Source organism: Triticum urartu, chromosome 4 (genome assembly GCF_003073215.2).
Source record: "Triticum urartu cultivar G1812 chromosome 4, Tu2.1, whole genome shotgun sequence".
Lineage (NCBI taxonomy): Eukaryota > Viridiplantae > Streptophyta > Magnoliopsida > Poales > Poaceae > Triticum > Triticum urartu.
Window position 1 is genome coordinate 357,835,797 of NC_053025.1, and position 72,089 is coordinate 357,907,885.

The window sequence follows — 72,089 nt, forward strand, 5'->3', positions numbered from 1 at the left end:
CATGGACGTGCCCAACTTACATTCTGCCGAGAGAAATCATTGGGCAGCAGGGAGGGGATGAAGATCCTCTGCCTCCAGATGGAGGAAACCCTCACCCTCTGCCCCATGTACATGGTGGTTTTTGGCGTGATGAGGTCCTTGGCAACATTCCAATGGAACAAGTGGTTGTTAACCCCCACAATGAGAACCTGGGTGCCCCATATGAGGATGTTCATGCTGCTGAGGGCTATTTCAATGCGGCAGAAATCCAGGAACAATTTCAGGTTGCTATTAATGAAAATTTACCTGATAATGCTCCAGCTATTGTCAACGAGGCTCCCCATAATGCTGCTGAAGATGCACCTGCTCCTGTGTTTAAGGATCTGAATCTCAATGTGAGTGCAAATGCAGATGTTCAAGTTGATGCTGCCCCTATAGATGTGGTGCAAACCATTCCTTCAATTGAAGATGATTTCATCCCTATTCCTATGGCAGAAAGCCCCGTTTTCTCTCCTCAAAACACCAGCATGAACTATAATGACAATGCAGCAGCCAGTGAGGAATCTCAAACGCAGAACAGTATCACTGTTGAAGGCAATACTGAACACATCTCTGCTCTGCAGCAATTGATTGGTAATCTTGCTGCCTACAATGATAAGATCATCCCAAAAATTGGTGAGGCCAACATTGTCAATGCAGCTTGTCAGATAGTGGACATTGAGGGCTCCAATGGGGCCAGATAGAAGTGCATTGTACAGTTTCAGACCTGAAACCCTACCTAGATAAAACAACAGTCTAGCTCTGCAAGTATTGTTGAGATCACAGCAGACACCTATGCAGCCACCAGTAAGCCAGCCAAAGTTACTAACAAGAGAAAGAAGAATGTCATTATTGATGAAGCATTTGCAGAAGGGGAAACATGATTTCTAAACTCACTATGGGTTTCAAAACCAAGGAAGCAGCAGCTGCAAACCTAGCTGAGAAACCAGAATGCAGCAAGCAAGTCAATAACAAGAAGAAGTCTGAAGTTTCTGTCAACCTGGGGCCCAAATTCGATGCCATCATCATTGACAAATAGGCCCCACCCCTACTGAAATTCCAATCAGCACCCTGCAGGCGATTGGCACTGGACCTTGCAAGATGTCACACAAGGATGTGAACTCCAAGGTTCTCACATACGACAGCTCTGATGAATAAATATCCCCTCAAGAAATGGCCCTGGATAGCTTTTGGTTTATGCATTTTAGAACCTTTTCATCATTTACTTGTTTCAGTTACTTGTATTTGAGATGCCTGCAAGCATCTATGCTAGAGCTGGTCTGTAATAATGAGCTACTATGGCACTCTTGGTATTTTGCTTTCAGTTATTGCAGCATGATTTGTTTTGTTTATCATATAATCATTATGTCATCAAATGCTGCACACATGTTCCAGTACTTTAATGATCAAGATTGCAGCACAATCACAATGCCGCCAATGAGAATTTCCTCATCATACCAAGCTAATCCTGGTATGAACTCTAGTTCCCCAACAATAGTATTGAATGAATAGAAACTGGAATATACTATGTTGGAATGTTAGAGGAATTAATTCTCAGAAAAGATGGGATGACATCAGACTGAAGATTGAGGAAAGTACTTGCAGCATCATAGCTCTTCAGGAGACCAAACATGAGCATTTTGACATGGCTTACTTAAAAAATTTCTGTCCAAAAAGATTCAATCAATATGCATACTATCCATCAGTTGGATCATCTGGTGGCATCATTACTATTTGGAACAACAATCATTTCTCAGGTAGAGTTATCTCTATGAATTACTTTCATATCACCATTGAATTTATATCAACTATGGACAATGCCAGGTGGTACTTGTAGCGACCCGACCTCAGACGGTCAAGTCTCTGTGCTTAAGTGTCATCCCTGGATCGGTAAGCTGACACACACAGTACTCGAGGATTTATAACAGAGGTAAATCACATGTATAAAATAACGTAAATACTATTACCTCAATCCAAATAGTGGAAGTAACAACAAGGTTATGGATTGCTATCAACACCAATGTCAAAGTTGATTGTAGAAATCGTAACCCTAACGTATCACTTACTCGTCGTAAGATAATCCTGCAACATGAGATGTTGCAGCCACAAAGGGTCAGTAGATTCAATGTACTGGCAAATTCACACCATAGGATAATGATGAATGAAGGCTATCACTACATGCATATTTGGCTGGTGGAAAGGCTCTATGGTTATAATGTTTTTGCGAAAAGCCAATTTTTCCCTACTGCAAAGGAATATAATTTATTTAACTACAAAGTTGGTTGAAAATATTGAGAAGGTTCCTCCAACTCAATCCCAAATTAACATCAATAACCCAATAAATTATTTAAGTAAACTGATGAGATCAATATGATAATCCAAGTACCAGAGAATCAAGATGTCCATAACCGGGGACACGGCTAATCATGATTAGTTTGTACACTCTATAGAGGTTTGTGCACTTTTCCCCACAAGACTCGATCGCCTCCGTTGGGTTTCTCGCACTACATGGTGTTTGAGAAACGGATGACCGAGACATAGTCTTTCAGAAACATTAACTCTTTACTCCGGGCAGACCATACCAAACCTACATCCCTCTACCTGCTGATCCACCTCTTCAAGAGCTCATGTAACTTACTCAACTATGCTAGAGCCCATAATAGCTTGTGGCTGCACACGGAAGTTTCTAGCATGAATAATCTTATGATCCTTTTGAGCCTGGGTGGCATTCCATAGGGTGATCACACAGGTCCTCTAGGATCCCCTTGGGCAAACACTGGGTTCTCCAGGTGCCCGGGCAAACCACTGGGTGCTCTAGGGTGCCCCAACCAATCCAGCCAGATGTGTATTAAAGTAGCCACCTTATTTTAACCATTAAATAATAACTCTCACATCTGTCATGAATTCTCTCAAACCAATCCACGTCTACGAGCATAGCATAGCAATATGAGCATAACATGAAAGTAACTCACAGGGTTTGAATGCAGGGCAATAGGTTCCTACCTCATCAACTACTTCCAGATACCCACATGTTATAAATTCCTAACCATGCAATGTTTGAGGGTGAAACTAATGCATAAAAACTGGGTATGAAAGGGATATGATCAAAGTGTGAACTTGCCTGTATTGTTGATGAAGATGATTGGCACTCAAAACTCTTGATAGATCTACTTGTCTCACTCCGGTCAATCTATCGTGAGCAAGAAATAGTAACCACACATAAGCAATCACTCAAAAGATCAGAAAGATCGAAGAAAATAATTCAGAAAACATCAAAAACAGGCAAATAACTCTTACAACAGAAAACAATTTCTAACAGTACCAAAATTGTGTGAGTTTGGCCTTATCAGAAAGTTTAGGTCAAGAGCTTCGATTTGCAAAAAGAATCAACTCAAACGGAGTTATAAAACTCAAGTTATGATCAAACGAAGTTTGAATCTAAATCTGATCTAATTCAAATTTTAAAATTTCAAAAATATGTTTAAGTTGTTTTACTGGATAGAGGGGACCATAACGAAGAAGTGGGCGTTGGTTTCGTTGGATTTGAGCTAACGTATAAAAAGTTGTAGCCATTTGAAGTACAGGGATTAATCTGTAAATGAAATAATTATGAACATGTCCCTGGCTACGAAAAACAGATCTAATATGCGAACGTTCACTGTTTAGGACTAAACAATGAACAGGTTCACTAAAAACTACTAACTGGTGAAGTGCTCTAATTATCTAACAAGAAAACCAGATCTAATCTAGGGTTTTTTTTAAAGAAAACTGGATCTAGGTTTTAAAAAAACCCGAAAGAAAACAGTGGCTTTTACCGGCGGTTTTCCGGTGACTCTCCGGCGAGGCGAGGCAGCGGCGACGGCGAACCCCGGTGTGGCGCGGCTTCACGACGAGGGGCGAGGGCGGTGAGGTGGCGGCGGTGGCGCGCGAGGTGGAGGCACGGGCGGAGTGCAGCGGCGGCGGTGGCGGAGTGCGGCAGTGGCGGCGGCGGAATCTGCGGCGGCGAGGGCACGGCGACAGCGGCTCTGCGTGTGGAGGCGAGCGGCAGCGAGGTGGCGTCGGGGGCCCGGGGCTTGGGGCCCGGCTATTTAAGGGGCCAGGGGGAAGGTAGCGTGGGCACAACAGCGAGGAGAGCTCGGGTCGGGGATGGCTCCCATGGCGGCGCGACGACGTACGATGGACGGAGTCCGTTGCTAGCTTGGGGACGGCGCGAGGCTGGGTCGCGGCCTCGCCTAGTTGGCTGGGCCGGCCCGGTCGGTGAAGAAGATTAAAAAAACATTATTTTCCAGACAACAAAAATAACAAAACCAAAATAAATAAAAATATTATATAGGCATATAACATATCAAAATTTCCATAAAAAGATTTCCTACAAGCTGAACATTTTCCTAGCATTAAATAAAATTCACACAAATTCGGATAATTCAAAGAGTGCTACTGGTCTAATAAAATCCAATAAAAATCATTTTAGAAATACCAAAATGATTTCAAATGAAATTTCCTCCAATTTTCTATTATAGGGAATCATGTTACCCTATTCTCCATATATTTTATTTTTGGAGAAAAAAATAATTTGAATAAAACCCAAATAACTCCAAATTGAAAATAATTTCAAAAGGATTTTAAATTTGATCCTTTTAAACTCCCAACTCATATTTCATATGTTTTGAAGAAGTCATTTTATCTTCTCTCATGAAAATCATTGAGTTGCTTAGAGTTTCTGAATTTGAAAATATTTCCGGATGAAATTCAAATCTTTTCAAAAACCCTTTTTCATTTAATTAAATGGAAGAAGTCATATCATCTTCTCTCTAGGGTTTTGTATTTGAAAAGAATTTGAATTCATGGAGAACATAAATGCAAGAATGAAAGTTTGGGAAAGTCCTTTTATTCGCTCTCATTTAACTTTCAAAAGCTTCAAATTTCACTCAATTTCACTCAATCAATCAAACAATCAATCAGATCTATCTATTTATTATAACATTCCAAAATATAGAATTTTGGGATGTTACAAACCTACCACCCTTAAAATGAATCTCGTCCTCGAGATTCGGAGAGGCTAGCAAGAAATGGGTTAGGTTTGGGGGGGGGGGTCTTCTCAAAATCCATCGTTCGTCCCCGGGGTCTCAGGTGCTACCACCCTTAGAAACATGGTTACGGCTCCATCAAAACTCATATACTTCATCCATATTGTTAACAGTGTCGGTCTTCTCAGATCTTCAGGATAATTCCTTATCTGGGCTCTTTCGGTAGTGGCATAACCTTTTCCTTAATTCTTATGTCTTTCATCTTGGTAAGGTTCTTCTGTGACTGGGTCTTCTTAGCTGATGGGTCTGGCGCCAATACTAAACAACTATCGATATCTAATGGTCGTCAACCATTTATGGCTTCTCCTGCAGGAAATGGGTCTAGGCTTCATTCTCACCGGGTCTCCTACGATTGGCAACGGCTGCCTTGTATAAGGGAAAAATACCTATACCATTCTAAGGTTTAAACAAGGCTTAATATCATCGTCTCTGTACTATAGGCAAGTCACTCAGATTTACCATCCCGTATAGCAAGACGAACAATAAGAGTAAGTCGGTATGGTGATAAATCCATCCCGCACCCAAATCATTACCCTGTATATGGTTTAGTGAATCTCACATTCTAACACTCGGTCATCCTCACAAGCATTGCAGAATTTCTCTTGTTGACAAACCAAGGTTCGGATAAATCCATTGATTCTGCAAGCCAAACAAACATCTATCGTTCCTTCACAACTCTCAGGTTTTGCGTAAACTCCTATAAAATCGTTGGTTGATAAAGTCGTAACTCCTTCCAGGGTTTTTCCTTCAGCAAGAGTGTGCTTGCCTCTTGGCAGGTCCTGGGGCTAGTGGGTTATGGCCCATCTCATCACTTGAAATCCTTGAACTCATCCTCGGGGCAACTAGTCATTATTCCAACATCCAGCTTTCTAGCATGCTTAAATCCATCCAATTATATGGTACTTCTTCCTTCTATTGGTTCCAAACTAAGACGTGATTACTCAGACTCATCATGGAGTTATAATCATTCCATAATACCAACATCATACCTCCTTTATATCCAATAGTAATTCATCTCTTCATCCTCGTGGGTTATCCCATATACCGAGATAAAAACTTATACTTATGAAGTCCATACTCCACTTCGTGGAACATCATTATCCTTTCTAGGGTCAAGCGTCCTTACAGGGGAATATTGGCCATCTCTGCATGGCACTTCTTCAACTGGGAAACGTGAAACACATCATGAACTCCTGACAGTCCTTTGGGTGACTCCAACTTGTTGGCCACTTCTCCAATACGCTCCAAAACTCGGTATGGTCCTACAAATCTCGGGGCTAACTTTCCCTTAACTACAAATCGTTTAACTCCTCGCAGAGGGGACAAACGAAGACATGCTCTGTCTCCAATTTCACAGACTACCTCCTTGTGTTTTTGAGTCTGCATAACTCTTCTACCTGGACTGAGCTACCTTCAGTCTATCTCCAATCAACTTAACATTCTCTTCCGACTCCTTGATCATATTTGGTCCAAACAACTGACGGTCTCCAACTTCATCCCACATCAAAAGTGTCTGGCTCCTTCTCCCATACAAAGCTTCAAATGGGGCCATCTTCAAACTGGCTTAGTAACTGTTGTTGTATGATAACTCCACGTAAGGTAGATTATCATCCCTACTAGATCCATAATCTAGCACACACGCTCTCAACATGTGCTCTAGAATTTGATTGACTCTCTCGGTCTATCCATCTGTCTGCGGATGAAAGGCTGTACTGAACTCTAGCCTAGTACCCAAAGTCTGGTGCAGCTGATTCCAAAACCTTGAGGTAAACTCTGTTCCTCTATTTGATACAATGGTCCTCAGAACTCCATGCAGACATACGATCCTGGTCAAATATATCTTGGCCAACTTCGCACTTGTATAGGTGGTTTTCACTGGGATAAAGTGAGCCACTTTGGTCAAGCCAATCAACTACTACCCAGATAGAATCATATCCCGATCGGGTTCTGGGAAATCCGGTAATGAAATCCATGCCAAGCTTATCCCAATTCCATTCGGGTATCGGCATAGGCTGTAGTAATCCTGCTGGCTTCTGATGCTCTGCTTTTACTCTCTCTGGCATACATCACCTATGACTACATACTCCACAATATCCTTCTTCATACCAGTCCACCAGAAACACTCCTTCAAATCCAAATACATCTTGGTGTTTCCAGGGAGAATCGAGTATGGTGAGTCAGGAGCCTCCTGAAGTATTTACTTCCCGATCTTTGCATTATTGGGCACATATACACGGTCCTCGAACCATAAGGTGTCGTTCTCATCCTTACGAAAACCTTTGGCCTTTACTTTACTCATCCTCTCTTTTACCTCAGCAATCTCTTTGTCATCCTTCTGAGCTTCACGGATCTTTCCCAACAATGTAGACTGAACTTCCATTGCTGCAACAAAACCTTTGGGAACAATCTCCAACCGAAGTTCCCTGAGATCCTCGGCTAACTCCTTTGGTAATCCTCCGCTTATGAGGGTATTCGTCCTTGTTTTCTTTATGGTTGTGTCCTATTTCTCCACAAAGCTTGTAGGCACAAGGTTTCTTCATATCCTTTCTATAAGGCCTCAACTTCTGGGACACAAGATGAGATCTTTGTAGTGTCAACTTAAATTCTTCCCAGGTGGTTACTCTTTTCCATCCATTGATGGTTTGATAGATCCTCCACCAAGTAGCAGCAACTCTTACAAAACACTGAAGAGCATGTTGGGCCATATCCTTTCCAGCTATCATGTTATACTCCATATGACCTTCCATGTTCTGGATCCATCGGTCTAGAAAATACAAGCTCATCTCCATTCATCCTCTATTGGGTCCATGTATTTTGGGGTGAGATGAGAGAGAGGGAGAGGAATGCACACAATACAAACAATGGTTTTGAAAAGACAGATTTTATCTGTGGCTGTCGGAAAAACATCAAACAAATGACAGCTCACAAACATCGCATCTAACGTACGCATATAACAGGGGCTGGGTCTTCTAAAGGTCAATAAATCTTCAAAGTCATCAAGCTCTACGAGTCTTGCTCATGTCTCCGATGGCTTCTTTCAATCATGCTTGTCCTTCTCAAGTTCTTTTGCCAGATCATTCCTGTTGACGCGAAGTCTCTCGTGACGTCCTTTAATATCCTGGAGTTGCGTTCCAAACTTCTTGTTTCAATATCCTTCGCATGAACCATGGTACTACTGTCCTTCAGTTCCTGACAAATCTCCGGTATCTCGAGGTTTTGTTCCTACAATTTGGCTACTTTAGCTTTTGGGTCCTAAGTTCTTCACGAAATGCTTCCTTGTCGAACTATGGCTTCATAAAGGTCCACCCTAAACTTATTGATGTAATACTCCATATCCTGGTGATACACCAGTTAAGGTTAAAACTTCGTCTTGCTGATAGGTGCTCCATCAGCCTTCTACCATCCAATCCTTCCGAAGAAATGCATGCTTAGCTCAGTTCGGTGACCATAGTATCAGTGGTGATGACATCATGGATAACCGTGTTTCTGCCCTTGTCATTGCCATGAGCTATCTTCCATAGTTGATATCTCCTTCCTTAGGGTTTTCTTGACAAAACTTTGAGTTCTCATGCTCCATGTTCCGGTCTTTCTCCGATACACCTTGATCTCGGGTATTGATAACTTCCATAGTCTGCCAAGTTCCATAAGGGTAGCCTTCCTAGGTCATGAAAAATCTGGGAATTCTTCAGAGCCTTCAAATTCTCCTAGTCTTCGGAGTCTTCAACTGTTGTAGTTTCCATTATTATAGTGCACGGTAAAAGTCCTCTTCATTCCGAATGGTCTTAGTTGTCCAATATCTTGTCCTTCTCGGAGTGGTCTCATCAGTCGAATCCTCGAGTGGTCAAAAGGGGAAAAGGGGTATGGTCTCACTAAAAGGGAATATTTGAATAAGCTCAGAAGAGAAGAGAGGTAAAAGATCCTTTTGAAAAGAAAGTTGTAGAGAAAATCTTTCCTATGGGCTTTCCAGTTTCTAGGGTCACGTCCTACAGTCAACATGTGCTCTGATACCATCTTGTAGCGACCCGACCTCAGACGGTCAAGTCTCTGTGCTTAAGTGTCATCCCTGGATCGGTATGCTGACACACACAGTACTCGAGGATTTATAACAAAGGTAAATCACATGTATAAAATAACATAAATACTATTACCTCAATCCAAATAGTGGAAGTAACAACAAGGTCATGGATTCCCATCAACACCAACGGCAAAGTTGAGTGTAGAAATCATAACCGTAACGTATCACTTACTCGTCGTAAGATAATACTGCAACATGAGACGTTGCAGCCACAAAGGGTCAGTACATTGAATGTACTGGCAAATTCACACCATAGGATAATGATGAATAAAGGCTATCAATACATGCATATTTGGCTGGTGGAAAGGCTCTATGGTTATAATGTTTTTGCCAAAAGATAATTTTTCCCTACTGCAAAGGAATATAATTTATTTAACTACAAAGTTGGTTGAAAATATTGAGAAGGTTCCTCCGACTCAATCCCAAATTAACATCAATAACCCAACAAATTATTTAAGTAACATGATGAGATAAATATGATAATCCAAGTACTAGAGACTCAAGATGTCCATAACCAGGGACACGACTAATCATGATTAGTTTGTACACTCTGCAGAGGTTTGCGCACTTTTCCCCACAAGACTCGATCGCCTCCGTTGGGTTTCTCGCACTACATGGTGTTTGAGAAACGGATGACCGAGGCACAGTCTTTCAGAAACATTAACTCTTTACTCCGGACAGACCATACCAAACCTACATCCCTCTACCTGCTGATCCACCTCTTCAAGAGCTCATGTAACTTACTCAACTATGCTAGAGCCCATAATAGCATGTGGATGCACACGGAAGTTTCTAGCATGAATAATCTTATGATCCCTTTGAGCCTGGGTGGCATTCCATAGGGTGATCACACGGGTCCTCCAGGATCCCCTTGGGCAAACACTGGGTTCTCCAGGTGCCCGGGCAAACCACTGGGTGCTCCAGGGTGCCCCAACCAATCCACCCAGATGTGTATTAAAGTAGCCACCTTAAGTTAACCATTAAATAGTAACTCTCACATCTGTCATGAATTCTCTCAAACCAATCCACATCTACGAGCATAGCATAACAATATGAGCATAACGTAAAAGTAACTCACAGGTTTTGAATGCAGGGAAATAGGTTCCTACCTCATCAACTACTTCCAGATACCCACATGTTATAAATTCCTAACCATGCAATGTTTGAGGGTGAAACTAATGCATAAAAACTGGGTATGAAAGGGATATGATCAATGTGTGAACTTGCCTGTACTGTTGATGAAGATGATTCGCACTCAAAACTCTTGATAGATCTACTAGTCTCACTCCGGTCAATCTATCGCGAGCAAGCAATAGTAACCACACATAAGCAATCACTCAAAAGATCGAAGAAACCAATTCGGGAAACATCAAAAACAGGCAAATAACTCTTGCAACAGAAAACAATTTCTAACAGTATCAAAATTGTGTGAGTTTGGTCTTATCACAAAGTTTAGGTCAAGAGCTTCGATTTGCAAAAAGAATCAACTCAAACGGAGTTATAAAACTCAAGTTATGATCAAACGAAGTTTGAATCTAAATCTGATCTAATTCAAATTTTAAAATTTCAAAAATGTGTTTAAGTTGTTTTACTGGATAGAGGGGACCATAACGAAGAAGTGGGCATTGGTTTCGTTGGATTTGGGCTAAGGAGTAAAAAGTTGTAGCCGTTTGAAGTACGGGGACTAATTTGTAAATGAAATAATTACGAACAGGTCCCTGGCTACGAAAAACAGACCGAATATGAGAACGTTCACTGTTTAGGACTAAACAGCGAACAGGTTCACTAAAAACTACTAACTGGTGAACGTGCTCTAATTATCTAACAAGAAAACCAAATCTAATCTAGGGTTTTTTTAAAGAAAACCGGATCTAGGTCTAAAAAAAACCCGAAAGAAAACGGTGGCTTTTACGGGCGATTTTCCGGTGACTCTCCGGCGAGGCGGGGCAGCGGCGACGGCGAACTCCGGCGTGGCGCGGCTTCGCGACGAGGGGCGAGGTGGCGGCGGTGGCGCGCGAGGTGGAGGCGCGGGCGGAGTGCAACGGCGGCGGTGGCGGAGTGCGGTAGTGGGGGCGGCGGCACCTGCGGTGGCGAGGGTGCGGTGGCAGCTCTGCGCGTGGAGGCGAGCGACCGTGAGGCGGCGTCGAGGGCCCGGGGCTCGGGGCCCGGCTATTTAAGGGGCTAGGGGGAAGGTGGCATGGGGGAGGGGGCACGACGGCGAGGAGAGCCTGGGTCGGGGACGACTCTCACATGGCGGCGCGGTGGCGTACGGTGGACGGAGTCCGTCGCTAGCTCAGGGACAGCGCGAGGCTGGGCCGCGGCCTGGCCCGGTTGGCTGGGCCGGCCCGGTCAGCGAAGAAGATTTTTTTAAAAAACATTATTTTCCAGACAACAAAAATAACAAAACCAAAATAAATAAAAATATTATATAGGCATATAATATATCAAAATTTCCAGAAAAAGATTTCCTACAAGCTGAACATTTTCCTAGTATTAAATAAAATTCACACATATTCAGATAATTCAAAGAGTGCTACTGGTCTAATAAAATTCAATAAAAATCATTTTAGAAATACCAAAATGATTTCAAATTAAATTTCGTCCAATTTTCTATTGTAGGGAATCATGTTACCCTATTTTCCGTATATTTTATTTTTGGAGAAGTTTTTTTAATAAAATCCAAATAACTCCAAATTGAAAATAATTTCAGAAGGATTTTAAATTTGATCCTTTTAAACTCCCAACTCATATTTCATATGTTTTGAAGAAGTCATTTTATCTTCAATCATGAAAATCATTGAGTTGCTTAGAGTTTCTGAATTTGAAAATATTTCCGTATTAAATTCAAATCTTTTCAAAAACCCTTTTTCATTTAATTAAATGGAAGAAGTCATATCATCTTCTCTCTAGGGTTTTGTATTTGAAAAGAATTTGAATTCATGGAGAACATAAATGCAAGAATGAAAGTTTGGGAAAGTCCTTTTATTCGCTCTCATTTAACTTCCAAAAGTTTCAAATTTCACTCAATTTGACTCAATCAATCAAACAATCAATCAGATCTATCTATTTATTATAACATTCCAAAATTTAGAATTTTGGGATGTTACAGTACTTCACAAATGTATATGGCCCAAATTCAGAAGAGGGGAAACTGGAATTCACTACATGGATGACAGGTTTGAATATATCAGCATGTAAATATTGGATGCTCCTAGGTGATTTTAATTTCATTAGGGCTCCTGAAAATAGGAACAAAGTGGGAGGTGATCATAACAACATGATGACTTTCAACTCTATTATCATTAATCTAGACCTGATGGAAATCCCACTCAAGGGCAGATCATTTACATGGAGCAATATGCAAGAATGCCCCCTACTAGAGAAATTGGATTGGATATTCACCAGTTCTGATTAGATTAATGATCATTCAAACACTTTGGCCTTCCCTTTGGCAAAAATCTCCTCAGATCATGTTCCCATCAAAATACAAATTGACAGCAATATCCCTAAAAGCAATATCTTCAGGTTTGAAGAATTCTGGACTGAGTTTGAGGGTTTTATTGAAACTGTGGAGAAGTACTGGCACAAGAGCATGCACTATGCTGATTCTGCAAAAATCCTGGTGGCAAAATGTAGCGCCCCAAGATCGATGTGCCAGGTGTCCTCCAGTTATTCGCTGTTGTTTCCTTGTCATTGCTTTCGTGTCATGCATTGCATATCATGTCATCATGTGCATTTCATTTGCATACATGTTCGTCTCATGCATCCGAGCATTTTCCCCGTTGTTCGTTTTGCAATCCGGCGCTCCTATGTCCTCCGGTGTCCCTTTCTACCTCTTTTCGTGTGCGGGTGTTAAAAGTTTTCGGATTGGACCGAGACTTGTCATGCGGCCTTGGTTTACTACCGGTAGACCGCCTGTCAAGTTTTGTGTCATTTGGACTTCTTTTGATACTCCAACGGTTAACCGAGGGACCGTAAATGCCTCGTGTGTGTTGCAGCCCAACACCTCTCCAAAGTGGCCCAAAACCCACCTAAACCCCCTCCATCATCTTGGTCGTTCGATCACGATGCGTGGCCAAAAACTGCACCTCATTTGGAGTCTCCTAGCTCCCTCTACCTCTATAAATATCCCCTCCTCCAAAAATCCCGGGTCTCCTCTCCCCCCTAACCCTAGATTCCGATCGCGCCGCCGCCCGACAGACCCGCTGCCGCGCCCAGCCACTCCGGGGCTGCCATGTCACCCCCGCGGCCATCTCCTCCACACCGGCCCGCGCGGCCCAGGGAGGGCCATCGCGGCCCGCGAGCGCCGCCGCCCGGCTCCCTCACCCCGCGCCGCCCGGCTCCCTCACGCCGCCGCCACCGCCGTCGATCTCCTCCCCGGAGTTCGCGCCGCCCGCCGCAGGAGGCCGTGCCCCGCCGCCATGTTCCCTGCCCCGCCTTCACTGAGCGCCGTGGCCCGCCTCTGCCGCCGCACGTCGCGGATCCGGTCGGGCCGGACCAGATCCGACGACCTCGAGCCCGGCCGCCGCCTCTCCTTGTTCTCCGGCGCCATTTCCGGCGAAGTTCCAGCCAGATCCACCGCCATCCTTGATCCCCGCGCCGCATTCACTTTTTCGCAGGGTAAAAATCTCACTAAGTCCCAGTAATTTTGTGCATACTTTGACATGCCATAACTTTGCACTCGTTGCTCCGATTCGTGCGTGTAGCATATCAAAATGTTCGTCTCGACGAGTACATCATTTCATATCATTGCATCATTTTCATTTGATCTCGTCTTGATGCTCTAAATGCTGTTGGAAGAGGGCTCTATGATGATTATGACAGATCTGTTTCAGCAAATGGCCTTTTGTCATTTTTGCCATGATTAATGTGTGCATGCTATGATCCTGAGCTCTACATGTCTTTTGATGTATGTCATGCCATCTTTACAGGGGTGTATGACATGTATTTTTGTGATCCTTTTGGTGAATAGCAGAAGCATGCAAAGTAGCTTACCCAATGATGTTGATTTCAAGGACTTAGAATTTCAGAAAGTCCTTGTCCAGATATTGTTTTTATGCCATATGTTCATGTTGTTTCCTAGTGATCCGTGCCTCTTTTGAGGATGATCAGTAAGGATGTTTTGTTAATAATGTTGTTCCCTATCCATCCGTGTCTTTGTTTGCATTTATGGAGCACCCTAGCTTGAGTCAATCGAGCTCTACTTTTGCTATAAAATGTTCCTGGCAGATTGTTAACATGTTTAGCGATTTTGCTGAGGTTGTTGCTATTGATCCATGCATGCTATGTTGTTGTTCTTGACATGTATAGCTTCTATGCCATGTCTATTTTCTGGGTGTATGCTTAGCTTGTCATGCCATGCTTTGTAGTGAGTGCATCGAGCTCGTAAACATGCCTACTTGTTATCTATTTTGCATGCTCCAGTTTTTCACTAAGTCTGTATCTGTTTATGTTTTTGCTATGTTCACATGCTTGCAATTGTATTTTCTCATCCCTTTTGGCTCATGGTCACTAATAAACTTTTGTTATATGCTTTGAGTAGCTTCATTCCATGCCTTGCTTTGCCATTATAAGTTCCTGTAGCATGTGGTTTTCGTGCTCTAAACATTGCTTCCTGATGATAAATTCCTGACTTGCTGATAATTTCACTAAGTCTGTAACCTGTTATCGTTTGCACTTTTGACATGCTTGTTTGAACCTGCTATTGAGTGAATTAGCCATAGCTCAGCATTCATATTTTGTCAAGAATCACGATTGGATCCCTGCCATGTATTTTTTTTCCATGTTTGAGTGCTGTATCATATTTATCTGGATGCATTTATTTGGCTACTTGCTATTTATCGCAGACCGGTGCCATATTTGTTTTGCTTGCCATTTCCAAACCGTGCATCCGATTCCGGTGATCTTTATATCGATTTCAACCGAAATCACCTCCCCTTTCCAGTGGCACTCTTGGATTTCCAAGTTGCGGACAGGTTCAATATTCCTTTTCAAATCATGCATATGCATCACATACCGCATCCCACATATCATGCCTTGTTCATGTGTTGGTTGTTTACTATGTTGTGTGCTTCTTTCCGGTGTTGCTTCTTCGGGTTGGTTCCGATAAAGTCGCATTTGTGAGGAACCGTTTGACTTCGTCTGTTTGTCTTCTTCTTGGACTCGTTCTTCTTCCTTGCGGGATTTCAGGCAAGATGACCATACCCTCGAAATCACTTCTATCTTTGCTTGCTAGTTGCTCGCTCTTTTGCTATGCCTATGCTGCGATACCTACCACTCGCTTATCATGCCTCCCATATTGTTAAGCCAAGCCTCTAACCCACCTTGTCCTAGCAAACCGTTGTTTGGCTATGTTACGCTTTGCTCAGCCCCTCTTATAGCGTTGCTAGTTGCAGGTGAAGATTGGAGTTTGTTCCTTGTTGGAACATGGATATTTTGTTGGGATATCACAATATCTCTTATTTAATTAATGCATCTATATACTTGGTAAAGGGTGGAAGGCTCGGCCTTATGCCTGGTGTTTTGTTCCACTCTTGCCGCCCTAGTTTCCGTCATATCGGTGTTATGTTCCCGGATTTTGCGTTCCTTACACGGTTGGGTTATAATGGGAACCCCTTGACTGTTCGCCTTGAATAAAACTCCTCCAGCAAGGCCCAACATTGGTTTTACCATTCGCCACCTAGCCTTTTTCCCTTGGGAGTCACGCATCCCGAGGGTCATCTTTATTTTAAACCCCCGGGCCAGTGCTTGTCTAAGTGTTGGTCCAAACTGAGCGATGTCCGGAGCTACCAGGGGCAACTCTGGGCTGGCCCACCCGACGTCTGGCTCATCCGGTGTGCCCTGAGAACAAGATATGTGCAGCTCCTATCAGGATTTGTCGGCACATCTGGGTGGATTTGCTGGTCTTGTTTTACAATTGTCAAAATGTCTTGTAACCGGGATGCCGAGTCTGATCGGATTGTCCTGGGAGAAGGAATATCCTTCGTTGACCGTGAGAGCTTGTGATGGGCTAAGTTGGGATACCCCTGCAGGGTTCGAACTTTCGAAAGCCGTGCCCGCGGTTATGGTCAGATGGGAATTTGTTAATGTCCGGTTGTAGAAAACCTGAAGTTGATCTTAATTAAAATACATCAACCGCATGTGTTACCATGATGGTCTCTTCTCGGCGGAGTCCGGGAAGTGAACACGGTGTTGGAGTTATGTTTGACGTAGGTTGTTCTAGGATCACTTCTTGATCGTAGTTGTTCGACTGTGCTTTTGCCTTCTCTTCTCACTCTCATTTGCGTATGTTAGCCACCATATATGCTAGTCGCTTGCTGCAGCTCCACCTCATACCTTTACCCTACCTATAAGCTTAAATAGTTTTGATTGGGAGGGTGTGAGATTGCTGAGTCCCCATGACTCATAGATACTTCCAAAACCAGCTTGCAGGTGCCGATGATACCGTGCAGGTGACGCCACCAAGCACAAGGAGGAGCTCGATGAAGTTCGTGTTCGTTAGCTGTTCTGTTTCCAGTGGATCAGTAGTGGAGCCCAGTTGGGACGATCAGGGATCTGTGTAGCATTTGGGGTAGTCTTCTTTTATTTTGGTTCCGTAGTCGGACCTTGATTGTATCTGGATGTAATACTTTATTCATGTATTGTGTGAAGTGGCGATTGTAAGCCAACTATGTATCTCTTTCCCTTATGTATTACATGGGTTGTGTGAAGATTACCTCACTTGCGATATTTCTTTCAATGCGGTTATGCCTCTAAGTCGTGCTTTGACACGTGGGAGATATAGCTGCATCGAGGGTGTTACACAAAATTTAAGGTTGTTAGAAAAGGACTGAAATCATAGAGCAAAAAAATTTCACAGCTAAAGAAAACTATTGAAAAATTGTTGTTTCTATGTTAAGCTGATTGATGGGATTGAAGACCAGAGACAACTTTCAAGAACTGAGAGGAATTTCAGGAAAGCACTTATCACTCACACCAACAAACTGTTGGAGGCAAAAAGGAAATATTGGAGGATTAGAGCAAACATAAGATGGGCAAATATTGGAGATGAAAACACCAAATTCTTCCATGCTATTGCCACTCTGGTTTCTAGACACAATTACATCACTTTCCTCAAAAACACTCACAACATTGAAGTATATGATCATGATCAAAAGGCAGCTATTATTTGGCAATCTTTTAAGGAGAGGATTGGTATAACTGAGAACACAAATAAACTCTTCAATATTGATCATCTTGCTTTGACAAATGTTGATGAATCTATGGACAACATCTTCACTAAGGAGGAAATTGATAACATCATTAAACATATGCCTAATGACAAAGCTCCTGGTCCTGATGGTTTTAATGGTCTCTTCATGAAAAAGTGTTGGCACATTATCAAAGAATATATATAAAAATTTGTTGATGATTTCTACAATGAGAAAATTTCCCTGGAACCTGTGAACTCTGCTTTCATAGCTCTCATTCCCAAAAATGAAAACCCTGAAAACCCCAATGATTTCAGGCCCATTTCACTTGTCAGCATGCCTATAAAGATAACTACCAAGCTACTGGCCAATAGAGCACAACAAGAAGTGGTGAAAAGAATTAGCAAAAACCAATATGGTTTCATAAAATCAAGGAACATCCAGGATTGCTTAGCTTGGAGTTTTGAGTACATTCATATGTGTCACAAGTCCAAAAAACCAATTGTGATCTTCAAAGTTGATTTTGAAAAGGCTTTCGATAAGGTAGACTACAATGCTATATATTACATGATGGATCACTTGGGTTTCTCATCCAAATGGATTAGATGGGTGAAAATGATCCTAACTACTGCATCTGCATCTGTCATAATGAATGGTGTACATGGGAAGAAGATCAAATGCAAAAGAGGAGTGAGACAAGGAGATCCTTTCTCACCACTCCTATATGTTATTGTAGCAGAATTATTACAACTATTAGTAAATGAGGCATGGTCCCAAGGTGAATTATCTCTGCCAATAGAAAGTTACAACAACAGAAGATACCCAATTATTCAATATGCTGATGATACTCTGATCATCATGCCTGCTGAAACTACCCAATTGAGAAAGATCATGAACATTCTTGCTATATTCACTGAATTTACAGGTCTAAAGGTAAATTACAGTAAATCCTCCCTAGTACCAATCAATATTTCTAACAGCAGAGCTCTCAAATTATCCAACATTCTAGGCTGTAAAAAAGAAGGTATGCCTTTCTCATACCTGGGTCTTCCTATGGGATCCACCAGACCTAAAGTTGATGACCTCATGCCTATGGTAGCAAGGCTAGATAAATGATTATCTGGTATTGCAAATCTGATGACATATTCTGGTAGATTAACTCATTGGAAAGCAATGGTTTCTGCTCTACCAATTTATGCAATGTGTTGCATCAGAGTGCCTTTCACTATCTTAGATCACTTTGAAAAATCTGGTAGAAGTTTTCTTTGGTATGGTAACAAGATCAATAAACAGGGTAATTGTCTGGTTAAATGGGATACTGTCTGCCTCCCAAAAAAAGCAGGAGGACTGGGAGTCCTTGATCTGAGAACTCAAAACAGAGCTCTTCTAATCAAATTTCTTTCCAAGTTTTTTAATAAACATGATATTCCTTGGGTGGAACTAATATGGAATAATTATTATTCTGATGGCTCTATACCCTCATATCTTACAAGGTTGGGATCTTTTTGGTGGAGAGATTGCTGTTCTATCTTGCGGGATTTTAAAAGCATGACTACATGTATCCCCTCTACTGGCAGCACCATCTCACTCTGGCATGATAAGTGGAATGAGGACACTCTACAGAGCAGATTTCCCCATTTATACTCATTTGCTAAAGATACAGAGTGTACAATTGCCTCGGCTATCGTTTCCTTAACCAGCAACTTTTATGAGATGTTTCATTTACCCATGTCATCTATGGCTGCTCAACAAAGTAATGAGATGTTGGAAATCATAAACAACATCCACTAGGACAATGACAATAAAGATTGCTAGAAATTTCTCTGGAAAGGAAACAAATACTCCAACAGAAAGATTTATCAGCACCTTATTGGAAACCCACCAAAGGCAGCACCACCATTTCAGTGCATTTGGAAATCATGCAGCCTGCCCAAACAAAAATTCTTCTTCGGATTGCTTCTGCTTGATAGATTAAATACTAGAGATCTACTAATCAGGAAGAATTTTCAAATAGAAAACAAGGGGTGTATCCTATGTGATGATGAACCCAATGAATACCTACAACACCTCTTCTTTGAATGTGACTTCAACAGAAATTTCTGGGCTGCAATAGGAATGGAATGGAATATAGATCTTAATACTATAGAAATGCTAATGGAGGGCAAAAGCAGAGATCAAAGCCAGGGTTTTAAGGAGAAGATGATAACAAGGTGTTGGAGCATATGGAAACACAGGAATGGCATTATCTTTGACAACAATGATAGAAGTTTGACTCACTACTTATCCAATTTCAAAGAGCATTTTAGCACCATTATCAAAAAAGCAAGACCTAGTTTAAAGGATGGGATGCAATCTTGGTTGGATACATTGTAAACTGTTAATTTCTTTTGTATCTTGTACCTCTTTCTGTACAGACCCATGTAACACCACCCATTATTAATAGAAAATAGAGTTACAGTGGGGAGCCTTTCCCCACTATGTTTGCTAACAAAAACAAGTTGATCCACCACAGAATCAAGTACCGTGAAGTTCCATACAAAGCTGGAATAGGTAGCAAAAATTAGGAGACAACACCTAAGAGAGAAGACAATATATCAAGGGCAGGCATTACCCTCTGTTTCAATGTATCGTAATCCTAAAAGGCCAGCAGAGTTTGAAAAGCATGCCTTTATGGACATTAACATCTTGATTTCCTAGCCTAATCAGCACTAAACTAGAATGCCAGAGAATAAAAAGCTTCAGGCTATCCCCGCAAAAAAACTTCAGGCTATGTAAAGAATACATTACATTGGTAACTACTAAGAAGCTACATGGACCACCCAGGTGTTGAGCGGTATTTTCTCCAAACTTAATCCCAAGTTACATATTGTTGGTATATATTAGTGTGTTATTCTAGTAAACCTTGACCATATATATCAACACCCTTTGTTGAAAAAATAAGTGGAAAAGGGACAAATATTATCCTTTGTTGAAATTCTGGTTAAAAGTCACCCAAGATACCAGGGTGAATATTAAACAAAGAAAAGCTTAGAAGTTTAACTACAACTATCAGTAAAACTAAGTTTAACTGCCCTAAAGGAACTACTACTTTACATTTTTTAACTACAACCAATTCACAATTATATATTCGCTTGTGCACAATCCAAATAATGCAGCCTATTTGGCTGTCATTGTAAACTCAGTGGTTATATCTTATTTGTACAGAAAAGTTGCTGGAATGAAAAGTAACAAACAATCAATTCTTGCTCTATTCCCAAAACATCCCCAAATACTACGGCAGAAAAAGATCTGACTCTTCCTAGTGCATTGAGTTGAGTGTTTACAGGCAGCCAAGCAAAATTACAGATACATTCACACTACTCCCATCCTTGGTTAAGGTCTGGCGGCTAGAGATCTGACCAAAAGTTGTATATAAGAACATTTATATGGGAAGAGATTAGAGATGGAGAGGAAGTAGTCTAGCATAGCACCTCCACCTCAATCATCATAACAGAACAAGCCGTGGATTGTGTCGGGGGAGAATAGAAGTAGGTGGTGGCAGTGCCGCCGTGGATGAACAGCACGCAGCCAACAGCGTACTTGCGGAGATCAACGTTGGAAGAGGCGGGGACGGTGCAGAGGAGACGACTATGGGGACGGGGTGGGGGTAAGGTTGCTGCAGGAAATAGAGGAGGCAGCGGAGGCGCCGGGGCAATGACGGCATCGGCGCTCGGCCGCGTACTTGCAAAAATCGATGTTGGGAAGATTGGGAAGGGGGCGGAGCTGCGAAGGAGACGGCGAGGAGGTGGGGCGTGGTGGCTGTGGTCGGCGGTGGGGCATGAGTGTTGGGGTGGATAGCGCCGACACCAACAACAGCTCAACACCTCTCGAGGTCGTTCCACGGACTTCCTTTTTTCTCTCGAATGGATATATGAGGCAGGGGAGAGATGGGCTGAATAGGAGATACAAAGGAGTCGTGTGCAAATGAGGAGGAGTGGTGGGCAGTTTTTTGCAAAATTGCCACAGCTTGCCCAACTAGCGTTGGATTTAGATCCGTTGGTCATAAGTGAAGGATGACAGGCACACCATCATCACCAACTCACATTTTTATAGGAGTAGAGGAACATGCAAAGTATTGTCATCATGTTAAACTATGCATTTTTCTACCCCATTTACATATAAAGTTTATTAAAAATGGAGCTACGGTTATTTAGTTATGAAATAAAGCATTTTAACAAGTCATTATGCAAAATAAATGCAAACAACATTTTAAACATTTTAAATGTTATTATCATGATGCGGATGACATGTGCAAGTCTTATGCAATTTTTGTTAAAAGTTGACATGAACATGATATGAAGCGTTTGGTCGCCATGACGGAATGAAAAGGTGTTCCATGGCGGCGAATCCGAAAATGATGCCATGGCAACATATCGGTTCTAGTGACTCGATTGAGATACCGATGCAAAGGAGAAGTGTGCAGATGTGTGGAACACGCAAGAGATGGTGGGGTGCTCCCGGTTACCGGGTTCCCACGGGTCGACGGCGGTGTCAAACGAGGGAACAACTAACATTCACGGACGGATACAACATCCAAACATTCATCTCATACAACTCATGCATTCGTCCATGGGTCATCGCCTCGGCGAATATACCTTCGAAGCGTGCATCTAGGGGTGGTTTGGGTTCGTCGAGGGAAGTAGTCGTTCGCGGGTCGTAGTGGAAGTAGTTGTACGCGACGATAGTGGAGGTAGTGGTACACGGCGACAGTAGAGGTACTCGCGATATTGGCAACACTAGTGTTACACGTTGTCCTATCAAATCCATGGCGACGGTAGTTGTACACTCGACGGTCTTCGGCGATGGTAGTTGTTCACGGTTCGTAGATGAACTTGACGGATCCGAGGGCTTCGGACATCGTGGTACTTGGTGCAACACCATGTAGTCATACATTTCGAAGTGGAACTTGGCCATCCAAAGGTGTACTTGGCGAACAACGGTCGTCGTGGTACTCGTCAGTCCATGAAGTAGATCTGGTAGGTCTTGGCGTCCCCACCTACTTGTGTACTTGATGTAATCCACGAAAACGATGCTTGTTTGGTAAACGGACTTGCTGGTAGGGTACTTGGCAAACCAGGGGTATGCCTTGGCGTAGACGCGTGGACAGGAAGCTGTGGCCTGTCGGTGGAGTTGCAGCAGAACAGGGACTCGCCGGAGCAAAGGGGTCGTGAGCGCTGGGCTCCGGGACAGTAGAGGAAACGGATCTCGCCGGAAGCGATCGATGGCAGCGAATCTAGGTGAGGACTGGGTGCGGGAGGCCGGCGGCTGCGGCAGAACTCCTGCACCGCGCGACGACGTGCGGGGCTTGTGGTCGTCGGCGAGATGGAGCTCGAGGAGGATCGCGGGCAGGTTGGAGCCGCTCATGTTCGCCTCGGTGCCATGACGGGAGGACACCGACAAGGAACTGGTCGGGGCGGCGCAGTCCGACAAGACGCAGCGGGTCGGCGGCCAAGCGACAAGGAGGAGGCAAAGGGGCCTCGGGTGGAGGTCGAGGTCGCCGGCAGGGTTGCGAGGTGGCGCTCATCGTCCCTGGCAATGCAGCAGCAGAAGACTGACGAGAGGAGGAGAGGGATTGAGGGGGAGTGGCTGCGGGAGCGAGGGGATCAGGCAGGAGGGAGATGGGGATCGAGGGTAAGTCGAGGGGATACGGCGGTGCTGCGGGAACGAGGGAGAGAGTGGGGTTCGGGATCAGGGAGGCTAGGGTTAGGAAGGAGGATGGGCCTCAGAGATGGATGGGCCGGCCTGGGAGTCAGGCCCAAGAGGCCAGCAGGGCTAAGGGGAGGTTGGGCCGGCCCTCTTCTCTCTCTCTCTCTCTCTCTCTCTTTCTCTCTCTCTCTCTCTTTAACTTTAACTGAAAAGCAATTAAAGAGAAGAAAAAGAAAGAGGGGGTTAGGGAAAGAACTTGCACACACGAATAATTTTCCCGGACTCACAAAAATGAGTTTGACCCAAGAAAATTAGAAGTGGCATGATCGAAAGATATAAATTCAAACTCATTTGAATTTAATTCAAATGGGTTTGAACTAGAACAAGGTTTTAGAAGTGCACCAAAATGTTAAGATTTTTTGGTGGAGCTCAGGAAAAAGATGAAATAATTTATGGGTGAAGTTTGAGGAGAAAACTTGAAGCAGAAAAGACATGGTGAATATTTGCAAGTGTGTTTATGGGTGATTCTGAAAAATGGAATATTTTATAATAGCTCCCTAAATATCGGGAGGGTATGTTTTAAAGAAAAACCACCATGTGAGTTCCCTCAATTTAAATGGATCCAAAATCCATGCAATTTATTTAAGTGATTTTTTTAAAAACGGGTGCATGATGACATGATGCAATGCACGTGATGGAAAGATGAATGCAACAAGCAAAACAAATCTCGCGATGAAACTCGAAAACCATGGAAGGCATTTGGAGCGCCGGTCTTGGGGCGTCACAACACTCCTCCTCTTACAAGAGATCTCGTCCCGAGATCTAAGGATGGCACCAGAGAGAAGCAGAAGAGGAAGAGGTAAAACAAAGTTGCTTCTTGACAAAAGAGTGAAACCAAAGCACTTTAGATGTTGAACAACTTGAAAGAAAGAATACACGAAGATGAACAAAGTTGAAAAATACTCTGTTAGAAAAGAGTAACAAGGAACATTACGAGAACCTTGTAGGTTGAAAGACATAAGAAAAGTGTTACAATGGACAAGAGGTAGATGCAAGCACTCCGATTGAAACGAGATGTACAAGAAACGATAAGGATCAATTACGACAACACTCCTGTTGGAAAATGGAAAGCAAGAGTATGAACTTGGCAAAATGAAAGCACTTGGATGAGAGTCCGGCTAGAAGAGGAATGATAGACACAACACTCCGGTTAAAACAAGATAGAGAAGGAATATGAATGATATAATTTGGACAGCACTCCGACTGTAAATGGAAGGAATTGAACATGAACTTTCCAAGATGAGAGGATACTTGATGAAATCAACAACACACTACCTCCGGAACTATTGAAAGAATGGCAAAAGGGGTAAGAAATATTTCAGACAGCACTCCGGTTGAATAGATAAACATGAAAAGAACACGGTCCTCACAATCTGAGATAATGAGTGAAGAGAGCAACATCACAATGCCTCCGGAAGGAAGAATAAAAGATATATCATTGGAATCACAGAATGGAGAAGAAAAAGTCGGCTTCTGCCACCAATGAACTAGGAAAGCACCCTTCCAAGAAGGTTAAGATGGAGTTGTTGGAAAACCAACAATGAAACGAATATGCTTGTAGTGGGCTTATGAAAAACATCTCAAAACTGAGGTGAAATTCTGCCACTAATGTAATGAATTGCTTGCTTGAGAGCAAGGAAGAGATGAAAACTTCTTTCATCGGGAGAATAGGAGGAAACTTGGATTATTGATAAGCACCACAATAGCAACATTCCTTAGGGAAGGATTTAGGTGAAATCTATACCAAGATAACTCCTAGGAAAAATAAAAGATGGGTTTAAATACCTCATTCTTGCCAACATGTGAATCATGAACCACGAAGAGAAGTTGTCAAGAATGATATAACACCACTTCAAAAGATAAGGTAGAAAGAATTGCTCTTTGAAGTGTAAGATGAAGAATGCTTCAACTCCTCAAAACAAGACATGTGTTGAACACCATGTTTATCTTTGAGTATAGCTTATCTTAACTTCAAGAGAAGTCTTGAAGAACGAATGAAGAATGAAAAGAATCCTTGATGAACCACCATGTTGAGCCTCCATGAAGAACTCCGGTAAGAAGAGATTAATCACCTCGAGGAAATAAGAATAAGATTTACTGTATGCTTATCCTTCATCAAATTAAATTGATGACCAGCGATGGTTTTGGCATGCTACTTATTCTCTTTGAAAATGATTAACGAGAGATAGAACAAACTTGGGAAGGTCTTGAACGAACCACTGGTAGGATTAGAAAGAATGAATGAAATGATAGGATAATAACGGAGTAGGAGTGTTGAAAGAACCACCGTAAGTATTGAAAACGAATAAAGAAAAGAGAACAAAACACCGAGAAGAATAAAAAAACAAATGATGATACTTGAGGGAAATTAGATATGAGAGCACGAATAGACCACAAGCTGACTAGAGAATACTTTAACAAAGCTCCGGAAGAATATGGGGACGAATGAAGAGGCATGAATTGAGAAGAATTGTGGAAATGAAGTTGAAAGATGAGAATGAAGAAATCTTCTGAAATGATGGCCTTTGGATGACCAAGAAATGAAACAACTCCTAAAATGCTCCGGATGGGTATGAAAAGAATTCCCGATGATCGGAACAATTTGAGAGGATGACATGAAGCTAGAACCATGAATCTTCAAGAGAATGGACCAAGATTTAAAGAAACTCATCTCCAGTCTTCAAAAGCTGAGAATGTCGAAGAGAAACACCACCATGAATTGCTGAGACACTTCGGGAGAATGAGAAACAAAGAGGTTGAGCCAACAATGAAAAATAATTTGAAATTGATATTGGAAAACATCTGACTGATGAAAATCATTCTTACGTCAAACTTCGAAAAGAATTTGAGAGTAACTCCGAGAAAATAGAAGAGTCAGGTAAGATCCTGGGAAAAGACCTATGGGTTAGGGCACACACAAAAGAAACACCGTTGAAAAGATTGCTTGAAAATAGAGATTGCACCGGTTGAATTAAATGGCTTGAATGAGATAACAAGGTCAAGATAGCTTGAATGGATTAGGAATGAAAACACGAATCTCCTGAGATATCCTTAGTAATCCAGAACAAATGAATGGCGAGAAGTGGATGATTAAGAGGTGCACCGGCATGAGAAAACATTTGAAACGAGGAAAGGATATGATCGACAAAGCTTGAATTGAATTCACCAGAGAAGAAAAGAGAACGAAGAATAATAAACTTGAAGCTCCGTTAGTATCTTCCTGAGAACCACCGGATAAGAACATTGACAGAAAAGAATGGAGAGACTTCACATCCACAAGATGGATACTTGATAAGAAATCTGAGTCCTTAAAGAAACAAGGGGGGGGAGGGCGGGAAAAACAAAGAAAACTTGGGACGGATGAAACGAACACCGTTGCAAAGGACTGAGAATTGATCTAGCAAACATTGAAAGGATATGATTAACTTGAAGAGAAGCACACCGATTGAAACAGAATTGACATGACAATCTCGAAAATCAAGAAGGATTAGCATCCACATACAAATATGGGAACACCGCTTAGGGAAGGTATGGAATCAACATGTGACATTGGAGCAACTCGAATAGCACAAACCAAAACAAAACAAAGGATTGGCTTGCAAAATATGCCAGAATAAACATATGATAGAGATTTACCCAATCCCATATCATGCATCTGTCGGCAAGATATTCTAGGAGCTACTTGAGTTCCCACCTATAAACTCCCGAAACTTTCTGGTTATGCAATGTGGTGTTGGGGATACAGGGGAAGCATAATATCTCACCCAAACTAACAATCCCTACATCCAGATGTATCCATCCGTCAACACATAACCAAGAAACCTTCGGAAATCGTGTACCTCAACCTTCGAAAAGCATCCGTTATACAAGTTATGGCAATACACCCGAACTCCCGCCCCAGTACTGGGTGGCGTCTAGGTTATCTCACCAACAACTACATAAATGAGATTTTCGATGTCGGGGAACTCAGGTATTCCAAAAATGCAACGATAAAATTGTGACGACAACACCTCAGAGCTCAACTCCCCGGGACACTGCCACAACCCCTAAATGTCAGGAGGCGCCAAGAACAATGTTCTCGTCACAAGAATATCAAAATGATTCCAAGATACCCACGTGATCCTAAAAAAATTCATGAAATTTGAGGAGAGGAAAGTCAAAACATCTATGTAAGGAGACCTCACTAGAGCGACGAAGGGACTGAGGAGTAAAGGGAATCCTACTCTCCGATATATATAATCTTAAGACTCAAAACATTTTGTTCTAGACTCAACAACGTCAGCGATTCATTCAAGTAGGGGGTTCCTAAGTCGGGGATGGCTCTGATTACCAACTTGTAACACCCACGATGCGGCTATATCTCCCACGTGTTGAGGCACGACTTAGAGGCATAACCGCATGGTGGTTTTGTCGCTAGAGGGGTAATCTTCACGCAATCCCATGTATTGAATAAGAAAGGGATAAAGAGTTAGCTTACAATCGCCACTTGACACAAATAACAAGTTAAACATACATCATCCAGAGTACAAATAAGGTCCGACTACGGAACCAAAATAAACAAAGACAACCCAAAATTCTAGATCCCCAATCGTCCCAACTGGGCTCCACTACTGATCATCAGGAAACGAAACATAGTAACGACCAAGGTCCTCGTCGAACTCCCACTTGAGTTCAGTAGCATCACCTGCACTGTTATCTTCGGCACCTGCAACTGTTTGGAAGTATCCGTGAGTCACGAGGACTCAGCAATCTCACACCCGCGAGATCAAGACCATTTTAGCTTATGGTTAGAATAAGGTAATGAGGTGGAGCTGCAACAAACGCTAAGCAAATATGGTGGCTAACATACGCAAATAAGAGTAAGATGAGAAGCTACGCAACGGTCGTGAAGCTATAAGTGATCAAGAAGTAATCTTGAAGCTACTTATGTTCAAACATAACCCAAACCGTGTTCACTTCCCGGACTCTGGCGAAAAGAGACCATCACGGCTACACACGCGGTTGATTCATTTTAATTAAGTCAAGTGTCAAGTTCTCTACAACCAGATATTAACAAATAACCATCTGCCACATAACCGCAGGCACAACTCTCGAAATTTTATACCCTGCAGGGGTGTCCCAACTTAGCCCATCACAAGCTCACGATCTGCAGAGACAATCCTCCATCGCGGGACACCCGATCAGACTCGGAATCCCGGTGCACAAGATATTTCGACAATGGTAAAACTAAACCAGCAAGACCGCCTGACTGTGTCGACAAATCCCGATAGGAGCTGCACATATCTCATTCTTAGGGCACACCTGATGGGACAAGCTACGAGTAAAACCATCCCTCAAGTTTCCCCGAGGTGGCCCCGCAGGTTGCACATTTCAGACCGACACTCAGAGGAGCACTGTCTCGGGGGGGTGGGGGGGGGGGGGGGGGGGGGGGGGGGGGGGGGGGGGGGTTAAATAAAAGATGACCCTCGGGGCCGCGACGCCAAGGGAAAGTTATAGGTTGTTAGGCAAATGTAAAACCAAGGTTGGGCCTTGCTGGAGGAGTTTTATTCAAAGCAAACTGTCAAGAGGGTCCCATACCCCTCATCATGTTGGGGATGCAAAATCAAGGAACATAACACTGGTATGATGGAAACTAGGGCGCCAAGAGTGGAACAAAACACTAGGCATAAGGCTGAGCCTTCCACCCTTTACCAAGTATCTGGATGCATTAATTAAATAAGAGATAATATGATATCCCAACATATCCATGTTCCAATAGGGAACAATCTTCAACTTCACCTGCAACTAACAACGCTATAAGAGGGGCTGAGCAAAAGCGGTAACATAGCCAAACAATGGTTTGCTAGGAAGGTTGGTTAGAGGCTTGACAAGGCAATATGGGAGGCATGATATAACAAGTGGTAGGTAGTGTGACATAGTGATAGAGCGAACAACTAGCAAGAAAAGATAGAAGTGATATTGATGGTATGGCCATCTTGCCTGAAATCCCGGAAGGAAGAAGAACGAGTCCATGAAGAAGACAAACGAACGTAGCCGAACGAATCCTCATAACTCGAGAATGAAACCGAAGCTAATGAGAGGAGCAAACCGGAAAGAGGCAAGCAACATGGTAATCACACAAGCATAAACATGTCCTGATGCACAAACAAGTATGATGCATGTCCGGTTTAATGAATCATGGCATGTCAAAGTGCAACAAACAATACTACAAATTAAGTGGAGCTCAATATGAAACAAGATGCATGTTGATGAAACACCACATGACTTATTTAGTTCTCTCTCGGTTATGTACCCAACAATATTAAATGTTGTTAAACATGGCAAGAGGTGAAGCATAATAAAACTACCTATCTAGGCAAGTTTAAATGAGGCCAGAACAACAAACAACAAGTCCGGAAAATCCACATATACATATTATGAATTTGGTACTATTCTGTCCTAAACACAATTTTAGAGTTGTTAAACATGCAAAGTAGTGTCACCATGTTAAACTATGCATTTTTCTACCCGATTTACATATAATGTTTATTAACAATGGAGCTACGGTTATTTAGTTATGAAATAAAGCATTTTAACAAGTCATTGTGCAAAATAAATGCAAACAACATTTTAAACATTTTAAATGTTATTATCATGATGCAGATGACATGTGCAAGTTTTACGCAATTTTTGTTAAAAGTTGACATGAACATGATATGAAGCGTTTGGTTGCCATGACGGAATGAAAAGTGGTGCCATGGCGGCGAATCTGAAAATGATGCCACGACAACATATCGGTTTCAGCGACTCGATTGAGATACCGATGCAAAAGAGAAGTGTGCGGATGTGTGGAACACGCAAGAGATGGTGGGGTGCTCCCGGTTACCGGGTTCCCACGGGTCGACGGCGGTGTCAAACGAGGGAACAACTAACGTTCAAGGGCGGATACAACATCCAAACATGCATCTCATACAACTCATGCATTCATCCACGGGTCGTCGTCTCGGTGATTATACCTTCGAAGTGTGCATCTCGGGGTGGTTCGGGTTCGTCGAGGGAAGTAGTCATTCGCGGGTCGTAGTGGAAGTAGTTGTGTGCGATGATAGTGGAGGTAGTGGTACACGGCGACAGTAGAGGTACTCATGATATTGGCAATGGTAGTGGTACACGTTGTCTGGTCAAATCCACGGCGACGGTAGTTGTACACTCGGCGGTCTTCGGTGAAGGTAGGTGTTCATGGTTCATAGACGAACTTGAAGGACCCGAGGGCTCCGGACATCATGGTACTTGGCGCAACACCGTGTAGTCATACATTTTGAAGAGGAACTTGGCATCCGAAGGTGTACTTGGCGAACAATGTTGTCGTGGTACTCGTCGGTCCATGAAGTCGATTTGGTAGGTCTTGGCGTCCCCACCTTCTTGTGTACTTGATGTAATCCATGGAAACGATGCTTGTTTGGTCAACGGACTTGCTGGTAGGGTACTTGGCAAACCAGGGGTATGCCTTGGCGTAGACACGTGGACAGGAAGCTGTGGCCTGTCGGTGGAGTTCCAGTAGAACAGGGACTCGCCGGGGAAACGGGGTCACGAGCGCTGGGCTCCGGGACGGCAGAGGAAGCGGATCTTGCCGGAAGCAACCGACGGTAGCGGATTCAGGCGAGGACTGGGCGTGGGAGGCCGTCGGTTGCGGCAGAGCTCCTGCACAATGTGGCGACGTGCGGGGCTCGTGGTCGTCGAAGAGATGGAGCTCAGGGAGGATGGAGGGCAGGCTGGAGCCTGTCATGTTCGCCTCAGTGCCACGACGGGAGGACACCAACGAGGAATTGGTCAGGGCGGCGCAGTCCGACAAGATGCAGCGGGGCAGCGGCCAATCGACGAGGAGGAGGTAAAGGGGTCTCAGGCTGAGGTCGAGGTCGCCGGCAGGGTTGCGAGGTGGCGCTCGGCGTCCCTGGCGATGCGGCGGCGGAAGACTGACGAGTGGAGGAGAGGGATCGAGGGGGAGTGGCTACAGGAGCGAGTGGATCGGGCAGGAGCGAGATGGGGATCGAGGGTAGGTCGAGGGGATACAGCGGCGCTGCGGGAACGAGGGAGATAGTGGGGTTCGGGCTCAGGGAGGCTAGGGTTAGGAAGGAGGCTGGGCCTCAGAGATGGATGGGCCGGCCTAGGAGTCGGGCCCAAGAGGCCAGCAGGGATAAGGGGAGGTTGGGCCTTCCCTCTTCTCTCTCTCTCTCTCTCTCTCTCTTTAACTTTAACCGAAAAAGCAATTAAAGAGAAGAAAAAGAAAGAGGGGGTTAGGGAAAGAACTTGCACACACGGATAATTTTTCCGGACTCACAAAAATGAGTTTGACCCAAGAAAATTAGAAGTGGCATGATCGAAATATATAAATTCAAACTCATTTGAATTTAATTCAAATGGGTTTGAACTAGGACTAGGTTTTAGAAGTGCCCCAAAATGTTAAGATTTTTGGTGGAGCTCAGGAAAAAGATGAAATAATTTATGGGCGAAGTTTGAGGAGCAAACTTGAAGCCGAAAAGACATGGGGAATATTTGCAAGTGTGTTTATGGGTGATTCTGAAAAATGGAGTATTTTATAATAGCTCCCTAAATATCGGGAGGGTATGTTTTAAGGAGAAACCACCATGTGAGTTCCCTCAATTTAAATGGATCCGAAATCCATGCAATTTATTTAAGTGAGTTTTTTAAAAGGGGTGCATGATGACATGATGCAAAGATGAATGCAACAAGAAAAAAAAATCACACGACGGAACTCAGAAACCATGGAAGGCATCTGGAGCGCCGGTCTTGGGGCGTCACACAAGAAAACCCACTTTGAGCATTCCAATACAATCCCACTCTCTAGCTCTTGCTCTCTTTTACTGCAGTAGGACAACAACGATTCAACTGTTACATGTTGCGGTAGTTGAACCCATTCCACTGGATGACCTCTCTTTGCCATAGTAAATAGTAGAAATCCACTAGCATGAGTAGGAGTTGTTTGAGATATGATGTGCCTACTCATTCGTTCTTGCTTGCTATGCCAACTATGCTTAGAGTTGTGTCGGGTCTGATCCATCTAGGTGATGAATTGGAATGGTTGTGTTCATATCCTACAGTGTATGAGCTAAGTGTGCGAACATGATTGGATAAAGGTAGATACGAGAGGCCATGTAGGAGTATATGGTGGGTTGTCTCATTGGGACTGTCCTTAGGAACTGAGTTCTATGTTTGTGATCCAAGACATTTACTACCACACATTGGGATCCTTAATTGACTTTGTTGACTTATTAATCACCTTGATCTCTATCCAAGAGTTGCAACTAGTTTCTAGTGTTTGTAGGATATGTGTTGGAGGCTGTGCGTAGCGCTGACGCTAGGGGTGGGCTATGATGTGGTATAGAAACCATGGCACGGTGTAACAAGGCACCAGTTTCGTGGGCTTGGGAACCCCGCACACATCGTTTGGGGCCATAGTGGAAACATCGGCCGGACTTCCTTGCAGATGTAACTCAAATAGGTGATAAACCTGGACTAGAGACTTGTGTGGTTAGTCAGGTCGTGGCCGACACCCTCGCTGGGCTTCTTTTTGAAGGTTTCTGAGTACATGTCATGTAAATGGTGATAAGTGGAGAGATCATGTGTCAAGAAGTACAACCCTGTAGGGTAAATGATCTATTCGAATAGCCGCGTCCATGGATATGGACTACTTCGAAACCTTATATGGTTCATAGATAACTGAAAGTGGATACTCTAAAATACGCAAGATAAGCATGAGTGATATGGATGGCCTTCTCGTAGGGAGACGAGGGCGGATCCATAGCGGTGTATTGATATGGTGAATATGTGGACTCGTGTGCGCTCTCTCACCCCAAAGAAATTACTGGTAGACGTAGTTCAGGATAGCTACTGGGTGAAAGCTGGCTTGCTGGTGTTAAACTCCACAACCCCATTGTTGAAACTGATGCATATGTAGCTAGTTCGGATGTAAGTCTTGCAGAGTACATTTGTACTCACGTTTGCTTAATTTATGTTTTGCAAAGGAGACTTCAGTCTCACTTTAGATTTCTACGATTAGTTGAACATTGACCGATTAGCTTGGGAATCCCAAACATAGGTCTGGTTCCTATGGAGGGTCTTGTAGATAGGGATGCTTTCTAATGTTTTTCTTTTCAGCTGTCTGTACTCATACAGGATAAGCTTCCGCATGTGCTTGTTTCTTGTATGACTTTGTATGTCGGGTCATGAGACCCTTGTTTGTAATATCATGCTATGTATGGCCCCTCAGAGCCTTTTAAATAAATACTTGAGTCATAGAGTTATGTTGTGATGCCATGTTGTACCTACACATATCGAGCATATTGTGTGTATGTTATTGAAATCCTTGGGATGTGTGGTATCTGCTACCTCTTGAGCACTGCGTTGGTTTTCCCCGAAGAGGAAGGGATGATGCAGCAAAGTAGCATAAGTATTTCCCTCAGTTTTTGAGAACCAAGGTATCAATCTAGTAGGAGGCTACGCGCGAGTCCCTCGTACCTGCACAAAGCAAATAAATCCTTGCAACCAACGCGATAAGGGGTTGTCAATCCCTACACGGCCACTTACGAGAGTGAGAACTGATAGATATGATAAGATAATATTTTTGGTATTTTTGTGATAAAGATGCAAGGTAAAATAAAAGGCAACGAAAATAACTAAGTATTGGAAGATTAATATGATGAAGATAGACCCGGGGGCCATAGGTTTCACTAGTGGCTTCTCTCAAGAGCATAAGTATTCTACGGTTGAAAGTGCGTTATATAGACTAGAGGGGGGGTGAATAGGCGATTTTTATGAAATTCTTCACTGAGGAATTTACCGGTGAGGCAATTCCTTAGCGAAGAACTACTAGCAGCGGAATGAGTACTTAAAAGTAAACATAACAGAATACAAGCATAGTCATCATGATGAAATGAAGACAGGCAGAGAGTACAGAAGCGTAAGCACATGATAACACAGGATGAAGACAAACAGACTGAAGAAATTGAACTGAGGAAATTGAGAAAGTCTTCAGTCAAAGTCTTCAAACACAGATATGAACAAGCACACAACATAGTTATGAGGAAATGGAAGAGTTGAGGAAATAAAACTAGTAAGCTTGGTGAAGACAATGATTTTTGTAGACCAGTTCCAACTGTTGTCTCAGTTGTACGTCTGGTTGGAGTGGCTGAGTATTTAAACTCGAGGATACACAGTCCCGGACACCCAGTCCTGAACATGCAGCTCAGGACACCCAGTCCTCACCATATTCTCCTTGAACTAAGGTCACACAGACCTCGTCCAATCACTCGTGGTAAGTCTTCAGGCGACTTACAAACCTTCACAAACTCGGTCACTCGGCGATCCACAATTACTCTAGGATTCTCTAGACCATGACGCCTAACCGTCTGGAAGAAGCACAATCTTCAAAGGTAACAAGCGTCGGATCCACGCAGGATCAATCTCTTCAGTGATGCTCAATCACTTGGGGTTTGTAGGTGTTTGGGTTTTGGGTTTTTCCTCACTTGATGATTTTCGCTCAAATTCCTCAGAGGATGGGTTGCTCTCAAATGACAAGTGTCAGTTTCTCTCAGAGCATCCAACCAACTAGTGGTTGTAGGGGGTGGCTATTTATAGCCTAGGGAGCAGCCCGACATGATAAGACATAAATGCCCTTCAATGATATGACCGTTAGGTGGATAGATATTTTGGGATAGCTGGCGCATAGCACAACAACGGGCGGAATTTTGAGTAGCAAAATCCTCAGGGCTATCATGTTCCTCCCTGTGTAGGCAATCCGCACTGGCGAATTCCTAACTCCTCAGTCAGGACAAATTCCTCAGAGACCAGAAGAACTTCGTCTCTATCACTGAAGAAATTGACTGAACTGTATGAGATTTCCAATGGCTTCACTCGAAGGGATTGGTAGGTGTAGGATTTTGAGTTGAGCATCACATGGAAATTTTCCTTAGTATTTCCTCGACCCCCTTTAAAAGTATGGTGTTTCCTATGACTCAAGAAAGAGAAAATGAAACTACGAAAACAAAAGTCTTCACGCTTCATGTTCCTCGAACGAATACCAAGTTTTCAAGGTCACACCAATTTCTTCACTTTCAAAGTCTTCAGAAAGTCTTCAGTGATCCAAAGTCTTCAGTCGAAGAGCTTCATTTTTAGAGGGTCGACTTTCTCTGTAAATATCAATCTCCTCATAGACTTATAGACCTGTGTACACTCACAAACGCATTAGTCCCTTAACCTATAAGTCTTCAATACACCAAAATCACTAAGGGGCACTAGATGCACTTACAATCTCCCCCTTTTTGGTGATTGATGACAATATAGGTTAAGTTTTCAACGGGGATAAACATATGAAGTGTAACTACTGATATTGAGGAATTTGATTGCAAGATATAGAAGAACTCCCCCTGAAGTTGTGCATAGTGAGGAATTTGCTTTTGAAGCAATGCACACTTGAAGAGTTGAATCATGGAGATCTCCCCCTATATCTTGTAATTCATACATGCATTTGACATATAACAGAGAAGAATTTGAAATGCATGATGAAATATGGTGACTGATGTAATTCAGCATGCGTGCATTAGCATATATGAGGAATAAGCATGCAGCAAAACATATCAAAAGTATCAGAGCACCATCGAGTTTAAGTTTACAACTCGATCCAATAAAGTCTCAGAAGAACGAGAGTTGTAACTTAACAAAAAAATGCCCATAGAGAAAGGCCCACTTGAAGACTAACTCAAAATTCTCCCCCTTTGTCATCAAATGACCAAAAGGATCGAATATGAGGACTAACGCCCCTGAAGAATATCAAGTTGATGAAGGAGCGCCAGCGTTGTTGGGGTCGTTTGTCGTAGTAGGGCCTGCCACAGTGTCGTCCAAGTCTTCATTTTCATCAGTGTCGCGCGATGAAGAATATGAGCTGGCCACCAGAGAAGGGACCTTGACCTTCTTGAATTTCTTCGGTGGAGGTGCAGACCAGTCAAAATCTTCATTGAGACCCATTTTCTTCAGATCTTCTTCACCATACAGATGTGATAGGATTGCCCAGGTGCGACCGAAGACTTGATGGAGGTAGTAGTGGTTTTTCTTCACTGGATTGTGTGTGGCAGTCATGTTGTGAAAAAGTGAACCAAACTGACGCTTAACCCATTTGTGATTTCGATCCACCTTCTGGTGAAGACTAAGTAGAAGTTCACGGTCAGTCATCACGCGCGGAGCAGTGGCTTGAGGAGTGGACTTGGGTGCATTGGCAGAGTCATGTGTGGCAGAGTCATCATTGGTGGAATAAGATGCAGCTTTGCGAAACTGACCATCCAATGGACGAATTCCTTCATCTATTACAGCTGGTGCCTTGCCCTTTCCATCAACTGAGGAATATGTCTGCTTGAGGACTTCAATTGGGGGCAAGTAGCTGAGCTGATTCTGGAAATCAGCTTTGTAGTTGAGTGAAGACCTTGTCCCGAGGAATCTCATAATCCAAGGTGCATAAGGCTTCAGCTCAAATGGAGACAGTGCAACATTTGCCATAGTCCTCATGAAGAAATCGTGATAATTGACAGGAATGCCATGAACGATGTTGAATACCAGATTCTTCATGATGCCAACAATTTCCTCATCAGATGAGTCGTGGCCTTTGATAGGACTGACTGTCCTTGTAAGAATACGATAGACAGTTCTGGGCACGTACAACAATTCCTTCACGAGGAATTTGGTTCTTGGTGCTTGACCTGGCTTCAAAGGTTTCATCAGCACCTGCATGTAATGATGTGTGAGCTCAGGTTCACTGTAGATGCAGCGAGCTTCTTCAAGGGGAGGACTGAGTGGTAGAGCACGAAGCAATTCAGAGGCTGGTGCAGTGTAGTGAGTGTTTTCAGACATCCAGTCCAGCACCCATGAATTCACATCTTCAGCATCTCTGGTGATGTGCAGCGTTGCATAGAATTGAAGAATCAGTTCTTCATTCCAATCAGAGATGTCAGAGCAAAAGTTTAGCAGTCCAGCGTCGTGAAGAACACTAAGGACTGGTGCGAAGCACGACAGAGATTCCATATCCACATGAGGAATATGCTCAGGGTAGAAGATTTTCTCCTTGTTGAACAGCACTGAGGAATAGAAATTGGCTTGACTAGCAGTCCAGAAACGCCTCTTTCTAATGCGAGCAGAGTTATATGGGTTGTAATCTTCGAAGAATACGTGCTCGCCGAAGAAATCATCAGCCTTGAACTTTTGCTTGCGTGAGAATGGATCCTTTGGCTTCGGCAGAGGAGTGTCAGTGAGTTGCATCATGACCTCAGGAATCTCAATCGCAGGTTCTTCAGGCTGAGGAATTTCTGGTTCCTCCTCAGTGGCAGTCTGCGTCGTTGGTTGTTCAGCAGTAGCAGTTTCTTCAGCGCTAGTGGCTGGAATTTCCTCATGGACAGATGCAGTGGGATGAGTTTCTTCAGAGCCCATTTGTACAGTTTGTGTGGGGGACTGAGGAATTTGCTGTAGAGGGGTGAACATTGGAGAGTTTGGATGCTGACTTTCCCAGAATTCATCACTGATTACGGGTGTGGAGCAGCCAACGTCCACATCTTCATCTTCCATTTCTTCAATGCCAGCCTCTTCAGCTGTGAACTGAGGCATAGGCGAGGAGATGATAGGTGTTGAAGGGATTGCATCCACTTCAATTTCTTCATCCAACGGTTCAGACGAAGCAGCAGAAGGAGTTTCTTCATCAGATCCACTGGGGATCACATATTCTTCATCAAAAGGAACAAGGTCCTTTGATGGCCTGGTTGAGATGGGAACAACATCAATCGGATTCGCAAATGAACTTGTCATAGGCTTCATTTTCTTCGGAGCTGAAGAATCTGAAGCAACTGATGCTTTCCTTTTCTTTACTGCAGCACGCTCTGCAGCCTTGGTCTTCTTCGCATCTGATGCAGATGGAAGGATTGGAGTTGAAGTTGGTGCAGGAGCAGCTGAGGAATCTGGTTGATGTTCTTCAGGAAAAATTGATGCAGTTTCCCTGAGTTCTTCAGTTTCTTCAGGCGCACCACTAGTGGGTGCCCTGGCAATTTCTTCAGTGGCTGGAATGCAGTCATCAGCCCTGGAACTCACATTTTCTTCAGCAGCCTGATTGTCATCAGCGGTGCTGGCATTTTCTTTAGTAGGCTGAGGAGATGCTTCAGCCTGAGGAATTTCCTGTTGCGTTGGGGCTGCAACATTGGAAGTGAAGTTATCCGCAAGTTTCACAAAACGAACCTTGGCTCCAAGCCAATCAGCGCGATATGCGTCAAAGTCATCACTGAGTTTCTTGATCTCAGTCTAAATAGTGACAAGTTCTTCAGTTGTCATAGAGACAACGTTTTTCTTCAGATAGTGCTCTTTCTTGTAATGCCCTTTCTTGATCTGCCTGGCCTTCTCAAATGTCCACTTTTCTTCTTGAATGAAGTGGGTCAGCATGTGACTTTGGCCAGGAGTCAGCTTGAAGTCAGGCATGGGAGTGTTGGGGTCCTTGTGCCAGACATCAATGTAGTCGAGGATCAACTTGGGATCCAAAAGCAGTGGCACCTCTGATCCTTTGGCTCTAGCGGCCCTGACTTGCCTGTCTCTATTGATTTCTGCAAGTTCATCATCATCACCTTCGTCTTCTTCAGACGGTACTTGGAAAGCGACTTGTTTCTTTTGAGGACTTGGGCGAGGACCTCGTCCAGCAGTGGCCTTTGTCTTCAGCAGTGAGGGGCCAGCTAAGGAACTTGGTGCAGCTGAGGAACTAGCTGAGACACCTAAGGAAATGGAGATGCCTGCAGTCCTCTAGCACGAGGCAAGATGCACATGTGCTGAGGATTTAGTCGGAACAGCTGAGGGCTTAGGCGGAGGAGCTGAGGACTTTGGAGGAATAGGAGCAGCATGAGGAATTGGCCGTGAGGGCTTTGAGGATTCTGGCCGTGAGGGCATTGCTGAGGAACTTGGCCTTGAGGGCATTGTTGGTGAAGCACTTGGCTTGCACGCAAGCTTCTTTGACATAGCCTTCTTTGGCTTGACAGCAAAGGCCTCAGCAGAGGCAGTAGCAGCAGCAGAGTCTTCATTGAATTTCCTCACTGCTTCTTTGGCTTGCTTAGCCAACTTGGCTTGGCGTTTGGCCCATTCATCAGGATAGTCCTCACCGCGCTTGAGGCTGGTGGGATCAGCGATTTGGCCAGGTGCCAATGGAGCTCCTGGGCATGGAGGATTGAGTGCGAATTTCTTCATATACTTAGGAGTGACATATCTGTACTCCCTCCATTCTGTTGCCCATCTCCTCTCTATCTTCTAAATGTGCACTTTGCGCTCATTCTTGGTTTCCTCAGTAGGTGTGCAGTACCTAGCATATATTTCATCAGGGATCTCAAACGTTGTATTTACCTCAGGCATCTTTCCTCCCTTCTGTGGCTTCTTACCGTCAGCCATTTTCTTCAGTTGAGGAATTTGAACAATTGAATTCTCTGAAGAAGTATGCAACTTTTCTTCGAGGAACGCTGCAAATGAGTTAAGTTGATGAGAACCTAGTGATTCAGCAGCTAACATGTGTACCTATGAACAGAGTATAGTTGCGAGGAATTTGGAGAGGTCATATGCGTTCTCAGAGGGTTTTTCAAAAGAACAAGTTTGAGGAATTTGACTAGATGAGTCTTGAAGAATTTCACTAAACGTTCTTTGTCTTAGGTTCCAGAGTTGTATAGATCGAAGATCCACACAATTGAGGAATCTTGAAGAAAAATGATGCTTAGAGAAACGAATCAAGAACAGATGACTTGTGAGGTGTTTAGTGTGTGAAACTATGAAGAAAAACACCTTTGAAGATTTTGAAGATAATCATTCGAATCAACGAGGGTAGTGAAAGTAACTTTTAATTATCCTGGACGAAGAACACGACGAACTGGAGTAAGGAGATGTGAAGTTTGTCTGTGCAGATCTTCCACGCCCTAACTTGGCGGAGGAAGACGGCTACGGCGGCGGCGGAGTGAAGATTTCCGCGGTCGGCGCGAATACGTCGGCGACGAGGTCGAGGCAGTGAAGCTCTTCCTCACCGACGGCGATGGAGTAGCGGCGGCGCTAGGGTTTGAGAAGATCGAGCTAGAGAGAGGTCGAGCAGAGTAAAAGAAGTGAGGAAGGGGCGGAGGGGTATTTATAGCCACAGTGAAAAACTGCTCGCCCAAAGAAATTGGACGAACGTGCCCCTGACCCTTCTCATTCGCTTGACATGTGTCACCCACGTATTGAGAGGTGGAGATCGTGTGCGATCGTGGGTGAGTGGATACCTATAACGTGGGATGTGGAATGGTTTGAGCGGCAAAGCCGAAATTTTTGATAAAATAGGTTTTAAAGTTCCATTCGCAATTTCTTCAGCTGACAAGGACACAGTGAAGATTTTGAACGAGTTTCAAATAGAACGCACATGAAGAATTTGTGAATAGATTGGGTTGAGTATAGCATAGAGGGGGAAGGGTCCGATCACATTCACTTAGAAGAAAGAACAACTTGAAGAATTAGCAATAAGTGAATGCTGTGGAGGACATAAACTTATATCTATATATATAGTCAATGAAGAAAAACGATGGAAGCAGTGAAGACAATGCAAAGTTGAGGAATATGAATAATTGAGGAATTTCAAATTTTGGTGGTGGCGTGACCCACCGTATAAGAATGATGATTTCAGACACCGCGTACAATTATCGTAGGGTTCTGAGAATCAAATTCTTCGTTAATTTCTTCACACTAAGAGTGTTGTTCTTCATTGAATTAAAGAAAAACGTTTCTTCATGTGTTGCACATCTAAGTCATCAATTTTGCATAAGTGTTAGGATGAGTGTCCTTTTCAAAGAACATTCGAAGATTCTAGGATATTTAGCTCACACCGCAACTTTCTAAATCTCTTCTCATCCAAGGGCTTTGTGAAGATATCGGCTAGCTGTTCTTCAGTCTTCACATGCTCAATAGAAATGTCGCCCTTCAACACATGATCATGAAGAAAATGATGACGAATCTGAATGTGCTTTGTCTTCGAGTGCTGAACTGGGTTGTGAGCAATCTTGATGGCACTCTCATTGTCACAGAAGAGAGGCACATTCTTCATGTTGACGCCGTAGTCCTTGAGACTTTGCTTCATCCATAGCAGTTGAGCACAACAAGAACCAGCGGCAATGTACTCAGCTTCAGCAGTAGATAGTGATACTCAGTTCTGTTTCTTCGAGGACCAACAGACCAGAGATCGTCCGAGGAAATGACATGTACCAGATGTTGAGTTGCGGTCCACACGATCACCAGCATAGTCAGAGTCAGAATATCCAATGAGATCAAAAGCCGAGCCCTTGGGGTACCATAATCCAAGTGTTGGTGTGTGAGCTAGATATCGAAGAATATGCTTCACAGCCTTATGGTGTGATTCCTTCGGTGTGGCTTGAAATCGGGCACACATGCAAACACTAAGCATTATATCTGGCCTAGATGCACATAAGTACAATAAAGAACCAATCATGGAGCGGTATACCTTATGCTCGAAGTCAATACCATTTTCATCAGTGCACAGATTGCCATTTGCGGGCATAGGAATTTTGACGCCTTTGCAATCTTGCATGCCGAATTTCCTTAGTACATCCTTGAGGTATTTCTCCTGAGATATGAATATGCCATTGCGTTGTTAACAAATTTGAAGACCTAGGAAGAATTTCAACTCTCCCATCATAGACATTTGGTATTCTTCACTCATCATATAGGCAAATTCATCACTATAACATTGGTCAGTACAGCCAAAGATAATATCATCAACATATATTTGCCACATAAACAATTCACCATCATAAGATTTAATGAAAAGAGTAGGGTCGAGTGAACCGGGTTTGAAGCCTTTCGTCATGAGGAATTCCTTCAAAGTATCATACCACGCCCGTGGGGCCTGCTTGAGGCCATAGAGGGCCTTGTTGAGTCTGAAGATTTTGTCAGGATTCTTTGGATCTTCAAAACCTGGGGGTTGAGCAACATATACTTCTTCCTCAAGCTTACCATTGAGGAATGCACTTTTCACATCCATTTGATATAAAGTGATATCATGATGGTTAGCATAAGCAAGTAATATGCAAATAGCCTCAAGGCTAGCAACAGGTGCAAAAGTTTCATCGACATCAATTCCTTCAACCTATGTGTAGCCTTGAGCTACAAGCCTTATTCCTCACCACAAGGCCATTTTCATCTTGCTTGTTGCGGTAGATCCACTTTATGCCGACGATATCATGCTTGCGAGGATCTGGACGTTTGACCAGTTCCCAGACATTGTTGAGCTCGAACTGATGTAATTCTTCTTGCATGGCCTGAATCCACTCAGGATCCAGAAATGCTTCATCTACCTTAGTGGGCTCTGTAATAGAGAAAAAGAATAGTTCCCACAAAAGTTAGACAAATATGAAGCTTTTGAGCGTGTGAGAGGACCTGTCGCTTTGATGTCATTGATGATCTTTTCAACTTGCACTTCTTTTGCAATGCGAGGATGAGCTGGTGTAACATCCCAAAATTCTAAATTTTGGAATGTTATAATAAATAGATAGATTTGATTGATTGTTTGATTGATTGTCTGAAAGTGAGTGAATTCGAAACTTTTGAAAGTTAAATGAGAGGGAATAAAAGGACTTTCCCAAACTTTCATGTTCGCTTTCCGATCTCCGCGAATTCAAATTCTTTTCAACCCAAAATCCTAGAGAGAAGATGACATGACTTCTTCCATTTAAATTAAATGAAAAGGGTTGTTGAAAATATTTGAATTTCATTTGAGAATATTTCCAATTCTGAAACTTTATGCAACTCAATGATTTTCACGAGCGAAGATAAAATGACTTCTTCAAACTATATGAAATATGAGTTGGGAGTTTTAAAGAATTAAATTCAAAGTTCTTTCGAATTTATTTTCAATTTGGAATTATTTGAGTTTTATTCAAATTATTTTTCTCCAAAAATAAAATACATGGAAAATAGGGTAAAATGATTCCCTACAATAGAAAATTGGAGAAAAATTAATTTGAAATCATTTTGGTATTTTTAAAATGATTTTTGTTGGAGTTTAATAGACCAGTAGCACTCTTTGAATTATCTGAATTTGTGTGAATTTTTTTTAATGCTTGGAAAATGTTCATGTCGTAGAAAATAATTTTCTGAAAATTTTGATATATTATATGCCTATATAATATTTTCTTTTATTTTTGTTTTTATGATTATGTTTATCTGGAAAATGTTTTAAAAAAAATACTTCCCTCCGCCGAACTGGGCCGGCCCAGCTCCTGCCAGGCCAAGGCCCAGCCTAGCGCGCCAGCCTCGCTCCCGCCCCCCACTGGGACTTCTCCCGAGTCCGCCACCGCCACGACATCGCCGCCGCCGCCGTGACCGCCCCGGCCTCCGTGCCCCCTTCCCCACGCCACCGCCCTCCCTTGCCCCTTTAAAAGGCCACCCAGGGACCCCTGGGTCCCGTTTTCGCCGCCGCTGCTCCTCGTAGTCGCGCCGCCGCCTCAGATCTCACCGTCGCCGGCGCTCGCATCTCCGCCGCCCTGGCCGCACCTTGCCGCCGCCGCCCTCCACCTGCCGCGCCGCTCGCTGCTGCCGCGCCGCTTGCCGCTCCCGACGCCGCTGCCCACGCTGCGCCGCCCCACGCCACCGGAGCAGTCGCCGGAGCCGCGACACCCTCGCCGGAGTCCGTCGCTAACTGCCACCGACGGTTTTCGATGGAAAACCGCCCCGAGCCGGTAACCACCCCGGTTTATTCTCGGTTTAGTCCGGTTCTTAAAAAAAACCTAGATCGTTTTTTTTAATAAAACCGATTTTCTTTCAAAGGGATCTATTTAGAGAACGTTCGCTGGTTAGGTATAGAAAACGAACGTTCACCTTTTAGTTTTTTTCTTTTTTGTAATTTCGGCCAGGGACCTAGATGCGAATACTTTATTTACAGAATAGTCCCTGTATTTCAAACAAGCACAACGTTTTACTCGTTAGTCCAAATCCAACGAAACCAACGCCCACTTCTTCGTTATGATCTCCTCTATCCAGTAGTCCAACTCAAACATGTTTTTGAAAAGTTTAAAATTTGAATTAGATCAGATTTGAATTCAAACTTCGTTTGATCATAACTTGAGTTTCGTAGCTCCGTTTGAGTTGATTCTTTTTGCAAATCGAAGCTCTTGACCTAAACATTCTAATAAGGCCAAATTCACATAATTTTGGTACTGTTAGAAATTGTTTTATGTTGCAATAGTTATTTGCTTGGTTTTGATGTTTCTGAATCGTCTTCTTCGTTCTTTCTGATCTTTTGAGTGATTGCTTATGTGTGGTTACTATTGCTTGCTTACGATAGATTGATCGGAGTGTGACGAGTAGAGCTATCAAGAGTTTTGAGTGCGAATCATCTTCATCAACATTGCAGGCAAGTTCACACTTTGATCATACCTTTTCTACTACCCAGTTTTATTGCATTAGATCAATCCTCACACATTGCATGATTAGGATCTAATTAAATTGTGGGATGGGAAGTAGATGAGGTAGTACCTATTACCTGTTTATTATCAAACCTTTGGGAGTTACTTCTACGTTGCTTATTATGCCATGCTATGCTAGTAGAGGTGGATTGGGTTTTGAGAGTATCAATGACATATGTGAGATTGTTAATTAATGGTTTACTTAGGGTGGCAACTTAAACACACATCTGGGTGGATTGAGGCACCTGGTTATTCTAGGATTGCCTGTCTAGGCACCTGGGTAATCCAGGACTTGCCTGTTTTCTTTTGGACCACCACGCAGGCTCAAAGGGATCATGAGATTTTTCAAACTAGAAACTTCCGTGTGCAGCCACAAGCCATTATGGCCTCTGGCATAGTTGATTAAGTCGTGCGAACTCTTACAGGGTAGACTAGCAGATGTAGGGGAAAGTAGGTGTACCGGTCTACCCATCGTAAGGTGCTAGCGCTTCTGAAAGACTGTGTCTCGGTCATCCGTTTCTCAAACACCATGTAATGCGAGAAATCCAACGGAGGCGATCGAGTCTTGTGGGGAAAAGTGCACAAACCTCTACAGAGTGTATAAACTAATCATGATTAGCCGTGTCCCTGGTTATGGACATCTTGAGTATCTAGTTCTTGGATTATCCTATTGATCTCATCATGTTACTCTAAAGTAAATTTTGTTGGGTTTAATGATGTTACCTTAATTGGGATTGAGAATGCTGTCAACCATTCTCAATGTTCAACAACCACCATGATAGTAATTAAATTTATTCCTTTGAAGTAGGGAAAAATTGGCTTTACGCAAAAACCTTATAACCATAGAGCTTTTCCACCAGCCAAATATGCATGTAGTGATAGCCTTTATTCATCATTCTCTATGGTGTGAATTTGCCAGTACATTCAATGTACTGACCCTCTGTGGCTGCAACGTCTCATGTTGCAGGATTATCTTACGACGAGTAAGTGATACGTTAGGGTTACGATTTCTACAGTCAAATTTGCCGTTGGTGTTGATGGGAATCCACAAACTTGTTACTTCTGCTATTTTGGATTTGAGGTAATAGTATTTACGTTACTTTTACATGTGATTTACCTCTGTTATAAATCCTCGAGTACTGTGTGTGTCAGCATACCGATCCAGGGATGACACTTAAGCACAGAGACTTGACCCATTCGAGTCGGGTCGCTACAAGATGGTATCAGAGCACATGTTAACTGTAGGACGTGACCCTAGAAACTGGCAAGCCCATAGCAAAGATTTTTCTCTACAAATTTTCCTTTCAAAAAGATCTTTTACCTCTCTTCTCTTCTGAGCTTATTCAAAAATTATCTTTAGTGAGACCATACCCCTTTCCCCTTTTGACCACTCGAAGATTCCACTGATGAGACCACTCCAAGAGGTACAAGATATCGGACAACTAAGACCACTTCGAAGTGAAGAGTATTTTCCGTGCATCTGAATAATGGAAACTACAACGGTTGAAGGCCGAAGACAAGTAGAATTTGAAGGCTCTGAAGAATTCCCAGATTTATATGACCTAGGAAGGCTACCCTTATGGAACTTGACAGATTATGGAAGTTGTCAATACCCGAGATCAAGGTGTATCAGAGAAAGACTGAAACAAGGAGTATGAGAACTCGAAGTTTTGTCAAGAAAACCCTAAGGCAGGAGATATCAACTGGCAAGATAGCTCATGGCAATGACAAGGGAAGAAACACGGTTATCCATGATGTCATCACCATTGATACTGTGGTCACCGAGCTGAGCTAAGCATGCATTCCTTCGGAAGGATTGTATAGTAGAAGGCTGATGGAGCATCTATCAGCAAAGGATGCAGTTTTAAACTTAGCTGGTGTATCACCAAGATCTGGAGTAGTACATCAAGAAGTTTAAGGTGGAGCTCCATGAAGCCGTATTAGACAAGGAAGCATTTCATGAAGGACTCAGGAACCAAAAGCTGAAAGTAGCCAAGCTGGAGGAGCTACAACCTCGAGATACCGGAGATTTGTCAGGAACTGAAGGATAGTAGGACCATGGTTCATGTGAAGGATGTTGAAACCAGAAGTTTGAAACACAACTCCAGAATATTAAAGGATGTCACGAGAGATTTCACGTCAACAGAGATTGATCTGGTAAAAGAACTTGAGAAAGACAAGCATGATTGGAAGAAGCCATTGGAGGCATGAACAAGGCTTGAAGAATTTGGAGACGTTGAAGATTTATTGACCTTTAGAAGACCAAACCCCTGTTATATACCTACGTTAGATGAGACGTTTGTGAGCTGTCATTTGTTTGATGTTTTTCCCGACGGCCACAAATAAAATCTATCTTTTCAAAACTTTTGTTTGTGTTGTGTGTATCCCTTTCTATCTCTCTTATCTCACCCCAAACCCATGGACCCAATAGAGAATGAATGAAGATGAGCTTGTATTTTCTGGACCGATGAGTCAATTGGAGACGGACCGATGGATTCAGAACATGGAGGATCACATGGAGAATAACCCTATAGTTGGACATGATATGACCCAGCATGCTCTTCAGTGCTTTGAAAGAGGTGCTGCTACTTGGTGGAGAATGTACCAAACCATCAATGGATGGCAAGGAGTAACTACTTGGAAGGAATTTAAGTTGACTTTGCCAAAGTCTCGGTTTGTGTCCCAGAAGTTGAAACCTTATGGAAAGGATATGAAGAAACCTTGTGCATGCAAGATTTGTGGAGAAATAGGACACACCCATAAATAACACAAGGAGGAATGCCCTAATTGCGAAGGAAGTCACCCAGTTGAAGAATGCCCGATTAGGCAGATTACTTGTTTCTTGTGTGAAGGGACTACCCACTATCCTGCTCAATGTCACATTTACCCCATGGTACAATGAACCATCCAACAGAAGAAAGAAGTAATGAAAGGATCCCTCATGGAAATTTTAGAAGAAGTTGTGATGAAGGAAGAGATGGAGGACACACCTAAAGAAGACCCGAGTAAACCCTGCACTAAGTCTTGCTATTCATGTGAAGAAGAAGGACACATCTCCCAAAATTGCATGAATGGGGATCTAGTAGAATTCCCGATAGAGGAAGTAGAATATGACCCACAGGAAATAGAAGCCATGATTGGCATGAAGAAGTCCAGGAAGACAAGCAGATTGGATTCCAGGAAGGATCTGAGTCATATCACATGTTATAGGTGCAAGGAGTCAGGGCACTACCTCAACAGTTGCCCAAAAAGGAAACCTCGATACTTGTCATAAGTAATATGTTTTAGTTGTAATGGAGCAGGGCACTTTGCCAGAGAATGCCCTAAGGAGAAGGAAACTTGTGCTAGATAGTTGAGTTTGCAACAAAAGTAATGGAGTAGTAGAAGTGAGAACATTTTCTTTTATATTGAGGTGTTGAGTTGAGACATGTAATGGAAAAGCGAGAGATTGTAATTAATTGAGAGTGAATAAAGTTAGCATCGTTGGTACTGATATGGATTTTATGAGTTGTTACTCTATGAAGAAGGATTTTGGCCATTCTAAGGATATGAGAAATATGTTCCATGGAAGATTTGTGCATTTTGAGGATGGTAGTACCCTGTAAGAACCATTGACCCCTGGAAAAGATAAGGATACTCCACTGAGTGGATTTCGGACAAAAACGAATACGAGTTTTGTCTCGATATGTGTGATGCCCCAAGAGTATGTAGGATAAAGTTGGAGATCGTCAGTTGTTGGACCAAATGTGATCAAGGAGTCAGAAGAGAATGTTAAGTTGATTCGAGATAGACTGAAGGTAGCTCAGTCCAGGCAGAAGAGTTATGCAGACTAAAAAAACGCAAGGAGGTAGTCTATGACATTGGAGACAGAGCATGTCTTGCGTGATCCCTCTACGAGGAGTTAAACAATTTGGAGTTAAGGGACAGTCAGCCCCGAGATTTGTAGGACCATACCGAGTTTTGGAGCGTATGAGAGAAGTGGCCTACAAGTTTGAGTCACCCGAAGGACTGTCAGGAGTTCAAGATGTGTTTCACGTTTCCCAGTTGAAGAAGTGCCATGCAGAGATGACCAATACTCCCCTGTAAGGACGCTTGACCCCTGGAAAGGATAATGACGTTCCACGGAGTGGACTTCATAGGTACGAGTTTTATCTCGATATGTTGGATACCCCAAGAATATGAAGAGATGAAGTACTATTGGATATAAAGGAGGTATGATGTTGGAAATATGGATCAATGGAAATTCCATGATGAGTCTGAGTAATCATGTCCTAGTTTGGTGCCAATAGAAGGAAGGAAGACAGTACAATTGGAATGATTTAAGTATGCTAGGAAGCTGGAAGCTGGATGTTGGAATAATGATCAGTTGCCCAATGATAAGTTCAAGGACTACAAGTAATGAGGTGTGCCATAACCCACAGGCCCCAGGACCTGCCAAGAAGCAAGCACATTCTTGCTAAAGGAAAAACCCTGGAAGTGGATATACCTTTGTCGACAGACGATTTTATAGGAGTTTACGCAAAACCTGAGAGTTGTGAAGGAACGATAGATGTTTGTCTGGCTTGCAGAATCAATGGATTATTCCGAACTTGGTTCGTCGACGAGAGAAATTCTGCAATGCTTGTGAGGATGACCGAGTGTTACAATGCGAGATTCGCTAAACCGTATACAAGGTAATGATTTGGGTGCGGGATGGATTGATCACCATACCGACTTACTCTTATTATTCGCCTTTCTATATGGGATGGTAAATCTGAGTGACTTGCCTATAGTAGAGAGACGACGATATTAAACCTTGTTAAACCTTAGAATGGTATAAGAATTTTTTCCCTTGTACACGGCAGCCTTTTGCCAACCGTAGGTTATACGGTGAGGATCAACCCAGACCCATTTCCTGCAGGAGAAACCATAAATTGTTGACCACCATGAGATATCGATAGTTGTTTAGTTTTGGTGCCCCACCCATCAGCTAAGAAGACCCAATCTCGGAATAACCTTACCAAGAGGAAAGGACAGAAGAATTGAGGAAAAGGTTATGCCACTACCGGAAGAGCCAGAGAAGGAATTTTCCGAGGATTTGAGAAGACCGACACTGTTAACAATATGGATGAAGTATATGAGTTTCGATGGAGCTGTAACCATGCTTCTAAGGGTGGTAGCACCCCAGACCCCTGTGATGATTGATGGATTTGGAGAAGACCCCAAACCCTAACCTATTTCTTTCTAGCCTCTCCGAATCTCGAGGACGAGATTCATTTTAAGGGTGGTAGGTTTGTAACATCCCAAAATTCTAAATTTTGGAATCTTATAATAAATAGATAGATTTGATTAATTGATTGATTGATTGTGTGAAAGTGAGTGAATTTGAAACTTTTGAAAGTTAAATGAGAGGGAATAAAAGGACTTTCCCAAACTTTCATATTCGCTTTCCGATCTCCGCGAATTCAAATTGTTTTCAACCCAAAATCCTAGAGAGAAGATGACATGACTTCTTCCATTTAAATTAAATGAAAAGGGTTGTTGAAAATATTTGAATTTCAGTTGAGAATATTTCCAATTCTGAAACTTTATGGAACTCAATGATTTTCACGAGCGAAGATAAAATGACTTCTTCAAACTATATGAAATATGAGTTGGGAGTTTTAAAGAATTAAATTCAAAGTTCTTTCGAATTTATTTTCAATTTGGAATTATTTGAGTTTTATTCAACTTATTTTTCTCCAAAAATAAAATACATGGAAAATAGGGTAAAATGATTCCCTACAATAGAAAATTGGAGAAAAATTAATTTGAAATCATTTTGGTATTTTTAAAATGATTTTTGTTGGATTTTAATAGACCAGTAGCACTCTTTGAATTATCTGAATTTGTGTGAATTTTTTTAATGCTAGGAAAATGTTCATGTCGTAGAAAATAATTTTCTAAAAATTTTGATATATTATATGCCTATATAATATTTTCTTTTATTTTTGTTTTTATGATTATGTTTATCTGGAAAATGTTTAAAAAAAATACTTCCCTCCGCCGAACTGGGCCGGCCCAGCTCCTGCCACGCCAAGGCCCAGCCCAGCGCGCCAGCCTCGCTCCCGCCGCCCACCGGGACTTCTCCCGAGTCCGCCGCCGCCACGACATCGCCGCCGCCGTGACCGCCCTGGCCTCCGTGCCCCCTTCCCCATGCCACTGCCCTCCCTTGCCCCTTTAAAAGGCCACCCAGGGACCCGTGGGTCCCGTTTTCGCCGCCGCCGCTCCTCGTAGTCGCGCCGCCGCCGCAGATCTCGCCGTCGCCGGCGGTCGCATCTCCGCCGCCCTGGCCGCACCTTGCCTCCGCCGCCCTCCACCTGCCACGCCGCTCGCTGCTGCCGCGCCGCTCGCCGCTCCCGACGCCGCTGCCCACGCTGCGCCGCCCCACGCCACCGGAGCAGTCGCCGGAGCCGCGACACTCTCACCGGAGTCCGTCGCTAACTGCCGCCGGCGGTTTTCCAAAACCGCCCCGAACCGGTAACCACCCCGATTTATTCTCGATTTAGTCCGGTTCTTAAAAAAACCTAGATCATTTTTTTAATAAAACCGATTTTCTTTCAAAGGGATCTATTTAGAGAACGTTTGCTGGTTGGGTATAGAAAACGACGTTCGCCTTTTAGTTTTTTTTCTTTTCTGTAATTTCGGCCAGGGACCTAGATGTGAATATTTTATTTACAGAATAGTCCCTGTACTTCAAACAAGCACAACTTTTTACTCGTTAGTCCAAATCCAATGAAACCAACGCCCACTTCTTTGTTATGATCTCCTCTATCCAGTAGTCCAACTCAAACATGTTTTTGAAAAGTTTAAAATTTGAATTAGATCAGATTTGAATTCAAACTTCGTTTGATCATAACTTGAGTTTCGTAGCTCCGTTTGAGTTGATTCTTTTTGCAAATCGAAGCTCTTGACCTAAACATTCTAATAAGGCCAAATTCACATAATTTTGGTACTGTTATAAATTGTTTTATGTTGCAATAGTTATTTGCTTGGTTTTGATGTTTCTGAATCTTCTTCTTCGTTCTTTCTGATCTTTTGAGTGATTGCTTATGTGTGGTTACTATTGCTTGCTTACGATAGATTGACCGGAGTGTGACGAGTAGAGCTATCAAGAGTTTTGAGTGCGAATCATCTTCATCAACATTGCAGGCAAGTTCACACTTTGATCATACCTTTTCTACTACCCACTTTTATTGCATTAGATCAATCCTCACACATTGCATGATTAGGATCTAATTAAATTGTGGGATGGGAAGTAGATGAGGTAGTACCTATTACCTGTTTATTATCAAACCTTTGGGAGTTACTTCTACATTGCTTATTATGCCATGCTATGCTAGTAGACGTGGATTGGGTTTTGAGAGTATCCATGACATATGTGAGATTGTTAATTAATGGTTTACTTAAGGTGGCAACTTAAACACACATCTGGGTGGATTGAGGCACCTGGTTATTCTAGGATTGCCTGTCTAGGCACCTGGGTAATCCAGGACTTGCCTGTTTTCTTTTGGACCACCACGCAGGCTCAAAGGGATCATGAGATTTTTCAAACTAGAAACTTCCGTGTGCAGCCACAAGCCATTATGGCCTCTGGCATAGTTGATTAAGTCGTGCGAACTCTTACAGGGTAGACTAGCAGATGTAGGGGAAAGTAGGTGTACCGGTCTATCCATCGTAAGGTGCTAGCGCTTCTGAAAGACTGTGTCTCGGTCATCCGTTTCTCAAACACCATGTAGTGCGAGAAATCCAACGGAGGCGATCGAGTCTTGTGGGGAAAAGTGCACAAACCTCTACAGAGTGTATAAACTAATCATGATTAGCCGTGTCCCTGGTTATGGACATCTTGAGTATCTAGTTCTTGGATTATCCTATTGATCTCATCATGTTACTCTAAAGTAAATTTTGTTGGGTTTAATTATGTTACCTTAATTGGGATTGAGAATGCTGTCAACCATTCTCAATGTTCAACAACCACCATGATAGTAATTAAATTTATTCCTTTGAAGTAGGGGAAAATTGGCTTTACGCAAAAACCTTATAACCATAGAGCTTTTCCACCAGCCAAATATGCATGTAGTGATAGCCTTTATTCATCATTCTCTATGGTGTGAATTTGCCAGTACATTCAATGTACTGACCCTTTGTGGCTGCAACGTCTCATGTTGCAGGATTATCTTACGACGAGTAAGTGATACGTTAGGGTTATGATTTCTACACTCAACTTTGCCGTTGGTGTTGATGGGAATCCACAACCTTGTTACTTCCGCTATTTTGGATTTGAGGTAATGGTATTTATGTTACTTTTACATGTGATTTACCTCTGTTATAAATCCTCGAGTACTGTGTGTGTCAGCATACCGATCCAGGGATGACACTTAAGCACAGAGACTTGACCCATTCGGGTCGGGTCGCTACAGCTGGTTGCCGTTGAAGAATTTGATCAACGTTTTCTTCAGCACCATTTTCTTCAGCATTTTCTTTAGGTGCATTAGCTCGACGTTCTTCATGTTCTGGAATGAATTCTTCAGCAGATTCTGCAGTGGGAATGACATCCTCAGTAGCCTTGAACTTGATAGTTTCCTCAGGTGCTGGTTCATCTATCACAGTAGGTAGGTGCTCTCTTTGCGAGCCATTAGTTTCATCGAACCGCACATCTACAGTTTCAACAACCTTGTGAAGAACGTTGTTGAAGACTCTGTAGGTGTGCGAGTCCTTTCCATAACCAAGCATAAAACCTTCATGTGCTTTCGGTGCAAATTTTGAGTTGTGATGAGGATCCCTAATCCAACATTTAGCACCGAAGACTTTGAAATAACTTACATTGGGTTTCTTATCAGTGAGGAGTTCATAGGCAGTTTTCTTGAAGAATTTGTGAAGATATACTCTGTTGATGATGTGGAACGCAGTATCAATTGCCTCAGTCCAGAACGGACGAGGCGTTTTGTATTCATCAAGCATAGTGCGAGCCATCTCAGCAAGAGTCCTGTTCTTACGCTCCACGATGCCGTTCTGCTGAGGAGTATAAGGAGCAGATAACTCATGAGTAATACCAAGTTCATCAAGATAGTCATCGAGACCAGAATTCTTGAACTCAGTGCCATTGTCACTTCTGATGTGCTTGATCTTCACACCAAAGTTGGTTGAAGCCCTCGAGGAAAATCGTTTGAAGACTTCCTGCACTTCATGTTTGTAAGTAACAAGGTGTACCCATGTGTAGCGAGAATAATCATCAACAATAACAAATCCATATTGAGATGCTTCATTTGAAATAGCAGAATAATGATTAGGACCAAAGAGATCCATGTGAAGTAATTCAAATGGGCGAGTGGTGGTCATGATAGTCTTCGCTGGATGCTTGGCCTTCGTCATCTTCACAGCTTCACAGGCTCCGCATAGGTGATCCTTGAGGAATTTGACATTCTCGATGCCAATGGCATGCTTCTTCTTCGCAAGCGTGTGCAAATTCCTCATGCCTGCATGACCAAGTCGTCGATGCCAGAGCCAGCCTTCTGAAGCTTTTGCAAGTAAGCACACGGCTGGTTGTGGTCCTGTAGAGAAATCAACAATATACACAGGTCTCCTCTCCTAAATCCTTCAAAGACTTTGGAATTGTCAGCTTCCATAACCACAACACAACAGTACTTGCCAAAGACAACAACCATATCAAGATCACAAAGCATTGAGACAGACATAAGGTTATATCCTAAGGACTCAACAAGCATGACTTTGTCCATGTGTCGATCCTTTGTGATCGCAACCTTACCTAGACCCATTACCTGACTTTTGCCTTTGTCAGCAAAAATGATATGCTTCAGATGCGAAGGAGATAATGGAGCATCCATCAATAGATTCTTGTCAGCAGTCATGTGGTTTGTACATCCACTATCGAGGACCCACTCAGTGGCTTTGAGTTGATCATCCTGCAGATGAATTAGTGCAGCTTACAAACTCATATACTTCATCAGTGAAGAATATGACATCAATTCATCAGATCAATTTCATCAAGCAAAAGAACAGATAAAGCAATATGAGGACGTGAGAAATGAAAGTTCATTTCTTCATGATTAGCCTGTGTCCTATCATGCATGCTCAAGTCTCCAGCAAATTCTTCAGATGATTACGTATGTCTGGAGACTTGACCCTGCAGAAGAGATTAGTTCTTTTTCTTCACCACCCACATCTGAAGGGGTGGCAAAGAGTTCATCATTCTGCGAGCTCCATACGAGAAGGATGGCATAGAAGCCAGTCCATTTCGTTTCACATAAGAGGGGTTAGAATAAGCATAAGTGTAAGCAGCGAAATTCTTCGAGGACTTATGGACATACTAATTTGAAGAATAATGCACATATCCATAATCCTTAGATCTTCCCTGCGAAACAGACGGGTTAGCATGATGATGTTCATATGAGGACTTTGATCCTTTTGAGGAATATGATCCATGTGAGGAGTTTTGTCCGTATGAGGACTTGGATCCATATGAAGAATTTGGTCCATATGTGTCAGCGTTCTGGGAACGGGGGTCCCCAGACTTGCCTGCCTGCGGCCCGCGGCGTGGCTCAAAAGGGGGCCCAGCGCGGCCCATCTTCACCAACACAAACCCAAGACCCTCGCGAGGGGCCAAGCCTCGCAGGGCGGACGACGCGGAGCTTCCTCAGGCGCGGCCTCGTCAGGCTGGCTCACGAGGAGGCAGAGAGATCAAGGCGGGGTACCTCACGAGGTGCCCGTGACGCAAGCCATGATGACCGGGGGCGCCAGGCGGGTGCCAGCCCGCGCAGCGTCCTCCCTTCCTCTTTGGTGCAAAGGGGGCAAGCGCAGCCGCGGAGTACCAAGGCATCAGACAAAGGTTGCCATTTCGGTGCAACAAGACCAAGACCAGGAGGACTACGAGACGGAGGTCACCGTGGAGCCCAAGACGGCGTCATCACCAGAGCTTTGCGCAGGCGAAGACTACTTTTGTCAGTATAGTTGATACTAGCTGCCCCCCTTCAAATTAGCCCGCCATTGTTGGCTCCCTTCCCGCTCGATATTTGGGAAGAGGACCAGGGCCTCTATAAATAGGACCAGCCACCCACAGAGCAAAGAGAGGCTGGGGAAAAGAGCTGGCCAGAGAGTTGGAAAGATAGAGAAGATCAGGTAGAGAGAGAGAGGGGTGACTGAGCTCCTCCCAGAAGTTCATTGCCCCAGCCAAGAGCAGACCCTCGCGAGGCTGTTCTTCCTTGTATTGTTCATCATCATCAGCCCAAGAGGCAATCCACCACACCACAAACTGGAGTAGGGTATTACACCACAACAGTGGCCCGAACCAGTATAAACCTTGTGTCTCTTGTGTTGTTCTTTCCTTAGTTTTAGATCCTAGTAAGACGGAGGAGTGCAGGTAGGTAGGAGGCGAAATCTCCGCGCGCACCCCAGTGTTCGAACCTCAAGAGTCTGCTGGAACCCGAAATCCGACATTTGGCGCGCCAGTAGGGGTGCGCCGCGATTCGTCTTCCACCGCCCCGTTCTCCTCCGACCATCACGCCCATGTCTGACGCTCGTCGGGCCCGCGCCGAGCGCCGGGCCGCGCTCGCTGCCCACGTCACCCAGACGGCCGCTGTCGGCAGGCATCCTCGCCGTTCCCCGTCACCTGCCGTCAACGCCGCCACCGGCCCAGCGGGGGACAAGCAGCAAGCATCGTCCCAGCATCCGTCTGTGCGGCAAGACGGCCGCACCGCGACTCCCTCGCTCACCCCAGCTGGTTCTTCGTCCCGTGCGCTCCGCGCGCCCATGGAGGCTTGGGCTGCACTCATCGCGGCAAACGAGCTCCTGCGCTACCGTCCCATCGACGACGTCTACGAAGAATGGCTCGACCGCGTCGCCGAGCTCGTCCGTGCCGCAGGGGGCTCTCTCGCGCCGTCCGTTCCGCTGCACCGCACCGCGCCTCGCGCGGGCAATGAAGCTCCGGCGGCGCCCCGGCCGCCTCCCCCTCAGGAAGGCGCCATGGCTCCAAGGCGCGTGGCCCCTGGGCGGAACCCGCTCCGTCAGGCGCCAGCACAGCAGGAGCAGACCTGTCAAGAAGTCCCTCGCCCGCAAGAAGCTGCCCGGGCGCTCCCTGCCCCAGCACGCCGCGACCATGCTCCTGCTCCCGCGCGTCAAGACCCCGCGCTGCTCCCAGCTGCAGCGCGCGGGGACATGCAAGACCAAGTTCCCCGACATCCAAGGCCTCCCGTGGCCACAGCAGGCTGCCGTGCCTTCACCGCCGAGCTACGCAACGTCGCGTGGCCCGGCAAGTTCAAGCCAGACTTGCCTCCTCGCTACGACGGCACGGCTGACCCTGCGGAGTTCCTCCAACTCTACGAGCTGGGAATCGAAGCTGCCAACAGAGACGAGAAGGTCATGGCGAACTGGTTCCCCATGGCACTCAAGGACGGGGCCCGCACCTGGCTCCTGAACCTGGCTCCAGGCACAATCTCCTCCTGGGACGAGATGCGCACCCGCTTCATCTCCAACTTCCAAGGCACTCGCGACTGGCCACCCGCCGTGAGCGACATGCGCTGCATCAAGCAATAGCTCGGGGAGACCCTGGAGAAGTACATCCAGCGCTTCAACAACGCGCGCCTCAAGATTCCCAAGGTGACTGAGGAGGCCATCATCTCGGCCTTCTCAGACAGCGTGCGTGACGTCAAGATGAAGTAGGAGCTAGCGATGCATGAAGACCTGTGCACTTCCTTGGAACTGTTCAACCCGGCAACCAAGTGCGCCAGGGCCGAGGAAGGGCGTCTCTCCCTCCTCGAGCTGCCTGCCACAGACCCAGAAGAGAAGAAGCCCAAGGCCAAGGATGTGAAGCGCAAGGGGGCTGCCGTGCTCGCGGCAGAACCAGACACCAAGCGGGGCAGAGATCAGCCCGAACCTTCCAAGGGCAGCCGGTACTGTGTGTACCACGACCTCCACACCCACAACACCAACGAATGTCAAGAGCTCCGAGCCATGCGAGAAGGAAGGATCGGCCGTCGCCCTGACCGCAGTGACCGGGGCTACGGCCGAGGAGGAGGAAGGAACGCAGGACGCTGGGAAGACCGTGGCCCGCCCCAAGGGTGGCGTGATCAACCTCGCGAGGATCGTTGGCAAGACCCGCCTCGCGAGGGAGGCTGGAGGGATCAGCCTCGCGAGGGAGAATGGAGGGATCAGCCTCGCGAGGATCGCCCGCAAGGCAACACAGGCCTCCCACCGCTGCCACCGCAGCCAAGGAGAAACGAAGACCGCCACCAGGACGAGGGGGCTGGGGGCTTCCAGGAGCCGCGCGCGATCGCCTGCATCTTGGGCGGGGCACAAGCCCCAGCCTCTCAGCGCATCTTCAAGCAGTTCGCCCGCGAAGTGAACGCAGTCCTCCCCAGGCTCGAAGCCACGCGCCCTCTCAGGTGGTCGGCGTGCGCCATCACGTTCAGCTCAGCAGATCAGCTCAATTGTGCGGCTACAGCCGGAGTCCTCCGGATGCTTTGTTCCCCAATCATCAGCAACGTGGTGGTGACCAAGACCCTCATCGATGGCGGGGCAGGGCTCAACTTCCTATCCGTGGAAACATCTAACGACCTCCAAGTGCCCTACAGCCAGCTTCAGCCAACCAAGCCTTTCTCCAGTATCATCGACGGCTCCACGGTCCCGATTGGGCAGGCCCGCCTCCCTGTCACCTTCGGGGCACGCGACAACTACCGCACCGAGCTCATCGACTTCGACGTCGCTCACATTCGCCTGCCGTACAACGCCATCCTTGGGTACCCAGCGTTGGCCAAGTTCATGGCCGTAACTCACCATGGCTACAATGTCCTCAAGATGCCAGGAAGCGGCGGAGTCATCACGGTGCCATGTGAAAGAGAAGCACACGGTGTGTTCCCTGGAACGAGCCTTTCAGGCCGCGTCACTGGAAGACCCGGATCGTGGAAGCAGGAGGCCTCCCGAGACTGCCCCTAAGAAGAAGAAGACATCGTCCGGCCCGACCACTCAGGAGGCAGGCCCCTCCGGGCCCGCGCCTGCCTGGGGGGAACCTCCTTCCATCGCATAGGAAAGCGCGCCTGGCGCCCTCCTCAGGCAGGGCTCGGGGGCTCTCCCCTGGAGGGCCACCGACCTAGCCAGGGTCACGAGGGAGGCGCTTGGGCACCACATGGAGGCGTGTTTCGAAGCACGTTTCCCTCAAGAAGGAGCAAGGCAAGGAGACCCAGACCCTCCGGAGTTCGTCAGCAAGGCCATTCAGGAGCTACAGGAGTCAAGAGTCATGAAAGGTGGCCGCCGCCTACCAGCAGTGGCTCCCCATCCAGGCGAGGATGGTGGGCTGCGCGTCTGCATCGACATACCAGGGCTCAATCGAGTCGCCTCTCTGGAGCGCCTCTGGCCCTCGCGAGTGGGGCGCTGCGGAGGCCCACCCCACAGCTACGTTCGCATGCCTTACGGTTTGCCGAACGCGGCTGACACGTACCAGCGCCTCATGAGGGGCATCACAGAGGCACGGGAGGCCAGGCGTTCCGCAGCCCTGGCAGGGATGGAGATGGCCCGTGAGGAGCCGCCGGCGCCTCTGGAGCCTCCCGAGGCCCCTGGGCCTGGGGGCTCATGAGGATCGGCTCCCCCAGCCCACCGAGCTTGCTACACCAACGCTCCTTCGTCCTCGACATCATCAGGTGACATCTTTTCGAGTTCTATTTCCAGCTGGGAGCGCCCCCCCAGGGCTGCATTATTCCCAGGCCACGTGGGTCCGTCCCTGCGGCGTGTATCCCTTTTTATTCCATGTTGTTAGCTTACCTTGTTGGGGGCGCCCCTCGGGCTGCATGATCCCCAAGCCGCTCGGGCCTGACCCAGTGATGTCCGCATTCCCAGCATCTATTTGAACGAATCCACTCCTTCGCGGCTAATGTGTTTTACCTAGTTGCCTGCTCAGCTGACACCAACTAACGGAGCTGCTCCCAAAACGGCACGACGCTTGCGCGTGGGTCCGTCCATGCAACGCCGACAAACCTGGATGGCTGAGCTCTGGCCGCGGCAGCCCCACATAGCGTCACCTCGTCAAGCCTTCAGTGCCTCACTACCCCTCGGAAGCAACCAACGGCTGACTGTCAATTGTCATGGCAACCCCTTGTTTTTTTCTATGATGGACCTGCAGGACCTCCTGAAGGAGCTGCGTCAGGCGAGGCCCTTGTGGTGTCTCCTTCACTCTCGTCCGCGCGAACCGCTTGCACGTTAAAGGGGGGGTGCCTGAGCATCGCGACTCAGGGCTCCTACTGGCTCTCCAGCCCTCACCCTCTGGCCTTGACCACGGCATCGTGAGCTGGCATACCAGCGACGGCTGAGACTCGCTCGAGGGCCGGGACCTGAGGACGTAGAGCAGAAAGGGGAGCAAAGGCGAGAGGGGAGAGACACGCGAGGACCTCGCCGAGCAACCTCGCGCCTGCCGATGCACGGACCCGGTGACACACTAGAGAGCGGCCCCTGATCCTCGAGATAAGTCATCCCCCGGAAGCGCCAGCTGCCGTGGAACCATCCCCGCACCTAATGCTACCCCGTGTTAGCGACGCCGCTCTCCTTTCTCACCAAACAACGGACGCTTGGGCGCCAAAGGGGACCTCCTGAGCATCGCGACTCAGGGGCTCTTACCGGACTCCGGGTCGCTCACCTCCTGGCCTTGACCACGGCATCGCGACCTGGCATACCAGCGACGGCTGAAGCCGCCTTGGGACTGGGACCTGTCGGCGCAGAGCACCAAGCCCTCGTGAGGTTCGAAAGGGAGGACTGAGCTAAGACGGAATGAGCAACTTGCGCAATTCCACCACAAGGGTTATATTAAAAAAACAGGATCACAGGCACCTTACAAGCCCCCACGGGGCGCGTTTTTGATTCCTCACAGGGAACAGATCCTAAAGGGACACAAGCTACGCACGACCCTACAAAAGACGCCATCATCAACAGTGGGCCGTCAAGCACCGACGCCAACCCCATCCAGATCAGAGACGGCGGCGGCCTGACGAGCGCGCCCTACTCCAGGAGCGGCGCCGGCTCGGGGGCTCATAGCTGTCGTCGCTCGTCTCCGGAGTCGCGAAGAGCTCGCCGGAGTCGCTGGAGCCTCCGATGCCTCCACCGCCTGAGGAGCCGCCAAGGAAGCGGTTGGCGGGCCCGGTCCTCGTCGCGGCAGGGTCCGGGCCACCTTCCCCGGGGCAGCACTCCAGCCGGCGCCCGCTTGCATCGAAGACCTTGAAGAGCATCATCGAAGCACCATCGTAATCCAAGTGGACCGCGAAGACGCCCCTTACCCTGCAAACCCGGGCGATCTCTCTCTAGCCCCGAGTCATGAAGACCTCGCCCGGGGCAACGACCGCGACCTCTGCCTCAGTCGCAAGGGTGCTGCAGCCGGCGTGCTGCAGCCAGAGCTCCAGGGGCTCCCCCTACGGGATGATGGAGGCGAAGAAGGGAGGAAGGCAGATCCAAGACTGAAGAGGAATGGCGACGTGGAGCACGAACTCTCGGGAGGAGCCCTTGGTGTGGACCCCAGGGGGGACGACCCACACATTCGTGACCCGTCGGCGCCGACGGCGTCGCCGCCCATGGTGGTCAGCATCAGCTCCTTCGAGACCCTCGACGTGGGCGTACAATGGCAGCGGGAACCCCGACAGCACCCGCTCGCACCAAGGCCTCGACACCACCTGAAGGGCCCCTTCGTCCGGGCCACGGGGGACGAGCCGTTTCTTCGGCGGGAGTGGGTCTGGCTCCTCTCGGGGAGCTTTTCCCTTCTTTGCCGCCGAGAACCTCTGGATCGGAGCCATCGCAGCAAGACGGAGCAAGGATCGGGAAGAAGGAGAAGCAAGGAGGGATGGACTGGAAGGGCGCGCGCTGTCCCGTACTTATGGCCGGCGAAGGCCAACCGCCGACCTCCACGATTACAGGTAATCATGACCCACTTTGCATGCAGGGACTTGTCCAATCCGTGCAGTTGCCGAGGCGCCATGGGGAAGTGGAGACGCCCACGACCAACCAACCGCCACGCGGCGCCCAAGGCCGCAGGCTGTTAGGGCCCGCGGCGCTTCGCTCTTGCCCTTCCGCCTCCCTGCACGGCCAAGTCCGGGCGCGCCTTGGGCCCGGGGGCTACTGTCGGCGTTCTGGGAACGGGGGTCCCCAGACTTGCCTGCCTGCGGCCCGCGGCGTGGCTCAAAAGGGGGCCCAGCGCGGCCCATCTTCACCAACACAAACCCAAGACCCTCGCGAGGGGCCAAGCCTCGCGGGGCGGACGACGCGGAGCTTCCTCAGGCGCGGCCTCGTCAGGCTGGCTCACGGGGAGGCGGAGAGATCAAGGCGGGGTACCTCATGAGGTGCCCGTGACGCAAGCCATGATGACTGGGGGCGCCAGGCGGGTGCCAGCCCGCGCAGCATCCTCCCTTCCTCTTTGGTGCAAAGGGGGCAAGCGCAGCCGCGGAGTACTGAGGCATCAGACAAAGGTTGCCATTTTGGTGCAACAAGACCAAGACCAGGAGGACTACGAGACGGAGGTCACCGTGGAGCCCAAGACGGCGTCATCACCAGAGCTTTGCGCAGGCGAAGACTACTTTTGTCAGGATAGTTGATACTAGCTGTCCCCCTTCAAATTAGCCCGCCATTGTTGGCTCCCATCCCGCTCGATATTTGGGAAGAGGACCAGGGCCTCTATAAATAGGACCAGCCACCCACAGACCAAAGAGAGGCTGGGGAAAAAGAGCTGGCCAGAGAGTTGGAAAGATAGAGAAGATCAGGTAGAGAGAGAGAGAGAGGGGTGACTGAGCTCCTCCCAGAAGTTCATTGCCCCAGCCAAGAGCAGACCCTCGCGAGGCTGTTATTCCTTGTATTGTTCATCATCATCAGCCCAAGAGGCAATCCACCACACCACAAACTGGAGTAGGGTATTACACCACAACGGTGGCCCGAACCAGTATAAACCTTGTGTCTCTTGTGTTGTTCTTTCCTTAGTTTTAGATCCTAGTAAGGCGGAGGAGTGCAGGTAGGTAGGAGGCGAAATCTCCGTGCGCACCCTAGTGTTCGAACCTCAAGGGTCTGCCGGAACCCGAAAACCGACAATATGAAGAATTTGATCTGGGGTTCCTATTCTTTACAGGTGGCATCATGATGACATTCACCTGAAGATTTTCAAGGCATCTTTTGGGAACCCAGATTTTCTTCATAGGAGGACCGTTCCTGCAGTTAGTGCCAACATATCTAGCAAATACTTCACCATTCTGATTTTTGTACAGTTTATAGTTGGAGTCAAATGACTCATCATCAGAACAAGGAGATTCACATGCAAATCCAGATAAGTTAGATGGATCAACTGGAGGTCCCTTTGCAGCAACTCATGTAGTTTTGGGGTACTGCTCAGGCTTCCAATATGTACCATCAGCATTGAGTTTCCTCTCAAAGGCAATACCCTCTTTCCTAGGGTTCCTGTTGAGGATCTGCTTTTTAAGCACATCACAAAGAGTCTGATGCCCTTTGAGGCTTTTGTACATGCCTGTCATGTACAATTCCTTCAGCCCTGCATCGTCAGTGATACTAGCAATGTACTCAGATGAGGAATTAGTAATAGCAGAGGCATTTGAAGAATTTGAAACATTAGCAACATCCGAACATTCAGGTGAAGAATTAGCATATTCACGTTCAATGCATTTCAAACATGAAGGAACAAATTCTTCCTGAGAAGCGCTGATTTGTTGAGCAAGTAATGAATCGCGCTCCTTCTGAAGATCTTCATAACTCACTCTTAACTTCTCAAGGTCTTGATTTCTTTGAAGAAATTCATAAGAAAGCTTCTCATTATCCGATAAGAGAGAGTTATGATGACTTTGAAGATTGTGAAGCTTGGACTGAAGTCTCCGAAGATTTTCAGTCAAAGTTTCAGTGCGATCCATTTCTTCACCCAACATATCATCACTTTTGTCTAGCATGTTTTGAACCTTTTCTAAAGCCCTTTGTTGTTTTATAGCAATCTTAGCAAGTTTAGAATAGCTGGGCTTAAGGTTTTCATCAGATTCATCATCACTAGATTCAGAGGAGGTATATTTGAGTACCTTGGCACCCTTTGCCATGAAGCAATAGGTGGGAGCGTAGTCATCATCGGTTTCATCAGCATTGTTGGTGAGGTCATTTTCTTCGGTGTTGAAGATAGACGTGCTGATGAATGCAGTAGCGAGAGCTAGGCTCGCCACTCCGGATTCGGACTCCTCAGATGACTCCTCTTCCTCATTTTCTTCAGATTCAGCCTCAGAGTCCATTTCCTTGCCAATGAATGCCCTGGCCTTCTTGGAGCTGCTCTTCTTGTGATATAAAGGCCTTGAGGATTTTGATGATGAGGATTTTGTGGATTTCTTCTTTTTCTTCGCATCATCAGAACTGTAATCCTTGTATTTCTTCTTCTTTGATTCCTTTTCCCATTGAGGACAATCTTGAATGTAATGTCCAGGCTTCTTGCATTTGTGGCAGAGCCTCCTCTTGTAGTCACTGGATGAGGAATCACTGCTCCTTGAGGGTCTTCCAAGGCGACCACATCTTGAGAACTTTTGGAACTTCTTCACAAGCAGAGCCAGATCATGGCTTAGTTCTTCAGGATCACCAAGGCTGCTACCAGAGTCTTCATCTTCGGACTCAAATACTGCCTTGGCCTTCAGTGCACGTGTTCTGCCATAGCTTGAACCATAGAGATCTCTCTTTTCAGCAAGTTGGAACTCATGAGTATTTAGCCTTTCGAGAATATCAGCGGGATCAAGTGACTTGTAATCAACACGTTCTTGTATCATCAATGCCAGAGTGTCAAATGAGGAATCAAGCGATCTCAGCAATTTCTTCACCACCTCATGGTCGGTGATGTCAGTGGCACCAAGTGCTTGAAGCTCATTTGAGATGTCAGTGAGGCGATCGAAGGTTTGTTGAACATTTTCATTGTCGAGTCTTTTGAAGTGGTTGAAGAGATTGCGAAGAACATCAACTCAAGAGTCACATTGAGTTGAGACTCCTTCATTCACTTTGGACAACCCGTCCCAGATAAGCTTCACTGTCTCCAAAGCACTCACTCTGCCATACTGTCCTTTGCTCAGATGGCCACATATGATATTCTTCGCTTGAGAGTCGAGCTGCTTGAATCTCTTCACATCAGCAGCATTCAGAGATGGTGTGACTGAGGGAACACCATTTTCCACAACATACCAGAGATCGTTATCAATTGCTTCAAGATGCATTTGCATCTTAATATTCTAGTAGGGTAGTCCGTCCCATCGAAGGTAGGACACCCAGCAGAGACCTTGGTCATACCTGCGGTCGACATAACTAAAACTCTAGGTGGTTAAACCAAAATCACACAGAACAAGGGAGTACCTTGCTCTGATACCAATTCAAAGTGCGTTATATCGACTAGAGGGGGGTGAATAGGCGATTTTTATGAAATTCTTCACTAAGGAATTTGCCAGTGAGGAAATTCCTTAGAGAAGAACTACTAGCAGCGGAATGAGTACTCAAAAGTAAACATAATAGAATACAAGCATAGTCATCATGATGAAATGAAGACAGGCACAGAGTACAGAAGCGTAAGCACAGGATAACACAGGATGAAGACAAACAGACTAAAGAAATTGAACTGAGGAAATTGAGAAAGTCTCAGTCAAAGTCTTCAAACACAGATATGAACAAGCACACAACACATTTATGAGGAAATGGAAGAGTTGAGGAAATAGAACCAGTAAGCTTGGTGAAGACAATGATTTGGTAGACCAGTTCCAACTGCTGTCTCAGTTGTACGTCTGGTTGGAGCGGCTGAGTATTTAAACTCGAGGACACACAATCCCGGACACCCAGTCCTGAACACGCAGCTCAGGACACCCAGTCCTCACCGTATTCTCCTTGAACTAAGGTCACACAGACCTCGTCCAATCACTCGTGGTAAGTCTTCAGGCGACTTCCAAACCTTCACAAACTCGGTCACTCGGCGATCCACAATTCCTCTTGGATGCTCTAGACCATGATGCCTAACCGTTTGGAAGAAGCACAGTCTTCAAAGGTAACAAGCGTCGGATCCACGCAGGATCAATCTCTTCAGTGATGCTCAATCACTTGGGGTTTATAGGTGTTTGGGTTTTTCCTCACTTGATGATTTTTGCTCAAAGTCCTCAGAGGATGGGTTGCTCTCAAATGACAAGTGTCGGTTTCTCTCGGAGCAGCCAACCAACTAGTGGTTGTAGGGGGCGACTATTTACAGCCTAGGGAGTAGCCCGACATGATAAGACATAAATGCCCTTCAATGATATGACCGTTAGGTGGATAGATATTTTGGGATAGCTAGCGCATAGCACAGCAACGGTCGGAATTTGGAGTAGCAAAATCCTCAGGGCTATCATGTTCCTCACTGTGTAGGCAATCCGCACTGGCGAATACCTAACTCCTCAGTCAGGACAAATTCCTCAGAGACCAGAAGAACTTCGTCTCTGTCACTGAAGAAATTGACTGAACTGTATGAGATTTCCAATGGCTTCACTCGAAGGGATTGGTAGGTGTAGGATTTTGAGTTGAGCATCACGTGGAAATTTTCCTTAGTATTTCCTCGACCCCCTTTAACAGTACGGTGTTTCCTATGACTCAAGAAAGAGAAAATGAAACTACGAAAAGAAAAGTCTTCACGCTTCATGTTCCTCGAACGAATACCAAGTCTTCAAGGTCACACCAATTTCTTCACTTTCAAAGTCTTCAGAAAGTCTTCAGTGATCCAAAGTCTTCAGTCGAAGAACTTCATTTTTAGGGGTCGACTTTCTCTGTAAATATCAAGATCCTCATAGACTTATAGACCTGTGTACACTCACAAACACATTAGTCCCTTAACCTATAAGTCTTCAATACACCAAAATCACTAAGGGGCACTAGATGCACTTACAACGGTGGGTGAACAAATTACTGTTGAGCAATTGACAGAATTGAGCATAGTTATGAGAATATCTAGGTATGATCATGTATATAGGCATCACGTCGGAGACAAGTAGACCGACTCATGCCTGCATCTACTACTATTACTCCACTCATCGACCGCTATCCAGCATGCATCTAGAGTATTAAGTTCATGAAAACAGAGTAACGCCTTAAGCAAGATGACATGATGTAGAGGGATAAACTCATGCAATATGATGAAAACCCCATCTTGTTATCCTCGATGGCAACAATACAATACGTTCCTTGCTGCCCCTACTGTCACTGGGAAAGGACACCACAAGATTGAACCCAAATCTAAGCACTTCTCCCATTGCAAGAAAGATCAATCTAGAAGGCCAAACCAAACTGATAATTCGAAGAGACTTGCAAAGATAACCAATCATACATAAAAGAATTCAGAGAAGATACAAATATTGTTCATAGATAGACTTGATCATAAATCCACAATTCATCAGTCTCAACAAACACACCGCAAAAAGAAGATTACATCGAATAGATCTCCACAAGAGAGGGGGAGAACATTCTATTGAGATCCAAAAAGAGAGAAGAAGCCATCTAGCTACTAACTATGGACCCATAGGTCTGAGGTAAACTACTCACACTTCATCGGAGGGGCTATGGTGATGATGTAGAAGCCCTCCGTGATGGATACCCCGTCCGACGGAGCTCTGGAACAGACCCCAAGATGGGATCTCGTGGATACAGAAAGTTGCGGCGGTGGAATTAGGGTTTTGGCTCCGTATCTGATCGTTTGGGGGTACGTAGGTATATATAGGAGGAAGGAGTACGTCGGTGGAGCAACAGGGGGCCCATGAGGGTGGAGGGTGCGCTTGGGGGGGGGGGGGGGGGGGGCGCCCCCCCACCCCGTGGCCTCCTCCTTTGTTTCTTGACGTAGGGTCCAAGTCTCCTGGATCATGTTCGGTGAGAAAATCACGTCCCCGAAGGTTTCATTCCATTTGGACTCCGTTTGATATTCCTTTTCTTTGAAACCCTAAAATAGGCAAAAAACAACAATTCTGGGCTGGGTCTCCAGTTAATAGGTTAGTCCCAAAAATAATATAAAAGTGGATAATAAAGCCCAATAATGTCCAAAACAGTAGATAATATAGCATGGAGCAATCAAAAATTATAGATACGTTGGAGACGTATCAGTATCCGACACCTAGTTGTTTATTCTTGGTAGCCTTCCTTATGGGGAAATGCCTCCTAGTTCTTCCACTGAGCCATGGTAGTTCAAGACTACACAGGAACACATGGAATGACCGGCATGTGTCCTTCTTTGCTCCTGTGTCTGTCCCTACGGGGAAATGTCACGCAGTGTTTGCTGGAGTCCTTTGTAGCCTCACTCCTTGGTTACACTCGCTGCTGACCAACACGCGCATTGTTGGGCCATGTTTGACTGTCCCTGTAAGTTTGTGCCACCTTGGTTTACAACTAGTCATGTCGTCTCGGGTTCTCTATCATATGAATACTAGCGACACAATCATATACGTGAGCCAAAAGGCACAAATGGTCCCGAGCAAGGGAAGGCTGCAACCGTGGGGATACCATGCATGGGGCTGCAAAGTGATATGATGTGTGACTTAGGATCGGGGTCTTGACAACTTTGGAATCAGAGCCTGACTGCCTGTAGGATTAGGAAGCCAAACTGGTGGAAGTCGGGTCTAGAAATGTCTTAGTTATATAAGGGAATTGATTATGGAAGGGAACGTAAGGTTCATTTTACTGCTTATCCCGTGTCATTCTGATTGTGAGTCACCCTCTTCTTTTTTACAAGGATTAAGAACCATGCTTCTCATCTATCTAGCAGGATGACGAGTTACTATGCTGGATATTTATAGGAAAGGCATTGTCCTCTCGGATCGGTGTTTCCATAAGAACTCACTGCTATGTTGTAAGTTGTCTTATAGGTTGTTTCATTTTTTTGTGCACATACAGCCGTTATGCTTCCTAATTTATCCATGTTCTCTAAACAATCTGATGCAGTTGCAAATCTTGAGGGTCGCCGGGATGTCGCTAGGTGGGTGGCGGGAGGCCGGATCTTCCCACACTACGGCAGCAAGGAAGAAGGGGTCGGAGGCCCTCCCTAGCCAGGGGTGCTTGGGAGAGAACGACAAGGCAAGAAGGGGTCGGGACGCGCCGACAGTGGGTAAGAGCCGTCGCCGAGGACGACCATGTGAACGTTGCACCTTCTCACCTTCCCGGTGGAGAGGATCCAGCTTGATCTATGACCAGCGGTGAGCAGAGAGAGAGGGAGAGTGTGTGTGGCCACCGCTGTCGTGTTTAGATCTGGAGAGGACGAGAAAGTGTGAAGAGAGCAACACTAGCAAGCAAGCGCGGAGGCTCCTGCCTATATAGTGGAGTACTAGTTTTCTTTTGCCTACCGGAGCCGGCTTGACCTCGTCAATGACTGTCGAGAAGTATTCATGCACGTGCCCGGAGGCGCAGTTGTCGTCATTTTGTTCTGAAGCACCAGATTATAACATATAACACGAAAAAATGCCACATGACAAGAAACCATAACCTCACTGCCCAAAGGAGACAACATGAATCCCGACGGATAAACTAGACGAGGATCAAAGCTCAAATTAAATATAAACTCGTAGAAAAGGGGTCCATCGATAGATTTCCTAATTAACATAGCTGGCTTGACCTAGATGGCAGCCGAGTAGTCTTCATGCATGTGCCCCCCATTACCAGTGCATTGGAGGAACTCAGTTGTCGCTATTTAACCCTCGCAGTGATCTGAAGCACATGACACCTAATATTGCGAGATGACAAGAATCCATTTTTTAGATTTCTCATTAGAACTACAGCCCTGTACAACACAGCCTGCACGATATGTAGATGATAACCAATCCAGGCGTGTCTGCTGGAGTCTGGTCACATGCATGGATGAACTGATCTTCCGTGTCATGCAGGGATGGTCCAGGCACCAACATCTATACAAAACTTCTCTAGTACCATCGCTCATCTCTCTCTTCTATTAACTCACCCGACTTGCGGGGTCGGGGAGTGTGCCTATGGTCGGTTCTCAATTGCAGTCCCACATGTGTGTGCAAATGCGATATGACATGCTTCCATTCGGGGAGTGGCGTGCCAGACCGACCGAACGTCTGGGGTGCAACGTGAACGCGACGGGCGTGCTGTATACTCCGTACATGTGTACCGCCTTTTCCTTGAGGCTTTGCTCCATGGCGCAATCCATGGATACAAAATTAGTATACTGTACTATTTAAAAGTTGAGGGTGGGGATTTTCCCACTTGGTAGGAGGGGCAATTCCGCCTAGTCGGTTCGACAGAGACGCAAGAAGATGAGGGAGTAGGCTCCAGCAAATGTAGGGTTGTGTGATTTGACAACGAGTTACTACTGGACAGGAGGGGCCCCATGATTTGACTTGCCATTATCATTTTAACTGCGGCGCTACGACCGGTGTGAGTCCCCCGATTCCTGACCACCTCCATGGTATACAGGTGCCTCTCCCAATACTCCACCATGTAGAGGCTGGATCTTGCATGAGAGCCCACTCCTCCACTTTTTCCTTGACTCTTTCCTCCACATATGCAAAACTGCCATGTGAGCGGGCTTATAGCCCACTATTGTACTTTCTCGTACAGGTGCTAAGCCTGCCACATAGGCATAAAGTCTGATGTGGCAAGTTAATTAAGAAGAGAGAGACTAGTTTGGTGACCCTAGGAAGAAACGGTGATAAGCGCGTGTACCTAGGTGAAAAGACAATTTCGAGTCTATAGCTAATTAAATCACTACAAAAAAAGACATCCGTGACATTTTGGGCCGAATGGAATTTTTTCTGTCATGCTTATGACACTTCTATGACGATAATTGTGACAAAACCCGGTATCATCATAGATGTGGTGGGCTCCTACTTCTATGACAAAAAATGGGCTTTTCATCCTGGGCGGGTCGGAGACGCAGCTGCATGACATTCTTTGGGGCGTCCATGACGGAAAAAACCATGGTAGAAGCGAGGGTGAGGAAAATATCGGGGAGTTCCCGGTTACGATGGGTGGTCGGGGGCCGAGCGATGCACGTTTCTCTTGTACACGTACGCGCGTGGGTGCGAGGCGTTGGGCTCTAACTGATCTCGAGCAAGACATTTGCCTACTGAACCCGAGCGATTGCACTGCAGGCTACACGTTACTGAACCCAAGCGATCGATCGATGGCTGTTAACTGAACCCGATCGAGCGATTCGTTTGCTACTGCTGCAAAATAAAGCCGATCGATGCTGCCTTCGGATGAATAGTGAGTGTTGTTGGGGGGGGAGGGTTGGATGAATAGTTCTCGGCGGGGGGTTGGATGAACAGGACCCCGTGGTGTTGCCGCTAGAAGAACAGGACCTTGATCGAGCCGGTTGGGGGTGGATGAATAGGACCCCATGGAGGGCTGGATGAACAGGACCCCGTGGAGGGTTGGATGAACAGGACCCTGTGGAGGGCTAGTTGAATAGTAGCCGGTGGAAGGCTAGATTAACAGTAGCCCGCGGAGGGGTGGTTGAATAGGACCCCGTGAAGAGGGCTGGTTGAACAGTAGCCGGTGGAGGAGAGGTGGAGGCTGGATGAACAGGAGCCCGTGGATGAACAGTCGCATGTGGAGGCTGGAGGAGGTTGACGATGGATGAATAGTAGCCCATGGAGGCTGGAGGAGGTTGACGGTGGAGATGAACAATATCCCGTGGAGTCCCGTTTTGCGATACGCCATACCCCTCCCGATGAACAGGACCCCCGTTTTCACCGTAGCGCTCCAACACAAGTCCGTTTCCTCTGTTTTGCGATACGCCACACCCCTCCCGATCAACAGGACCCCATTTAGACCGTAGGAGGTCCAAGAGAAGTCTGTTTCCTCCGTTTTGCGGTATGCCAGACCCCTCCCGATGAACAGGATCCCATTTCGACCATGGCCGGTCGAACATAAGGCCGTTTCCTCTGTTCTGCGGTACGCCAGGCCTCGTTTCGATCGGCTTTTCCATCCAAGCCGGTTGGCTCCCGATGAACACGACGATGACGCAGTTTCTATGTTCCGACCCAGGTATGTACACGAGCACTGGCCGTACGTATGCGCGAGTAGGCCTTCGAGACCCCGCCCGTATGTACGTACGTGGCCATATGTACTTTCTTACAACCTGCCGCTGTACGTATGTGTACATGCTACGTGCGCGCCTCTACTACGACACGTGCGCGCCTATACTACGACACGTGCCCTTCCTTACATGACCACAGTTCATCGCTGCAGCCTACAGACAGACTGATCGTATGTACGTACATGTTCGCGACCAGAATGACAATGCTACGTATGCTTCGACCAGGTGGGTCCTGACTGTTAGGCACTTCCTTGAGTGCGAAGATGTAGCTGGTGGGTCCCAGCAGTCAGGGGGCGAATCATTTTTTTGCCCGTAATATGGACGCACTTCCTTGCGTGCAAAGATGTAGCTGGTGGGTCCAGTAGCCAGGGGGAAAAGTTTTTTCGTGAAATACGGTGGCCCGTCTGGTGGGTCCCT